Raw genomic sequence first — 72,089 nt, 5'->3', positions numbered from 1 at the left:
TTCTACCGCCGGGCCGCCTCCGCTGCGGCGGGAACGCGAACGCGTACGGCTCCTGGATCTGGTTCATGCCGGCCCGGGTGTGCGGCTCCGTGATCTAGACTTTCTGGTTCTCGAGCGGGCCCTCGAGCGTGAACGGGGCCTGGTCTCTCGGAAAGGGCGTCCAACTGATTCCCGTTTTTTTTTAATGGACACGAATAAACAAGGAGATATTGACACCAACAATGGAGCCGGTTACTCCATTTCACAGTAAAACTTGCTTCAATAATTGATTCAGCAATTTAGTAATGTGATTTTCACAGTGAAAGCTCTGATCAGTGAAACCTGATTAGCTCAAGCAGGGTAGGTGATTTGTCGCCGCCGCGATTCAAAAGGCAGGGATGTTAACCAGTCAAGGATCTGGTTGGCTACCCTACGCTGGGGGAAGGGAGAAGGGGAAGACAGAGAAGGGAGAGAGAAGGTGTAACATTACACTTAATGTAGCATGCCATGACTATAGTATACATCTACAGGCCAACCTCTCGAGTTATCATTAAGCTTTCCCTCCCCAAATCCCTCCCCACACTCTTGATTTTGATGGTTAAATGCCGTAAATTTTCTCAGAGCTTAAAACATGATTTGGTAAAATAAATTTCTAGAAAAACGAAGTATCATGCGAAGCATATTTGGAGGCATAAACTTAAATGGCGATCTATTTTTTAAGCGCCACACGTGCAGATGTTACTAGTCTTTCAGTTGCGCCGAAAATTACCTCCACATGTACTATGGAGCCAGACTACAGCGTTCCAGAGAGAGCAGCGAATTGCCCGAAAGAGCGAAATAGTTGCGCTCCCGAACTCGCCATATAACATCTGAGCTCGAAATTGCTCCGCGGCGGTGCGGTGGAATTGCGTTTCGCTGCCGAAAACCAAAAAGTCCGACTGAACAGAGAAAACAATGAAAAAAAAAACATATCAGGAGAGGTGGTAGGCCGCTATTGCTTACCTTGATGCGAAGGCTCCCGCATCGATCAGCAACACCCCCCCCCCCCCCCCCCCCGTCCGCCTTACCCCTTTCCTTTACGGCGGCCTCGAGAATCGACCAATTTCTGCGCTTCTGTATTGTTGAGAGGTGACGAAGACATGCTCCCGACTTTGGTGGGAGAGGAGGGGAGGAGTGGTTAACTATATTTATCTTGGACATCTATCTACGCCGACACTGGCATTAAGAGAATCTCCTACTATTTTCTGAGAGGCGTACCAGACAGAACAGCAAGGAAATTAAGAACCATGCTTGAGTGGTGTCTTGAGAGAAGACATGGTGTACCATTTGCAAGCACTGCCGAGTCCAGGTTTCGCTACAGCACAAACACGTATACGCTCCGTCCTTGGACAACGAAAAAAGCAATCGAAGTTTGTGAATAGTCATAGTGCCCGAACCCACAGGAACTGTGAACAACACCGCAAATGTTCGACTATTCGCACCAGCTCTGCTTCCTTGCAGGCATCACTCTCGCATAGTCTGTGGCTATAGGAGTTGCGTTTACGAAAGCTACTTACCCCGCTTTCTTAGGAAGGGCTTGCCGCGTGCGCTGTCAGCAGTTGCATCGACGCCATCGATCACTTATTATTGAACTTTGCTTGGTTTCATGCAAAGGGACAATCGTTCTATGCTGCCTTACTCCGTTTGGGCAGCCAACCTTTGTGCACGGAGAACATTCTGGGACACAGACTTGGGCGGTCATCGGCGCATACTGCTCTGAATATATTGCTGTGGGTTTTAAAGTCGACGAACATGCGTGTTCGCCAGTGACCACGTAACGTTTTTCTTGTGACCAAAGTGATCAAAATTTGTCATCGATATTTTAAAAGGCTGATTAACCATCCAAAATATTTCGATCTTCTTGTTTATTCTGCCCTAAAATAAAACCTTAGCGTTTTGGTCCATGTACGGTAGCAACGCTATCTGCAAAATATTCTGCAACATACCTTGTAAAATATAGCACTGAATCTCATTTACTAAGAGAGCCGCCGTAGTAGGAGTACAATCGTCGACAAGTGAACCTCGAAAAAGTTAGGGCTAATTATAGCACGTCCTTTCGTTTCCGCTTTCGCAAGTGTAGGTAAATAAGCAGGATTTCTGCTTGCGCGCGTATTGTGAGACCTATGCCGTCTTTGGCAACCGGATAAGCAGGGGTACGGGAGCATGCTCTCGAGTTATTACTTGCGAAAAGTGTTTTATCTTGTAAATTTTGTTCGGCCGTTTCACTTGTCTACGATGGTACCTCACATACATATTTGCTGGTTTTCAGGACTGCCCAGGCAGAGCATCCATCTTTCGGCATTCCACCCCGTGGCTACTACATAGGTGAACGAACTGCTTGCGTCGGGGGATGGAGGGGGGAGGGGGGGGGGGGGGGGGCTTTCTACGCGGGAAATGTACCGCCCACGCGTGCCTCATGAAAGTCAATTGCAGTCGTGTGGTTAGATGCCTCTCTGATGATGAAGGGAGAAGAGCGGACGCTGCCTTCCTGAAGTGGGAACGAAGCGGCCTGGGACACGAAGAAAAAAAAAAGGTTGATGGGTAACGGAGGGGAGAATGTGGCCGGTCTTGAGGCGTTACAGTGAGAAACGCAGGCACGAAGATTGCCCGGATTGTAGCCTGGGAAGCGACGGGAAATGAAGGAGCCATTCAGACGGTCATTTCGCTACGAAGAGACGCTTTTGGCCGGTCTCATCAGCGACGACCGGTTCTGTAGAGTCGTCGACAAAATGAGGGCGATTGCATGCGCGACGAGGTGACAGTCGACAAACTTCTGCGCTAACCATCATTGTTGAAGCTTCGGGTTCAGCTATTTATGCATTTTTTCTCATCTTTCTTGAGTTAGCGTAGTTTGTCTTCCGCTCAGTATCATCACTTAACGGCGAATGAATAAGACGCTGAATGGCAGCCAGGCATGTGTTACTGTGTTGCGTGAAAGAGCTGAACTTGCCTTCTAAGACCAGAATGATTACAACATCCATAGGGAAGACCTGAGTAGCCTGAGTAAAACTGGGTGACTATGTTTTAATATTTTCCCTATATTCGTTCAAAAATTTCCCGTGATTCAAAGTAAAAATCTGTCGTCCTCTCGGATTCTCCCCAGCACCTCCAGAATATGTCACGTTGTAGTGACGGTGAAGGACGAGACTGTGGCCAAAACTGTGAGCTACGAATACAACTCTTTATTACGCGAACTTTACCCAGAAAAACAAGCAACACCGATGAGCAACGATAACGGCGAGGAGAGTCCTCGGTCGTCGAAATCCTATCGGCCGGTAAAGTGTGCCGGTCATACAGAACATGCATGACTCGTCGTTAATTCTAGCGTGATTGGTGGAGTTCGCATATGTTTGAGAATTTACGCCCTGTTGGCATCGCATGCGCAATCTGACTGTTATTGTTTAGAATCGGCGACAACGTTTTAGAAATTTCAGATACCTGTAGGTGCGTCTGGTGCCCAATGCAACTTTGTAACAGTGTTTAGACGACGGAAAACGGTAACCGGAAAAAGATAAACAATTTTTGCGTGTCAATACGAAGTCACCAACCAAGGAAATAAAAAGGAACGTCTTTATTTTTACGAGCAAACCTACGGTCTAATTATGAGGCACGGCGTAGAGGGGGTCTCAGGATTAATTTTCTCCATCTAGAGAAATTTGTGAAAACTCATTGATGGAAATGAGACTACACTTATGTTTTTTTTTTTGTTGCCATCAACTGAACTGTGCCAATGGGTTGCGGCAAAATGGAGCTACTACGATGAAGGTTCTGACATAGTAATGCTCAAGCACTTTGGTATCAATGAAACGTCTACCGGTCGCGAAATTATGTAACGTTAGTTAGAAATTATGTCATTTCGTACGAGTGGTAAATGAGATATCGATTTCTTGTAAGGCGATTCTCTCACAAGTACGAGTTCTCTGCGCGAACATTGGACCCAGGGGCTTCCTTCATTTCATACACAATTTACATGGCTCGGTACGACTTGTCGCGCATTTTCATACTGACTTACGGTAACAAATTGTCAGATTCAATCATCGTCAAGAGAGCCAAAGCACACTGAGTTCGTGACATAATAGCGGGGATCCTATAGCAGCAACTTCAAGTGTAGCAATTTCGACTGTAGCAACTTCGATTGTAACAACTTCGATTGTAGCAACTTCGATTGTAGCAACTTCGTGACCGTAAAGCTGCTGGTAAAGGTAAGAGAGTAAGCAAGCACGAAGCAGGAAGCAGCGGGAACAAGCACGGTAGACGAGGAGAGACAAAAAGAAAGACACCAGAGCACTCGCTGTGCAAGGTGGAGCAAATAGAATGCCACGCTGTCAGAGCTTTTGCCCTTGTACGAAACGCAAAGGCGAGTAACACGAAGACATGTCAGCTAGCACTATTTGCTGACGTCGCAGGCAGGAAAGAAATCCCCGGACTTAGTAGAAAGGGAGGCTAATTCTGAACGCACGTGCGCGGAGCCTTGCGCGCTGGCAGAGAAAGGCAGCTAATCGTACACGAAAGCCCACGATAGAGAAACGCGATTGTGACGCAACGGCAAAGCGCAACCGCCGAAGAAGCAAAACACGACGGGAGAAGCGAAACGATGTCGTAGCTCAAACGAAGCACGGGACGCCAGAACGTTAAACAAGTTGTGAGAAAAGGTGTAACAAGAGCGAGCGGCTAAGAGCGAGAAGGCGGTAGGTGGACTTTGTTTGCGCTGCCAAGTTGGTAAATCGCTTAGAGAGCTGCTTTCCGTCGTTTCTCGCGCTGACTCACGCGTCCGGCTTCGTCACTGTCTGCTCAGAAGAACTGTTGCGTCGGTCTTCGCTTGGGCCTGAGATTTCGTTATACCGTCGTAACGTGTTTTTGTCTCTGAATCCTTTTTCTACACTCTCATCATTCATTTCCTCAACGAAACTGTGTCAGCCTCGACTTGTTTTTCTAGCATCGGACATTTACCTCCTATTCATTTGTCCTAAATGCTTCTGCGCCTAATTTATGAACTTAGCTGCGTGTTTACGTTCGCGTTTCTTCTGTCCACCACTTTCACTTCCCGACAGCCCTCTCCCAAAAAGGAAAAAAAAAACTAAATCGATACTTTAACATTTATGTTCTTGTTTCAGTCGTCTGTGGCGTTGAGTCCTTGAGACGTCCTCTAGAAGCTGCTTCCCTTGCAGATAACGTGTTATAGAGAAATACAAACTAAAAGGACACACAACTTAACCTCGAAAACACACACACACAAAAAAAAAAAAGAACGAGAGATTGTGCTAGTAATGGCAGGACGTCCTCCTAGTGTGACTGCTATTTTATTGTCTCTTGAAAAAGGAATAAGAGTGGAGTAAATGCGAACGGAGAGACGATAAGACGTACATGAGAGGAGCAGGAGGAATTGCTTTTGGTATTGCACTGCCCTAGTAGGCGTTGACAGTTTAAAGAAGGCGTGACATATACACGGGAGTCGGATTTTACGGGTGCTAGCTTTTCTTCCTTTTGTTAGAGTTTTCTTTCGATTTATTTTAACCTGTAATGTCTTTTGGCATTGCGTCGTCAAAAATACTGAGCAAGAAAAAGGCTTTGAGCTTTTCAGCGTTTTAGTGTAAAGTGACGCCGAGAAAGAACGAAGAATTCCAAGTGAGGTTACCGGAGAGGCAGAAACAAAACGTTATTTGGTTCGTTCCGTGAAGCGCATAAGTGAGACGACGCTACCTTGCGCGCTCTTGCGATTTGTGCTCTTATTTTTATTGTTCGTAGCTTAGAGAAGAAAGAAAAAAGATAGCAAACGAAATACTTTTGAGCCACTACTTGCATCTCCAGAATCCTCACGTCTCGCCTTTCATTGGCAGCACGTTACTTTCTTGCGTACCTTCCTCCTCCCATGATTTGTCCCCAAGTCGAAAACGGCAAGCGTTTTCCCCGTCGTCTCTTTGTTTCACGTCTTTCCTGCCTTACCGCCGTGTAACAAAACTTTGTCCCTGGTGTGCTTTTGTACGGTCCTATCTCGGCAACAATCCAGGACGCTTTTTCCACTTCGGCGACCATCACTTAGCGAATTGAAAGAGGCCTCGCCTTGTGGGGATGATGCCACGACGACGCGCTTGCTTCCTTAATTATTGCTATATTTTTTTTTAGAAAAGAGCTGAAGTGACTTTGTTTTGTTCTCGTGACGGGTTCCTTTTGTCCGTAGCCTAAAAAAAAGAAAGGATAGCACTGCAGTGGCGATTCTGAAGCATCTAACGATGGGAGAGCCTTGATTTTTGGAAACTGTTGCAACGACTATCGCGCCACACTTATGTAGCGGATATGTTCAGTGCGCAGAAAACATAACAGCGAAATTGAGGATATCGAAGCGTATCGGTCCCACGTGGGTTTTCGTCTCCCTGAAACAAAATGAAGTGAAAGCGATGACTGTGCCGAGCCCCACGGCGAGCTGTTAAAAAACATAATAAAAGAAATAAGTTCGTGAGAACGAATGGCGCAGCCGTTAGTTCGTTCTACACATTTGAAGCCAGAATACCTCGGTTTCGTTTATGAGCGTTCACTGTTCTGTAGATGGCAGCGATTGCATTATTGGTAGGATTTTCGTACCCGGTATGAAGTGTTTGTGGCTGTGTAAACGGTACCGGGCAGCTTTTGTTGATTATAACGTGTTTGCGAGAGGGAAAAATAGCTTAAGCTACCCCAACATTTTCTAGGAGGATAAGTTTTCCGACTTCCTTGGGCGTACAGAAAGCATTCTTACGCCACGATTACTTATTTCGACAATGCTCTTATGCGGCTAAGGACGTAAGTTTTATCTACGTCCGTTTAATACGAGCCTTAATGTAAAAGAAAGCGTTCTGCGAGTTTACAGCCTTGAGCAAGTTTTCTGTGAGTTTACAAGATTTAGCAAATTTTCTGCGGAGTGTTATAAAGTGCGACTGGGTGAAGCATAACATTGATCTTTGATTTGACTATTCTCTGTCGACACACATACACACACATACAAAAAGAACTCATGTTTAATGAGCAATGATCGCAGAGGAAAGGTAGCCATGTTTAAAACAAAAAGCATGTAGATAACAAATGATATATTTAATGGAAGACTTGCAGCTGGTGAGTTAGAGAGGACAAATGTATATGTACACTGGCATGGCATTTATTTTCCTAGTAGGTTCCTTGTAACATCAAACTTGAAATCTCTAAGCTCCCCCCCCCCCCCTCCCCCTCCAAAAAAAAAAAAAAAATATCCGGACCACGAAAAGCAACAGTAAGGTTATAGCGTTGCGCTCGATCTTCTCACACGCGGTTCTAATAATACGCGATGGTAACATGGTGCGACGCAACACTAGAGACAACAGCTGCTACGCAGCATAGAACAGCGGCCAGGTAGATACCAGGTGTACCGCAACGCTGGTGCGATGAGGAACGGCGGCAGAACGCCGACAGGAACTTCACAGCCATCACGTCTCGCAGGTGCACGAGATGAGACTGACGCAAGACCGTCGGCGGCATTGAGCGCCCGCTGAAAGGTTTAGATAGACTTAGCTTGACATTAACCATGCGTTCTGCCCAGAACAATGTGTGCCAAACGGTGTGGTATGCACTCATCTCCGCAGCAGGAACGGCAATTTGCGTTCGCACAACACACATGTCCGCAGGGGAAGCCAGAACGTTTACCTGGCACCGCCCGAGCTGATTGAGCAGAAGAACGTGACGGTGCATCCTCTTGGTTTCGTCGTTTTTGCAGCCAAACGCACCGCGCGTCTCGGGAGGCCTTATATAACCTTCGCTTAACATCGATTCCCACAGTGCGTGGGATCTGCGCAATTTCTCTTTATTCGCTTGGGCTGCTGCTCTGCCTAACCTCAGAATCAAATTAAATATAAGCGTCTGGTCCCGCTTTATACAGATAAGGCTAAAGCGACTTGCAAGATGGGTTGTTCATAAGCCATGGTTCATGGGTTTCAGGTTGGCCACGTCTCAAGGTCGCAAGGAGAAAGAACCAGGGGCGCTATAACGTAAAACTATTCCAAACTTTTCTATTCCAATTCTGCTATCAGCCCTCCACGATTGGCCAAAAACTTTTTTGATCACCCCCAATCCACCTGTCTGTCACGCGACGTCACGAAAACCGCGATACCTCCCCATCTGATATGATGTGTACACACTGATTATGCATGATTTGAGAGAAAAAAGAAAAATTTCTGATTCTGAAAAATTATTTCTGATTCAACCCCTTTTCGCCATTAGCCCTCGGCTATTGGTAAAAAGTTTTCAGGCTGCACCCACTTCACCGGCCTGTCACGCGACGTCACAAAACCGCAAAACTCACTGCGTCAAAGTGACGTGTACGCGATAAAGATGCATTAATATGCCGAACAAAATTTAATTTTTTTCGGAATAGCCGCAGGCTGCCCCGTTCCGAAAGGAATAAAAGATGGCTGCCGCACATCGCTCAGACGCTGGCTACTCGAACCTGCCGGAGAGCATGGGTGTATTTGCGTATAATAAAGCTTCTTGCGTGGCCGTGTAACGTTTTCGAGCACTTTCGGCACGTTTACCACCTCATTCTGCCAACTCTTCTTTGCTGAGGGTCAGTTTTAGCGTCATTCTTAAGCTTCCGTTGCATGCCGCCGCGATTTTCGACCAGCCACCACAAGCTAAGTAAGGGAAAGCCGACCAATCGCAGACGCTGGCACCACCCTCTTCATCCGGTTATCGATTTTCAGTGCACTGGCTCTGCCCCAGCGAATCCCTCGCCACTTGAGCGTTCTCCTCGCCTCTTGTCAGCCAATTAGATACGACAAGCCGCTCAGTGTAGGCAATGTTATTCGTTTTTCAAGCAAACAAAAGTGACCTCCTATGAACGAGAAGAGCGTTTGATTGGTCTGTTCAAGCAACCCTGCGGGTGACCGCCCGGTGCTTGCGTCAGTGGTTACGCAAATTTGACATCAGGAGATTGGAATAGAAACATATTGGAATAGTTTTACGTTATAGGGCCCCAGGGAACAAATTTGCTAATGTTAAGAGGAAACTGCGCTGCTGTTCTTTGAGGTTTGTTTAATCTTCTGGCACATTGGAGACGTCATTTACAGCTATGAAGCTACAAATTTTAGTAGACTGAGTCACCAATAGTTTCGTTCAAACACTTTGAAGGGAGCCTGAACCACCCCTCGAGCTTAGTGGTATAACATAGTCCGCGGGTAGCATACGCTGCTGCGAACACCTCAGCCAAGTTTTGCAGTGTATCGAGCTCGCAGACGGATCGCGAAGTCACCTTTCTCCCAAGCGCTCTCTTTTCAACAGAAGGCCCTGTCCTCGCTCTTTTCTAAGCGCACTTTCTCGTCATCGGACGCACTATTTTATCATTTCCTTAGACGGCTGCTATTGGCCGATAGCTGACATCAAGCTGCGGTTGGCTACATGGCGTAGATACTGCGGCTGCCGCGGTGTGCCGCCACGAGTCCACTGGCTAAGCGCACTTCGGCTAGCTGAGCACAACCGCGTTTGGCTTATGTTTAGCGCGTCTTATTAGGCGCACTAAAGGCGGAAGTCGTAGGGCCTACGGTAACACCCAAAATTAAATTTGAACTGCGCGCCACGGTGACATTTAGAAGGCGGAGCGTTGTGGACGCGCCCCCGCACCCCCTCAATGCGCCGTCACCCCCGCAATGCAAGGCATTGAAGAAGGAACGGGTGCAAAGTGGAGGCCGTGTTTGATTGCCAATAACTCCGCTTCTGCTGAACGCATTGAAGTACTTTCTGCGGCAAAGTATTTCTGAAATACACTGCTTTCACTTCAAATGCCTTTCTCCACTTCGATAAAGAGTGATTCAGGGTCCTTTCAATAGCGTGTTTTGTAAAGCGTGCTTTTTTGCAATATGATGATTAGTGCAGAGAAGCTTGCTTTAACAGCCACGAGAAAGACATCTATTTCACAGTATGATTATCGACGGTTACTTCACCCAGATTTATGCTATTTGTTGTAGGTATCATAATTTGTATGATCATCAGGCCTCCATGTCAGAAAAGGTCACCGAGAAAGGAGTATACATTTTCATCACCCTCGGAGTTGATCCAGTTGATCCCGCATCCACGACATGTCAGACAACTTCCGGGCGTCAAACCGTCGTTGTGCCATCGTTTTGTCGTGATTGTCGTTGTTGTAAATGCACCTATCACTGCTTGCATTACTCATAAAGCATTTTAAACGTGATCTGTGGGTGACTGCTGCTGAGACAGCACCGCTGCGCTAGTGGGTAATAGATGAAAAATGCTTAGACGCGACTGTGGCCAGTTCGGCGTGGATTAAGGCTCTGATTTCCCCACAGACCGCCCTAAAATTAATATTTTTTTAGGAACTAGTGGTATGTAAACAGTCGGTTGTCAGCCCAGGTTTATAATCACTGCAGGAATAATAAAAAACTAACGTTTTCATCTTCCCATGATCAATGAGATATTTAATACACTAGGAGGGGTTGAAAAAGGTCTACGATGAATGTCGTAGTCGATGCCTCTTCTAGGTCCAGTTCGATCACCTGGGGTTATATAATTGTCCGTACATCTAAAACTCAGTAGAGGAGAGTATTTTCAAATATGCCTCTGCAGTAACGTGGCCGCCGTGGCCTGGAAGAAAGTTGTGGCATTTGGTTGAGCAGCAGAGCGTTTTAGCAACTGAATCACCGGGGTGATTGGTAGGTAAAAGCACATAACCACATAATACAGGGCCGTGTCGATAAAAAATAATAATTTAACATAACTAACATTGATGTTATTTTTGGGATACGACGTCGGCTAATAGTTCGCATGCCTCAAACGACAATGAATTTCCTGTTTTCGAAATACCGCAACAGCCATAACACACGCGCGTTCTTTCCCAGCAGACAAGCACGAATAGCCATTCCTACCACCTTTGAATAGATCCCCAAACGCCAGCTGGCGAAGCTAATCTCATATCCGAACGAGATGCAGTGCTATTTCGCAAGAAAAAAAAAAAAGAAAGAAACACCGGACGCATTGCTCCAAGTGAATGCAACTGTACGAACGCAATACTTTTGTGACAGCGCCTGCGCAGTGGCGCCTAGTAACATGCGTGAGCCGTTTATATAGGGGACACTGTATTCTCTTTCTTTTTCTTCGTGACGCATCATTTTTCATTAGTAATGGCTCTCAATTTAGCGCAGGTATAGCTTCGCAAGACAGAAGCCGCGCTTAAAATGTAGGCGTACAACATATACATAAGAAATGGCAAAAAAACGTCTATATATAGGTGCCGCGGAAGTAAGACGTGTGGGCGAGAAAACAGCCGCTCATAACTCGCTTTCTTCGCGCCACCGGACAGTCAGTATTGCACGGCAGCAGGGGGCCAACCCATAATCTCTCTCGCCGCGACCGTTTGTCTGCTTCTACCGTGTACATTGAAGTCCCACGGAAGCTGCTGCTGGTTGCGCAGATGCCTGGAGGCAACGTGAAATGTAGCCGCCTAGACTTTACCTCCCCCCTTAGTCGCAGTCACGCCGACTTCCGTGGAGTTCTCGCTCGCTGCAGTTGCTCTGCACATTTCATACACTCTCTGCGGCGGGCCCTTAGTGCCTCGCGCACGGAAGAAGAACGTGTGCACTTTGCGGCAATTTTGTCTCTCTAGACTGAAGGCGCTGTCGGGGCGAGTCATAAATCAGGAACACGCGTTGCCGCACGCGCGACAAGCATTTTTTTTTTCTGTACAACATTGCTCGTCTTTCGGCGCTTCGAGTCGCCTATAGAGCTTCCTCGAAACTCGCACAGCCTTACTCCGCAGTTTTACGCCCTTCTCCTCAGGTACACACCTATCCAGCTCCATTGGCGGGATTCGCCTAACTATACTCGCACGTTCCGTTCCTTCAATCCGGTGTATCTTTCGATCACCTCCCACCGCGGATACCTGCCCCGGGAGGTATCCGCGGCAAGTATCCAAGGCAAAAAAAAAAAAAAAAAGAAGAAATCTCGTGTACTTAAACTTGGGGCTCGCTTAAGAACTCCCGGTGGTCACTGTTAATCTGGAGTTCCCCGCTACGGCGTGCCTCATGATCAGATCAAAGTTTTGGCACGTAAAACCAAAGAATGTAATTTATAATTATTTTCGTAAATAAACCCTTTCTTAGCATAGCTTTCAACCGGAAATTGCAAATCTGCCCCAACAAAGTGCACCGAAATTCGCGGGTCACCGCTATACGTCCCAGGGGCTCTATTTCTGGAACGTTATGCTGAATTTGTGCAAACAAAGGAGGTACTGTTTAAGATAGCGCGTGCACGAAAACAAAGGAACAAGCAACCGCTTCACTCACGCGCGTTGTAAAAACAAGCCCTAGAAACACGGGCAGACAGCTGTCGCATAATAGCGGCTCACAGCAAGAGCGACGACTCATCCGATTTTAGCGACGCGTCAACGAGGCTAGGCTGGAGACCGGGCGGTTTGTGTTTCACCTACATAGCAACGCTCCACCACTTCTATACCTGGATGGCGGGAAGTTGCCCACGGCAGACAAGCCACAACCTCACACAACAGGAACCGACAAAGAGCGAAAAGTGCGCCCGGCTTGCGTGGTAGGTAATTACGTTTATGAAGGCGCACAGAGGGTGGCCACGGTGCGCCGTCACGCTAATGTTAGCGCTCATTTGTGTTTACGCTCGACTGGAGGACAGCCACTGTTTTCTTTGTGGCCTTGTGTCGAGCCGTTCAGAAGTTGTGAGCGGGTATAGAGGGACTGGGGGCGCGGGCGTGTGGGCTCTGTGTGATTATTAAGGACGAACTATATACCGTACTAACCCGCGTATATTACGAGCTGGGTATTTTTTCCTTTCTTTTATTTTCAGATTTTAAAATGTCAAATTTACGCGTCGTATCATACGGGGAACCAAGCAATTTCAACCCAACAATGCAGTTCTGTTTCCTCACTGGTGCTACCATCATTACGTTTTTCTAACGAGAAGAGACGCTATCGCTATCGCGCCATTTTCTCTGACGAAGAACGGCCTTCCGACAGCGCAACCTATGACAACCACTGAGGTGCGAATGAGCATCCAATAAAATCTTTTTGCCAAGTGCTTTCAGTGCTAGTGTAATTACCTTTCTTGTCCTACGTCTTTCGCTCACGTTTAAGTTCGCTTCCTTTTTAAAATTTCTTCATTCGGTCTATACGCTAATTAAAGCGTTTCCCCTTTTTACGGCCCCAAATGATCACTATTGTGGTCGTCATCGTCATCATCACCACCATCATCATCAGCATAATCTTTTTATGCCCACTGTCTCAGGACAAAGGCCTCCGAAGGCCTTCAAAATCACCTCGTATGATATTCAGGTGCATATTATAGGCGGATTCTTACGGTACTTTGTGCGTGATGCTCGTTCACGTACGTGGTCTATAGGCACACGTTCTGGCAACAAGGTGGTTGTAGCGAGCGAGAAACGAGGACGCCCCGTACACTGTCTGACACACCGTAGCCACGCGGACGACAGGACATGCATATGGTAAGAAGGTAGACAACGCGGTACCTCCGTGGTCCACTTTGCAATTTGTCCTGTCGGCTGCTTTGTTTATGTGCACACTCAAAACACGACACGTTTGAAAAGGGTGTTCATCTTCACATGCTTGAAACCAATCAGCACTGTTGGGTGTAAATAACAAAATTTTCGCCTAAATGATACAAATATAAGGGCTAATATATTTGTGAGGCCCAAAGTGAACGCTAATTGGAGACAAATTACAAGGTTACGCAGCCGTGACGCCAGATGTCGTGCTTCAGCGTGAATAACATGCCGTCTTTTGGGTCGGGCTTGTGTGCGTATTGCTTCTATGAAAGTTAATAACATGGATAGTGCCACTGAACCTAACTGGGTAGGATATATCTGTATGGTTATTGCGAGGGGGATGGCTTATTAGCATGTTTTGGAGAGAAGTTTCAGGGGAAGGTGAACAAAATGACGCTTGCGTCCTTATGAAGGCTAAAGAAGGCTGCTTACCAATAGAAACCTGACAAATGTGCACCTGAACGGGGAGTACATGGTCGACTGGGCGCAACAGCCTACTATCGCGGTGAGCTTTACATTGGGTTTGCCGAAATTGGGCACTTCGCCTGGCACATTGAGAGCGCTACGCTTTACCTGAGAGCATGTGAAGGCGCGGTCACCTTCGACCTGGAAGCGTGGCGGACATCGCACAGAATCCCCGATCGCGTGACTCCTTCAGCGTTCGACTGAAGCAGGAATTTTTCCGGCGCCAATCTCGCGCGGGGTCCGCATCGCAGCAGACAGAGTTGTTACGTGGTAGGAACCTGTCGAATGTACCATTAAAAAACTTACGTTGCTTATAGGGTGCAGAATGTCGACCTCAAATGTACCTAGTATCCGAGCTGTGTACGGGCTAACAAGAGCATTCCAGAAAAATAATTTTCTAAGCCACCTTTGAAAAAAAAAAAAGCTGCTATGGTTTTTTTTTTTTGTTCACTTGACCTCAAGTGCTCGTACGTGCTCGTGTTTAGTACTTGCGTGCTAGCGTGAATTTGTAAAGCCCGTATGCTGTGCATGGACGTGTGCGTACATTTGCTTGCGCGTCCGTGCATGTGCGCATGTGGATCCGTGGGCGTGCTCACGTGTGCATGTGGACATTCCGCGGCTGCGTGCCTGCGTCTGCAATGTGCGGATGTTCACGTGGCTTGTTCGTCTGCATGTGGTGAAAAAAAAAAGAAGCTCGGTCGACAAGAAAACTTGACGTCTGGTATATGTAAAAGGAGTCGAAATCACAACAAGCACAATCGAGAGGAGCTGTTGAACCGCACCTATTCTTAGAAGGGAAATCGGAGAAATAAAGTTCCAAAAACACGAGAGGCAATATGCGCTCTTGGTAAGGTTTTGGAAAACGTGACAAATGGAGTCTTCCGTGTCGTCTGCAAGTGACGCCCACGCAGTGATGAATGCTCTAGCTGGGTATGCTGCGAGGGATTCGCTACAATTTGTTCAGACATCCACGACTCCGCTGAGACTTCAATCAGAGACCCTTCTATGTGAATGCCATTCGAATTTGACTGGCACCGCAGTAGCTGAGATGACGGTGAATTGCTCTGCGGAGCTACTTCATTTTCTGTCAATAAAAAACGTAAAAAAGAAACGAAAACAAGAAACAGCGGCTAATATACGAAGTTTCATTGTGCTCCTTCCTTTCTGCTCAGCCTACGCGTTTCCCAATGATTTCCTTCGACATTTTCTGGCGACGGTGGCAATTTCTTGGCGTCAATTCGCCGTGACTGCAGACCAAGTTAGAAGGGTTGTAACGTTGTCCCTATTCTTTTGGTCCCTTTTCATTTTGGAGTTGCACGTTCCTTTTCTCTATAACTTTATTTATTTTTCTCCAACTCAGCACCACAGCCATCCTGTGGGGGACACGAACCAGGATGACATTTGCTTTTGTTATACATTTGGCTTAACTGCGTTGTAGAGAGATGCTTTTGTGTGTCTTTTCACGATGGGCAACATGCTATTTGAGAAGCGTTCAGGGGGGCTGTTAGCCCCTTTTCTGAGGCACTTTCGGGTACAACTGTAGCAGTGAACTAAAGAAATAAACTTTGTGAATTGGGCCTCTGGGCGTGTATTCACAAAACTGTCTAACTATAGAATTTTTCGCAAGAGAAGGTTCAAGCCAATCCTGATGCTGTGAATAAAATTAGCGAAGGTGAACAGCCAACCACGAAGAGCACCTACGAACTAAAAGCGCTGTGAATTCGGCCTCTGTTCTTTTCGTATCTCTGCTCCCGCCGTCTGCGCTATTTTGCTATTCCGTAATATTTCTACAATTTAGTGGCAGCTAGAAAAGAAAGGCGCAATTACAAAACTTTCATCAGGTCCAAATTTGAATACTCGTCCATAATTTGGGACCCGCACACTGAGAAAGACATCTATAAATTAGGGCTCGTTCAGAGAAAGGCGGTATGTTTCATTTTTCATAAATACAGAAGGTCGGACTCCCCAACAGAGCTTATGAAGGACAATTATATCCCGTTGTTTACTACACGTAGAAAACTGAACCGCATTTCTTCCCTTCTTAAGATTTTGGCAGGAAAGCTTAACATTACTCCCACTTAATTCCTCATGCTCTCTGCTCGAAGGACCCGTCATAGTAAGGAACATTCATTATGACCTATTTTTGCTAAAACATACTCATTTAAGCACAGTTTCTTCCCTCAAACAAGAGCTGATTGGAACGCGCTTCCTGAATCGGCTTCTCGCTCTCCAGACGTGGAACAGGCCCTTCAAACTTTGTTTCTTCAGTAGAAAGGAAACAATTTTTTTATGATAAATTTCTATGTTCATTGCCCACTGTTTCTGTTCTAAAATCTTTTAATTTTTTACTCTGTTGTATGTCACATGCAATGTAATTTTTTTTTTCACGTACGTGCTGTTATAATTTGCGTTATCATGCCCGTCCTGCTTGGGCCAATCTGGCCTGCAGTATTGTGACATAAATAAATAAAAAAATAATAAGAGAAATAAATAAATAAATAAATAAATAAATAAATAAATAAATAAATAAATAAATAAATAAATAAAATTTTAAAACACGTTTATCTCTACAACCTGAGCAAGTATGAGTGTTCTACTAAGCGTTGGCTGGAGTTAAGAGAGTTCTCGTACCATTCCAGGCCATTTATTTTCCTTCGTTAAAAACAATAACCACAACTTTTTCTGTGAGACTAGTCATGAGATGACGCCAAGGTGCTGAAATTCAGCTAGCACTAATTTTCTTTTATGAAACCGGTCCCCTAGTAGCCAAACCTAGGTAACCGCGTTTCCACCATAACTTACAACCGAACATCTGGAAGTTTCACGCACAGAACTCTCTCTCCCACCTCCCCCATCTTCCCTGCGGAGAAAGAAACGAAAAAATAAAGTGAATAAACTAGATATTTCAAACTAAAACGATATGTACTACAAACAACACAACTCCTAACTTACACAATCAGTGTTGTACTTTTTTTTCTCACTCTCTCCCGCGTAAAATGACATCTTACGGCCGTTTTTTTCGCCCTGGAACACAAGATAAGCAGCCCTTCGCCACGCGAGTCTTTCTGCTTGGCTGTATTAGCGATTTTCTTCACTTCTTTACAGGCATCACGGATCGGGTGGCCCCGTGTAAGAGACGGTAACGACTTCTGCCCGCGTCGTCAGGAGATGCGCAGCCCCGCATTTTCCTACCGTTGACATCCCGCGAGCAAAATGCCCCGGCGCCCGTTACGGCAGGTCGTATATCCTCGGAGAACACTCTCACTTCTCTCTGCACAGCGACTAAGGAGTAAATCAAGACGCTGTCTTTCACTTATGTTTGCTGCAAGACCGATGAAAGGATAAAATGAAAAACAAGATATATGGTTATAATGGGGAAAGAAAACGTATGTGCCATTTCGCAAGCCTCTGCACGCTGTGCTGTGTAATGTATGCTTTCGATATGGCATGCGATGTGCTCAACTGGTTTCGTCACTACACGTTCGCCGACTTTTGTTTCTCTGGGGACAGTCTCATAGACAAGTTTTGTTCTGATACCGCTAAATTGCGGGTGGAGGACTAGTTGAACTTCGCAAACATGCAGGACAACGATACAACCAGGACGAATGTAAACGGCAAGAAAACTAGAGCAAAACTTGGGATTAATTGCCTTACAATAAATGTGGATTCACTTTCTTCTTTTTTGAGAAGGTGGCATAACGAATTTCGGTTCGAAGAACTTGAACGATTTTAGCATGAAATCAAGCAACATCTGGAGGGAAGCATTTGCAGACACGCAGGTATAACGACACTATTAATCTCTACGTATCTTTTGTTCTGACACTAACTTTCTAAAATTTGTTTCGTTCCAGCAAGAATACAACAAAACACACATATTCCCAGATGCCACATCTGATGTGTCACAACAACAACAACAACAACAACAACAACAACAAAAACAACAACAACAACAAGAACAACAACAGCAACAACGAAGACGACGACGAAGACGACGACGACATATTTCCTGATGCTACATTTAGTGTGTCACGTCTGGGGTGCGCGCACCAGACACCCTGGAGTGCGGTGTCGGTAGTATCAGTCCGACGGAGACACCGGATAGTGTTCTGCACAATCCAATCAATGCCACACGCGAACTACAAATCTGGCACGTTTTGTTAATCGAATAACACTCAATAGGCTTAATTTTAATAAGAAAATAATATCTTCAAAATTTTCTAGTGGTACCTCTATTAGGACCCGTTTACGTCAACCTGTGAAGCGAAAGAGGAAGGTTATAAAGCAGTACGGAGTGGAGGTCTTAGTTATTATTACTGCATGTTAATTCGATATCTTAAGACGCGACACATTCGCATCTGAGCATGCTCAGTTTTCTCGTTTGCTCGAAAGTTTGCCGCATCCAGCCAAATGTGTGCCCAGCAATTGCTGCCCCATCGATTCATTTAAATCATGGTGATCCATGACGTTCCACTTTATAGCAACTATATTGGCCTGCACAATTGACAGGTTCTTTCGGAATAGTGAGCGTATCGACTCCACTCGTAAAAAGGTTTGTACCCTTCAGCACATACCTCGTTCCACAATCGTCATCTGTCTTGCCCGCACTTCCTTTCTTTAATGCTGCGATCCCGGTACTTCCAAGTCACGAAAGGCACGCACGTTATCAGCGTGACATAGCATTCTCGACGGGAAAACAGCGAGCGCAGTGTTTTCAACAATGGAAGCGCAAGCAACGCAGATGACGATTATCATTGTGGGAAAAACATGCACCCCAAAGGGCGCAACTGTGTTAAACGGCCCCTGAAACGATTTTGACTATTTTCTACAAACGTACTGAGTCGTTAGGCTAGGTCCTTCTGATCATTAATTGGCACATCTAAGTGCTCCGCGTAAAGCGTGTAAATTATTACAAGGTTTTAAAAAAGCACATCGCTGCCGATCGCAGCACACTGCTCGGCGGAACATTAAACCGCCCCTACCCATGTGGCGGAAATCACCCATATGACGTCAGTGGGGCGCGCTACCCGATTGGCTGACCAGGGCGCGTGATCGATAATTTTTTCAACTTTATGGTAAACAAATGATGTTCGCAATAGTTAGAATGTTAGTTAATTTGTTTTTATAAAAGGAAACCAACATAAAGAGAATGCACAAGAACAATTTTTCAGTACACTTAAGCACCTCCGGCACACAGCAAGTGTCGTCTGCTTGTGTTACAACGTGCTCCGTCTTTTACGAGAGCTCCGCCGTCAGTGTCGGTCTGCCTTTTCGCGAGCGCTATGATTCGACTTTGTTGCGTTGTGGACTGCAAACGTAGCGACTGGCAATATGTTAAGCTGCGACATCGTGTCCCTCTGCAAGCCAGTAGACGAGCAGACTGGCTGCAGCGCATCGGACTGCCGCTATCCGATCGGCGCCAGGATATGTGCGATTGCGGACGTTACACCGGAAGATTACTAACGCAGTAGCGTTTCGCGAGTCCGGTATTAGGGTAAACGCAAGCGCAAGGGGACAGGGCCTGGCCATAACCACCTAGACATTTCAGGGGAGGTCGTTTCAGGGGATGATGAGTAGCGCAAATATGAATGGTCTGCACAGTGCAGCCACCTGATGGCATAGAGCTCAACCACACACAGCAGCAGTAACAAAATGTATTCTTCTTTGCTGCTGGTGTAAATTTTTCGCAGGAGTGCAATCGTTAACATGTGGTTTTCGTAATTGTTTAAAATGTTTTACACTTGGTTAGAGCAATATTAGCTCTCCCTTTGGCTGGTTAAGCTCTGCGCCAACGGGTGGCTGGACCGTGATCAGGCAGCTCACGTACGTCTACGCTAATGTTCCTTCATCAGTTTGAGTTTATGCCTCCCCCGTCCCGTCGAAACGTTCAGCTAGTCTGTGATTACCGGAATACCAGACACGTTCGGCGCTACGACAGATTGCTCGAAACGCACGCTGCTTCGGTAGCTCTCGCTTGGGGTCGACGCCAAGCGGCTAGCGGAGAGGTGTCGCGCGGGCGGGGACGGGCTTCAAAACAACCGGAAGTGGACGATGTGACGTCGCATTGTGACGCAGAACCAGGGAAGGCGGAGTTTAGCCCCGATCGCTCGGTGAACGAGTTGAGGAAGAAAATCATGGCTAGGGAGGAGGGTAACTTCTAATCGCTTGTAGCTTCATTAATACGTAACACTTCACTTAAATTGTGGTACGAATGTTCTACTTAAGCTGCACCCTACGCGTCTACATAATTTGTCCGAACCGTTTCAGGGGCCCTTTAAGAGCGTACTGAAAAAATGAAGGCTGATATTACAAAAAGCGTTGGGTTCGCTAATGAGCACGCCTCAATATACTACTTGGTTCAGGGCGAAAGAAAGCGCGCGCCCACGCAAAAGCGCCGTTGATACTGGAACAATTATTTCGAGAGCAAATCACACAGACTTCGCCCAGATAATAGCGAGTTTTTGCTGTCGGTAAACGTATTGCAGATTGTGGAATACCGGGTTTGTGTGAGCGGTCGCATTGGTAGCGCCATCTTGAGCCGCAGAGTTTAACAATAGATGGCAGAAAGCTATTGTTGAAGCCACCGACGATATTTGAGTTAGCTGGCGGTGCAAAGAGTCGGCAGTGACGCAGTCGTTAACCTGAATCACGTTTCTTTTATTTTTCAACAAGTTACCCACGTAATGACACCATGTCTAACGTGTTGTAGTTTGAGCTACCGCCACGAGATGTCACTACAAGCGTTGCCACTGCCGTCAGCGGCTCCGGTTACCCGGTTGTTTTCCGTAAGGCGCAATACGTTTACAGACAGGCTGAAAACTCTCGTTTCACGAGAAGTCCGCCGCGTAATCGAGATATAAGCGAGAGGAAGGAAAAGCAAAAGAAAACTAGGCCCAACTCTAAGCGACAGCCGATCCATCACGCCTCGCGCGGTGCCTGCCACGAGAGGGGGACGCTCCTCGGGACAGAGAACTCCGCTCCGTGTATTGTGTTATCCGAAGCGTTTGAGCTGAGGCCACAGGCCGCCGTCGCGGCCGAGCGGCCCCTTAAGTGGTTGTAACGCCAGAACCAGTGCCTCGCCGAGACCAGACTCGCGTCCTGCCCGAAGCCTTTTGCTTTCCTTGTCAGTGCGTACGCTCGCGGCACACTAGCGACACGTTTAGCTCTCTTTTGTTCGGAGGACGTGAGCGTGCACGGGTCGGTTCCGAGGTGTAAAAACTGTCTCGGGGCCGACGCTCCGAGTCGCGTCGACAGTTTCCGGTTTCGGTTGCAGGAGAGCTTCCCATTTTGGTGCTTTTCGGGGCGCAGCTTTTAGGCGCTGCGTTGCTGCGTTGAGTGTTGGCGTCCCTCGGCGTAACCGAGCGAACGAGTTCAGCGAAGGATGAAAAAGCGAACGCAGAGAGCAGCGGGGGATTAAAGATGGCGAGAGCAAAGAGAGCGCGAGGAGCAAAGTGGAGGAGGAGAGTATGGCTAAAGGGTGAGGAGGAATTAGACGTTGGATTGCGCAACATTTTGATGAGACACACAGAATAGAAACACACAGCACAGAGCACTACTTGCAACAATAGTTTTGTTTCTTTTTCAATGGAATAAATAGAGGAAGATACTCAAAGGGGGAGAGCGACAAGAAAACTTTACAAACAGGGCCATCCACCGTTCGAAAGTCGTAAAACGAGCCATCGTTAAGTCTTGTTGAAAAAACGCGTTAGAAAAATCGTGCCATCATAGCACTGCTGACAGCTTTCGGGAGCAAACACGCAGGTTCACAACGGCAGGCTATCCTTTGCATTTATTCGTATCTGTGGCACAATCGTTGCTCAAGGAAATCGGAACCAGGGCATCATTTTCTGGGAGGGAGCCTTGCGGTACAAGCACACGTGAAAAAATAGTGGTGATGCCGTACATTCATTCGATCGCGCACTGTGTAAAGAAAATTGTTAAAAGGTGGAATGTAAAAGTGGTGTTTTCCGCACCAGAAAAATTACTGAACGTGTGTGCGAAAGTAAACCCAGGTGCCACGCAGAAACGAGGTTGTGAAACACAACATAGAAAGAAGTTCGTCGACTGTACTGAAGGGGCGGTATATTCTATTCCACTTCAGTGCGGCAGAAAGTACATTGGACAGACTGGACGATGTTTGAACGAAAGGTTAAAGGAGCATAATTATAATGTTTCAAAAGCAGTCGCCGGACATCTTGGCATACATTGTAGAGATTGCGGATGTCGGCCATTCTTTAAGAAATGCAAGATTGTGAGCAAAGATGGCAGCCAAATGACGCGAGATATAATCGAAGCCACTGAGATTGCGCGTGTGGAAAGAATCTGCGTAAGCATGCCATCCGTCTCCCTTAGTGCGAAGGAAATAGATTTCCTCACGCGCTAATCTGAAGTTTTGTATCCTCGTTTCTTTAGTTTTTTTTACTTTGTCGATATCAGCAAAAATAATCACGTGACAAAGCCGGCTTGGCATTGGTGAATGACCCTGTTCTTAAATTTTTTTTGTAGCTCTCGCCCTCTGAGTATCTTCCTGTACTTATTCCACTGAAAATGGAATGAAACTGTTGTTACAACTAGCGCTCTACGGTGTGTGTTTCTCTTCTGTGTGCCTTTTAAAATGCATTTGTAATTTCTGAAATTTAGGACTAATCTCTCAGTGGCTACACTGTTCTCATAGTTTCTTGCTTGTAGCATTTCCAGCGTTTTGCGCACAGTTATCATGTCTGATAAGAAAAACTTACTGGCGGTGCCCACGAGATGTAATCTCTTCTTACCTATAGCTAATAAAAGAAGTATTCTCGAATGTCCCGAAAAAGTATACTCCGGCTCTCCATTTCGCTATTTGTAACGTTCGCGCCCTTGAGACTTCACATATGGTTTAAACATATGGTTAAACCATATGGACATACGGTTTAACCCTTCTTGAAGGACACTGCCGCGGTTGTTTACAGTAAAGTAGGGTTATACATCTGCCAATGACTAAAGGTAAGCGACAGCTGAAGAAAAAGCGAACTGACCGCGCCGACCGTAAATGTACAATTATTTCAGACAACATACAGATGCGCATAACAAAACAGCAGAATTGCAAGATCCCTGCTGTTTGAGTTAAAAAAAAAATCGAGATTTATCCCCTTTACACGCCATCTTCATCGTCAAAAAGACATGGTCGACAAGCAGGAAGCTTGTCGACCATATATATATATATATATATATATATACATACATAATAAACCGCTAAAGTCATTCTGCGGAAAACGCGCGGGCGCGAAGCAATTATCGCCGCGCCATTCATCACGCCACGAAGCGCACAACACCTTCACGATATTCGTCACCCGCCAACCGGAAACGCACTGCGCTTACGGAACGAGCGCAGATTCCTCGTCCCATCCAGAGGGAAGCATGAATGAAATGACGCGCGAAAAAAAAACAAAAAAAAAACGAGGACACGACTCGCACACGCTTTTGTTCTCGTCCCACCGCGGAGCACCCTAACCATATGAAACATCCTGCGAAGGGGTCCGGGAGATATGAATTATGAAGTACATACGTTTTATTCTCTGGCATTTGTCTTTCGTAATATTTCTGTCGAAGCATACACACTATAGACGCAGCGTATGGAGTGCCAGATCACGTTTTAATGAGCCCGCTATTAAGCGCGCTATATCGCGTGGCAATTAAGCCGGCAGTCATCAGTGGGCAGCCGTTTTGCTCGAGCTTCAGACACCGGAGTGGCTGTGTACCGTCATGCCTCCCCTACCGCTCTTTGATTTCGTCGTATATTTTTTTTTCTCTCTTGTAAATCGTAATGAACGCGTCGTTAAAAAAGCTTCCATTATCTGAGATTCTCCATTATAGCGCCAGACTTTCTCGGCACGTGCAAAGCGGGGAAAGGGAACGCGGAGAAAACGCAACTAGGCATCGCTATTTAGGAAGCTAGCTGACGGCGCTCCAGGAAGCTGGCCTTGTTGCCGTGCTGCTATGCAGGCGAAAAACTGGATGGAAGTAAGACTTCGTCAAAACGGCGGCCTCGTTTCGTCGGGGGCGAAATGCGAAAACACCCGTGTGCTTAGATCTAGGTGCACGTTAAACAATCTCTGGTGGTCCGAATTATCTCGGAGACCCTCACTACGGCCTGCCTCATAATCAGATCGTGGTTTCGGCAAGTAAAACCCCCATAATTTAATAAATACTTCGTTAACCGAAAGTGAAACATGACCTACCCTTATTTCATTCATCTGCCTTGCTGCGACAAAGGAACACTAGAATGCAGAAAACGAATTACTTGAAAATAAAAATTTTGCGCGCTTTTTCTTGATTCTTATTGGCGTAGTCGCGACGACGAAGCACAATGCATGACGGCTGAGCAAATATTATTTCATTGAGGGAAAACCACCGCCTCTTTATTTTCTTGCGGACCTTTCCGATACAGTGTTTTTTTTTTTATGTCGTTCTTATGACCGTTCCATCGCGTTCATGCTCATCATGCAAACACACATATTCTCATCTTGTTAATCTGTCTGGTTCTCTGAAGCCCGTGAACACGTTTTTATGGACTTGACATCGCCAGCTATACTCTTATTGCCTTACACAACGCGGGCGCACGCAGAGAGAGAGAGAGAGAGAGAGAGAGAAATTGTCAAATGTTCTTTCGACCAAGCTTTGAACTCAAGCATTTCATGGTCTACATCTGCATGCACAAAAACTGAATTTTTGTTTTGCGCTTTGATGGCGTCGCCAGATTGTACTACACGTGTGAGTCAAGGTAGTGCGTTATTCTCAAAAGGCATTCCAATGAGTGCGAGTCCCCATTCCTCTCCCTCCCTCCCTCCCTCTCTCTCTCTCTCTCTCTCTCTCTATATATATATATATATATATATATATATATATATAAACGAAATTTTTTTGTGTGATGTGAGCCGCTTTACGGCTTTGCGTGATGGCTTGAAGCTATATAAAGCACCAGCGCGGTGTCGAAACTGGCCGTGCGGGCATTTTTCTAGGTGCACGCAGGACGCTCCCTTATGAAACAACTCTACGTGGCGATGCTGGCCGACGTACTTAAGGTGAACACCGCCCACACTTGTGTCGGATGCTCACCTACAAAATCGATTCCCTTTCTCCTCACAGTTTCCCGCATTACGCAATAAAGGTTTTTGAGAGGCCTCTTGGTTCGTTACGAAACGGCAAGTGAAGTGCGCGCTAGGTTCCGGCAGTTCAGTGGCGCCAACTATACGTGGTTCTCGCGACGTGTCTCAAGGGTGATGCCAGGAAAGAGTGCGTCTGCAAGGGAACCGAAACGGCCACGTTATATCTTTCATCGTGTCGTTGGGGAAGAGAGCGAGACGCCTCTGCAATCCGGCTGTATGCCATTAACAAGATTGGCAAAGCGGCTAAGCGTGACGCAAACACGTCGTATACAGCGCAGTAGTAAATGTCTAGCAAGTCTGCCCCCACACTCATGCTCGTCGACCACTTCTCCTATCACTGCTGCAGACTATACAAGGTAGTTGCTTATAGAGTCGTGTATAGAAGACGTGGTCGCAAGATAAGTTTCACACCACGGTTTTTGTTTATTGAGTTACAGGCAGTTACCCTGCCACGGTTGTGGTAGCTCGCTCGCTGTAGAATCCCCAGCGCTTTCGTTGCAAAATCAAGCCACCAGCCTGAAAAATATCCTCTTGTATTCGCCGTCGCGGCGACCCTCCTGAGAGACCGCGGCGGCAGTGGGAAACTGCGCTCAGCACTGCAGGTTCGTGCATTAAAGCGACGCTTTTTAGCCGAACCGTTATAGACTTTTTGTTGGGCGTGGTTGCCGGGTGCTGCTACTAGCTCACACAGAGGACGGCGCTCATACGACGAATCCGCTTATATGTGCCCCCACCAGTACTACCACAACAGATGTGCGGATGACCGGCTTTGTTCTCTGCGGAACTGTGCAGGGAAACAACAAGCGGTTTTTAAATATCTTATCGGTACAAGTTTACGCCTTCAAGCGCATAGTTCCTTCACTAATGTGAACCATTCGATGCCTTCTTTCCCAGTGTTTGGCAAGTCTGCTCAATCAGCTTGTTGTCGTGTAAAGATGGGCGAGATCTGGAGTTAGTGCAATACTAAATTGCGCTGATTCCGGAGATAAAGTGACCAACAGTGGGCCGATCATCTCAAAATCTGTGCATTCCGGCGTCACATGGATCACGTGGGTCGCGTGGTGGAGGTTATGGCGCCTTGTTGACTGGCTGGGCAGGAACTACATCGCTATGAAGCGTTTATTAGCGTTTCGTCAACTTTTTTCCGAAAACTTTGCTTCAAGTTGATGAGAAAGTGTGCGTTGAATCTGCATAAATTTTTTTCCTGACTGGATCGCTTATGGGAGAAGAGTCTTCCGCATAATTTTACTTGTCCTTACACTTGGTGCTCTAACATTTTTTTTTATTTCTGTCAGTTTTCAGATTGTCTCCAATAGTCAACATAGCTCCGTTGCCAAGCTACTTCCCCGTTTAAATTTTGAGGTACTTGATCTCTTTCGAATCGATTTCCTGCTTGTTCACTAGAGCGAGAACACCCAGTCCCGCAACTCTCGCACCGTATCCCGACATAGAACAGCGGATTGGCCACCATTTAATTAATTCTAGGGTTTTTACGTGCGAAAGCCACAATCTGGATATGGAACATGCCGTGGTGGGGACCTCCGGTATAATTTTGACCACCTGGGTTTCTTTAACGTGTACTCAATGCACGGTACACAGGTGTTTTTGCATTTCGTGCACACACACACACGAAGTAAACGAAGACCATTCGCAGCGTCTGTCCTTGACAAGGGTATAGGAACTGTCAGGGTGTTTTTTATGGGCTGACCGGACGGCATCATCAGCAAGTTCATTACCGATGACGCCGCAGCGTCGCGGAAGCCATTGGGACATGACGGCATTGTCAGTTTATGAAGGGCTGAGGGAGAATTTATTTAGTCTCCAACACCAGTCCTTCATGAGTCTTGCGTCGTAAGGCTGACTGCACACTATGAACGGCTGCCTTGGAGTCACAAAAAAAAAAAAAAAAAAAAAAACAACGGCCCGCTTTGGAAGTTTTGCTTGTGCGATATAATTCACATTTCTGTTAATTAGCAATTAGCAAGTTCTGTTACCATAGAGGTCGTTATCTGGCACCCTTTGAACTTCATTGGGGCTTGTAAGGCCGGGATGACAACGCCTGTGCAGCTGGCGGCTGAGACAGATGCATCGGTGCAAATGGGCGTTCTTTGCTCATATGCCTCGTTGAGTAATGACAATGTCAGCTGTCGTAGAGCCACTGTGAAATAATAGGTCTCCTTCGCGGGGTGTTCAGCGCGGCCGAATGCGCGACACCAATGGCCAGGACGTTCTTACGTGTATTCACTCTGATGCCGGTAATTTCTTTCGGCACCAATCCGTCCAGCAGCACCGAAACAGTTTGCCTGTTGAGCGCGTCTCACGTTCCCGTTGGGCACAGCAGGAACGAAAAGGGTGGTGCTGGTCACATGCCCCCGTCGTGGCCTTTCGTTCACTGTGCTCGAGGATGAATATGCCCTGGTGTTACGCGTCTGCGCCTTCTGGCTCACAACAAGTTCGAAGTCGTCGTTGGAGAGCCTCTCGCTGCTCACTGAGTAGATACGGTGTACTCGCTGTCATTGTCGCTATCAGGGCCCGTCCACATTTTTGACCTGGCCGTCGCTGACGTCGTCGCACCTGGCAGAACGTCCGAGGTGGTCCAAGTCCATCGCCGACGGACAAAGAAGCGATGCCTCAGAGGTACACGAATAATGATGATGATGATAGTGATTACGACCTTAGTGTTTTTGGCGTATACGCACTCACGGGGATTGGCTAAGTGCCGGGCAGACTTTACAGATGTGTTCAGGTAATAAATTTATAAATCTATAATTTTGATGCATAAATTAGAGCGAGGAAAGTTCAAAAGGATTCAGTCGACAGCCAATCAAACGAAAGGAAAGAAAGTATATATAATATAAATGAGGCAATAAAGTAGTAATGGAAGGAATATTATGGTCAGCAATGAAATCGGTTTGATTAAATAATGAATTTTTCTAAGACGACGCATACATTCCTGTGTGAGTTCCCAAGCACAGACGCTCCGAAAGACACCAGTACCGGAGTGTTCAATAGCAGGCCGAGCTGTCGCACTGTAATTTCCAATGTCATTTTGCTCAGGGAGGAGAAACGCCGGCATTCCAGTAAGTAGTGTTCAATCGTCTAATGAGTTGCAAAAATGGCACAAAGGGGAAATTCCCAGACCAGATCGGTGCAATTATAAATTGAAGGGTGGGACTCGATAGCGCACTCTCGTTAATGTCACTTCCGTATGTCTGATATTGCAAAAGTTCCTGCTCCAAGAAAATTGTATGTTGTAGTTCTGAGGATAATCTTAGATTTGATTTTGATGTTAAAAGGATGTATCTTATCACGACTAAGTGATGTTATCAACATTGTATTTATCATTGTTTTAATTACAAAATATTTTTGGAAATCTGTGATGTGAAATTATGCATGATGCTATCAATTGCATATCTCATATGCTTATCCTTCTTTTCTTTCCTTTTTGTCTTTTGCAAAACATCATATGTAATTGAAATGAGTTGTTTGCGCGTTATGTTGTTGTCATACTTATTGCTGTTAACATAGGTCCATTATCCTTTGCACTTACAAAGTACCCCTTTGTATTCTTATGTAAATGCCTGTACTAAAATGTCTACAGACCCTTTTAACCCACTCCTGTAAAAATCCCTGATGGAATTGACAGCATCCCAAAATAAAATAAATAAAGTAAATAAAAACCTGACAGACGTGATAAAACCCGTCGTTAGAAGAAGGGTAAGCACAGGGCCCCTGATAGAAGCCTAGGCCAAGCTGTCTGCATCTTTATTCATAAATATGCCTTTGTGCTCAGGTACCCACATTAATCGTAAACTCTGCAAATGACTTGGAGCCAGTGAGTGCAAAGTTTTTAATATATGCGACTCGCCGGGAGGCAAGATATGGTTGTTGTTTCCTGTCATATATGTGGCTCCTACCTACTATGGCGAATATGTTGTTGTTGCCTCAAACAACAATGACAGCAACAAACAACGTTCTGCCAAGCAGACACTTCCTCATCCTGTTGTGCGATGGCTGCTTTGGCACTTTTCCGGAAGGCTTAGTGTACTAGTCTACAAGATTGCTGGAGAAACATTATACGGGTATTATACCGAAACGAACGTTACGTTGGCAAGCTACTTCGGGAGCGAGGTGAAACAAAAAGCCAAGCACGAATTACTGGCCGAAATCGCCACTTCTACCCCCTCTCACATTTGATTTCTACTTGCACTCACCTGCGAATCTCCCTCAAAAAATGCACGGTGTTCCGTTCGCCCCCCCCCCCCCCTACCCCCTCCCCTGATCAGGCTCTGTATATTCCTATTCGTTCTACGTGTGGCTTATTCACAGTGAAACATTTGAGGCGTTTTTTTAACTTCTTTACTCTTTTTCTAACATAAGAATTGCCGGTTCTGCCTCCTGGAGATTTATTTATTTATTTATTTATTCATTTATTTATTCCTACATCGTCGTCTTCTTTTTGTTGTTGTTCCTTTGTTTCATTGCATGAAATTTTCGCTCTCTTTTCTCAGCTGCAATAACGGGAAAGAAGGCTGTGAACCCAGCATGTCACAAGGTTGGCAGCCGTCACTTAGCGAATTGAAAGGGGTTCTGTGCTCCCCGTACGATGGTGTAGTTGGATCGCATTACTTTCTGTTTTGCCAGAAAATCGCCGAGGCGATGTGCTTTCTTTGCCTTAGTCATCTGGATTCTTTCGCACGGATCTCGGAAAGCTTTCTCGTTCAGCCAATCTGGAGCTGTCCGGAAAACTCCTCGATTTCTTATATTGACACAACAGGTGTCCTGTCACAGTTCTTGCCGGTTCAGGCAAAGTGCAGGAAATGGCGGTGACACTTCGAGGAAGGCAAAGCGTATTGGGTCCCGCGAGGTCTTTCGTGTCATTCGAAACGAAGTGGTCGTTGGTCTAGGGCAAACAGGGAAAAAAAGAAACCATCGAACCACACCATCGGTTGGTGTTGGCAAAAACAAAAACGCTGCGGCTTTCTTTGCGTTTGACGTGTTCTCCGCAGACGACTGAGACGATTGGAAGGTGGGCTTGTATATTATACCGAACAAGAAGCGTTTTGCGGACAGGTGCAATACATAGCAACCAGCTTAGTTGTTCGCATTTCGCTTTGAGATGTGTTGAAGTATCAAAAACAAGAATGGTTTGCTCTCCACTGTGCCAACGATAAACACATCAGGAGTGTGAGAGATCAGGCTGATTGGCATTTTATGACCAATATTTTTGTATGTGAAACATTATTATTATTATTATTATTAATATTATTATTATTATTATTATTATTATTATTCATGCCATCAATTAAGAACCTAACAAAAAGAAAGAGAAGGAGATGAAAGAGGGACAGAATAGAGGAAGGAACAACGAATATCCCACAGTCACACTCAGAGTACCAGCGTTACAGGCGACAGTCTGGTAACGTAGTTGACAAGAATTTCAGCGCAGCTTTGTGAACCTCATGTCTAGTTGAAGCACGACATTCTATCGGAAACAAGGTTTCATTAGGCGCAGTTCGAGCAAAAATAAACTGTTGAAACTTGCTCGGCAGCATACAGCGCCAATTGTGCAAAATTTGACATCCTAACCGCACGTGCTGAAGGGTATCGCTGCAGAGTACGCCAGTCAAGCCCGAAGGGCTCGGCGCACATCCTCGCCGCTGAAGGTGATGTGCGAAATTAACACACCGAATGTGTAACTTCGGTGGGTTAAGTTTAAGTGTGTTTAAGTGTGCTAAGTTTAAGCATGTCCAGAGATTGTTGCAGGGTGTAAACCCTCGACGACGCGTTCATCCGGGTGTGAGCGCCGCAGTCTGGCGTCGTCGAACTTCCAAAAATTATCATCATTGAAGTCTAGGTTGTGCGCTGACGCCGCCAGAGCATCAGCTGCCTCGTTTCCTGGGATACCAGTGTGTGTTCGCATGCACCGAAACATGTGGTTTGATTGGCCACTTTAAAGGGGCCGCGAAACTCTTTTCTAACCAAATATAGATTAACATCACTACCAGAGCACGTCGCCCTGCGAAGTTCCCGCCGTGAAAGTTATTCGAATCCTTCAAATACAAGCGACGTTAGGAGTAGTTATCGCACCAATGAGCGGCTTTCTCTCTCTCCTTTCGTCTCCGCCACCAGATTGGAAGCTACACAAAGGAGAAGCGAAGTGGAAAGGGCCCGCCTAAAGTTTTGTGTGTCTCGGAGTGAGATATAGCCGCTGGCATTGAGTACCTCCTGCGGTGAGAGGGCTAGTCCCGGCGCCCCCATGGTGGCCGCGGTCGACTACGCTACGCAACCAGCCGCTGCTATTTCTGAGGCCACGTCCAGCAGACGCAGCTACGCGCAACTGTCGTGTGTAGGCCGGCAGTGCGAATGTGAAATCATTCTTTCTTTCTGTCTTATTGAAATCGCGGAAATATATAGGTTTTTATTTTATTAAACTCAACATTAGCAATGATAGTATTGATGAGGATGTTCTTGAGATCCCAAAATCAGCCCCTTCAAGCTCTTCTTCAACGCTGCTTGCGATGATGCTGCGTGACGACATTGGGGAGGCGAGAGCAAGCAATTTTTCGCTTGTTTCTTTCGCCCGAGACACTTAATTCCCTGCTGCATGCAGTGGTATAATACTTTACTCGCATATTCATAGGAGTCTCTTCTACAGATCGGAAGCGTCTTTGTATTCAACAAGTGCTTCAGGGCCCCTTCTGCACTTCTCGTAAATGATTTCTCGCAGAAGTGGGACAGCTGGCTGTGAGCTCCGCGTGGGTTGCGTAAACTAGGAGCCTTTGAGAATTTTACATTTTTGATAATATATTTAACGCCATAATAATGCTACGCTCAATAGTTCCGCAGATGTTGAAGACGCCGCATAATCAATTCGAAAAGAAAGGACACTAAGTGATAAGACAACCACACGCTCTAACTTTTAAACTAAACTTTATTAATAAGAGAATGTTATTTATACATATAGAAGCCATGCGGAAAATAGATATCACAACCGCAGCGAAGGTGTTTGTCTGCTGGACATACCGTAGCGAACTACTACGGAATTTATCAATAAATATAAACGAAATCTTATCAGACATTCAATAAATGACAGAACGAGAAGGGAACAACACCCTGTCCAGTATAAGCGTTGCACGCAGGGAGTAAAGCCTACAGGAAATAAGGCATGCGTCACGTAAAGAAACTTTTCAAAACCAACTTTGTCAAGTGCAAAGCTAATAGGCGCTAAACGTTTAAAAGACATTTGATAACCATCCTTTGATTGCGTTCAATTCCAAGATATGCGATATAGGCAAGTATAGTCACAATCATCGCATGTTAGCTATATATATATATATATATATATATATATATATATATATATATATATATATATATATATATATATATATATATATATAGCGGGTTACTGCGGAGGGTGAAAGCAGAAGTCGTGTGGCGTCTATAGCACCATTTATAGTGCCAACTAAGTGATTAGAGGTGCCAAACAAACGGCCTCCTTATCGAAGGTTAGGGACATTCAGATTTGGACCGCACTTTCGCAGCAAGCGAAACAAGTTCGACGCCAGATGCGTTCCTCAAGGCAACACTGGAGAAAGCCAGATAGGGGAGCGGCCATTAGTCGTCGCGAAAGCGCCTACTGCTTTGTAAGGAAAGAAAGCACCTGAAAAGGCGAGCGCCCCCGTAACTGCCTCGGCCGCTGGGAGGAAAACGCTCGAAGACGAATGCTTGCAGGAGCAACAGTCCACTAAGAAGGCGCGATGCTAGGCTCATTTTGTTGCCTTCGTGCAACAAAGAGCTCGCCAGCGGGAATGATTTGTTGATCCCTCGCAACAGAAGGAGAGCGCATAGAGTTGTAACGGGCACAAGGGAGACAAGAACATCCGGAGGTTGATGATCCGGCTTCGCGTGAACGAGATGTTACCGACCCTAGTCGAGTCTATTAGGGACAGATGGAGAACAAATCAACAAAGATGCAGCTGCGTGGAAACACGATTAGTAATTCTGTATACGCTGCTCGCGCTGACTCGACTTAAGACTAGAATCTGGGGCGACTGTACCAAACAACAAGATCGTTCTACCAGTGCAGGTGCCCGTTGTCACAGCATAGTTGCACGCTTGTATAACTTTTGTCAGTGTCAGTAGCGTTTGTTGGTAGTTAGTTCCGGTTCTCTCTTAATTTTTATTCTCTCTCTTCTGAGTAAATTACTTGAGACTTGGTGTAGCATTGTCAAGAATAATACAGTGACAATGACAAAGAGCGCTCATGTTGCTTTGTCTTGGTGCCTGTCCTGTGTATTGTGCTATCTTGTCCTTGACCCTGTTTGGCCACACGCTTGTCATTCTCTCGGCTGCTAGGAGCTGTGCTACTTGCGCTCACCTGGCGAGGGCCTATTTCTCACGAGGCTTTCCTTAACGTTTTTATGGTTATGTTTCAAAACTGCCACGTTACGCTCCTTCCTGGTCTTCCTTTTCTTAAAATTTATTTCCGGACGCGAATTGTTCTGATTCGAAATAAAGTTTCCTCACTCATTCTCTCCTCCATAGCCTGCACCTGTAGCTGTGAGATGAAACAGCAGAGTCAGTTCAATACCGGGCCAACCTGCGACGACTCTCGTTGCTTAATTACGATGCCTAAGTCGGTTTTGTGCCGTTGCTGATGCGAATTGGCCGCTTTGTAATGATTTATAATGCCCTCGGGCTGCTTACGGTTTCTGTCTATGTGTATCATTTCCTGATACAAGAGTAATCTATTTTGTAAGGAGCGGGGACAATCCAACGTTGCATTTCATCTCATGCGACGGTCCTCCCGTGAACATTGCATACATAGACCGCTGCAATAAAAGGAAGGAGAAAAAGTAAAGGAGAAAGGGAAAGAAAAGGAAGGAGGCTGGGACGGCTGGCAATGTGCAAGACACAATGGATATTTGTATTTGTAGGAATTGGAAACGAAGTGGACGCACAGTACATTCAAGTACTCTGTGAAGGAGTGGTCAATAGATTAGAAACGAAGTATGTTTTTTTCAAAAGGAAAGGTTATTGCATCCCGTAACATACTTACAGCGTATCAACGTTTAATCGCCTACGACGTCTTATCAAGGTTAATTAATTATACTATCTACAATCGTGCAGACTCTTCCTATGTTTACACGCAAAGATTCCAAACGGCTTCCGGTTCAGTACTTTGGAAGAACACGTTAGAATACTATACCTACCCTAGGGAAATTTCCAATACAGAAATTTCACTGGTTTCGTCTTATTGGATTACGAAACAACAGACCATTTACACTGATAGCCTGTATGGATCTATTAGATTACGAGTGTAAACATGGGGGCGTATGTATCAAGGTGGTTTGTTTTACAAAGGTGCATTAACGGTTCATATTAAAGTGTATAACTTACTAGACTAGTGTATTCCAGACTAGACTAATGTATTCCACGGTTGCTGCAACTGTCTCGCCAAACAGCTAACACACATGAGGGCACTGATAAATGAATCTTGGCGTATATATAGCCCCGCCGATGTGCTGGTGGCCAGTTGCGTGTTCTGCAAAATTACGCAGTGAAATAACAAACGGCGCCTAATATCCCCAGTACAACAAATACACAGCTTAGAGCGCATAACTCCTTTATTAAAGCGAAGCCTTCTGTGTCTTCATTCTCGATGTTTAGCGGGTCTGTTCGGTCGGCTTCGTGCCAAGAAATTCTACCAATGCAAGTTTATATCATGATCGCTACTTCTATTGCTTCAATTGAGGCACATAAAGCATTTATATTTTTTTAGAACGCGGTAACGCGATGACTCAAATGAATTCCTTCAAGTGTATTTGGGGCCAGTAGTTTTCTATTGAAATTTTCTATTTCTATTGAAAGAAAGGACTCGTGCTGGCACCGGTTCTTTCTGCGCAGTTAGACAGTTTGTTCAATGAATTTCACTGCTTAGTGCAACAAGGAATGCGAATACATGAGCTCTACGCATGGGGTACATTTCTTATATCTTAGCACATCAAGAACGTGCACCTGGAGCAAACTGTGGGACAAAATGCCTATTTTTTTCCTGACTTACCTGACTGTCAAGGAATGCTTGAACTGGATTTCCCCAGGATCATGAACACACTGTTGCCTCGGCACGGATAAAAGGGTGCATAAACTTGTAGCATACAAGCTTGCTCCTTGAAAGACACTCGATGCAACTGGCTGCATCAGCGCTACCTAATTGCTATCATATTTAATCTCCGTAGTTGTTCTAATCCCATGCTGCGTTCTTGCCTGAGTATTATTATATTTTTCAGCCACAGAATCGCTTTCATCGGAGGCACAGTGATAGCTTAATTGCTCATAGCGCATATGTTTCGGCTAACCATATCTCAATTGCATAAGAACGAGATGCACAAGAGATTGCGCTCAGACATATTAAACGATTCCTTTTGCAAACGGTATTGGCGCATTACGACAAACAGAGAGATGAACTTTTTTTGTTGCGAATAAGAGAATGAAGTGAGTAGGACGGACCTGTGGCCCGGGGTACCATTTCAGCGACTCCGCGGGCCCGTTAGGTTAAGGCTTGGAGGACCTTGGGAGGCGCATCGTGGAGGACAACGACCCATAGCCATTTCGAGCGGAGGGCATGCAGGGTGCCGAGGGAATAATATTGCTGCACATTCCACTGCGACATGGAAAGCCATTGGTGGGCTGCCGCAGCCAGGGCAGGAAAGAGTCTGTGTAGGGGTTGGGGTCGCATTTGCGTAGGGAAAGGAGGCTGCGGAAGGTGTTAATGTCGAGTTGGCGGAGGGTGACGGAAATACGCCGAGGGTAAATATATCCTCGAAATTCTAACGCATGTAAATATCGTGGGACTTTCGCCCGAAGGGCAAAGCTCTGACGGCGATAGCAAGGCTTAACGTTTCGCTTGAACTCCTTGGATAGTGCTTTAACTATACGCGGGTGCGACACGTTTGCACGACGCAGCGCTCGAGAAAACTTTTGCTGATAAGCAGGAACAGCGCCCTGGACAGGCGTCTCACAACGCTAGCGTGGTGAGGAGCACCACCGCCGGCGTTCCAGGAGACACACTTCGATGATGCGCGAGATGAGGGTGACGGGAAGCCGTGAGTGTTTGTGAGCGCTGTGTGAAGTTTTATCAGCAAATGTCAAGCTAACTCCGTCTAAGACCGCCACCTGGTGCACATAGTGAATTTTGCTACTCTTTATCCTCCCTCCCTTCTTCTATCCACTTTCACTTCCCACTCCCTCTCTCCTGAAGACGCGTTGTCGTGCTTCCTCAAGGGTCTTTACCCCAACCTTTCCTCCCCATCATCAAGAATCTCCTTCTCTCTCTCTCAAGGGTTGCAGAATTAAGCATTTCCTTCTATAGATCACTGTCATAATAATAATAATAATAATAATAATAATAGTAATAATAATAATAATAATAATAATAATAATAATTCTCATCATCGCCATCACACCACACCTGAGCATACACACAGCAGCTCAGCAGGAACGCTAGTGTGCTTATTGCGTGCGTACGCACAACGCTGCTGCCAGCACAGCGGAAGGCAAAGCACAGCTCTGGCTCCGCCACCTGCGCGATTGAGCGTTCTTCATCCATGATACAGGGAAAAAAAAAAAAAGAATAAACGGATTAGTGTGCACAACAGTGGCCTTTAGGTTGAAAGAAATATAAAGGTCATTGTAGGTGTCAGTTTACCAAGCTGCTGTTCAACTTAATACAGCAAGCTGGGCCAGTTGGTAACTGAACACAACCTTTGGGTAGGGTAGCGTAACCCGGACGAAGGACAAAAGGAAGACGATACGAGCGCAGACGATACGATACTACGCTTGTATCGTCTTCTTCCTTTTGTCCGTCGTCCGGGTTGTGCTGCCCGCCCTTAAGGTTATGCTGTACGAGGTCTGTAACAATGGCGCCTTCTTGTTTTTAAAGCCAACCTCGGGAGTATGACGTCACTTAGAGCGTCGCGGCTACGAAGCCGACGCGTCGGGAAACGGGTAGCTGGCATACTTTACCGGGGCGTCGCACGGAGGCTACGCGGTACCATGCTATCATCAGAACTTTCACAAGAGAACTTCAGTTTGGTCTAGTTGATGTTTACTGTATATCATATTGACTGCTAATAAAGACGAAGACGACATCTTGTGCTCTCTTCCCCAGTCCTCGTCTTTATTAGCTGTCAATTTGATATGCAGCTTCACAGGAGAGTTGCTTCCTTGCTGATGAGTACGGGGTCGGCAGGTTGGAGGAATGGGACAAGGGGCCTGTCTGTTCACATAGGGGAATTAGGCAAACTTATTTAGGGAGGAAGTCATACTCGTACTGGCCGAAGTACAGAGCGCAGTACATGTTAAGTCATAGCCCGCAGCTACGGCGTTCCTGTACCATAAGCTACTTGATTCTGGAGCAACACTTCTACATGATGACTGAGCACCCTATATATTTCTGGGAGAGAACACATAGCATGAAAGAAGGCTCCTTAAGTAACCTCCGTCTTTCATGGAACACTTGCTAGGGAAACCAGCACTGCAACTCATCAGCAATTATATGAGTGACAGAACCGCATATTGTCCTCTGGTTTATGACATCATGGGTGCGATCGGAGATGGTTGTTCGGCGCGGTCGTTCGGTTACCGGCGCGCGCGATTGGCCTACTCCGCGCCGACGTCGCCAGCCGCGGGGCGCCGCCCCGTTTTTGGTGACGTCAAAATGACGACACGCTCCTGTCAATCATCCGCCCACCGAGCATTTCGTCCGAACGCGACGGGAGTTGAGAAGTTTGGAGCGATCATACGGCTTCGCATGGCGCGTCTGGTGGATTGGATTGGATCCAACAGGCGGCCTTTTCGGCTGCGGAATAGCACGTTTGAATCCAATCCATAGTTTAATTCGAGAAAATGGCGCTTCCGTTGAGAACTTAGGTTGTTGCGCTGGCGTTTCTAGAGGAAGGAGGAGAGCGGGTGGCGGTGCGAAAGGCGTTTGAAGAAATGGCAGAAAGTGAATTCCGGCGTCGTTTTTGTTTCTCGAAACAAATAATTCGTTGGTTGTACAGATAAATCGACAACATCATTGGTGCCAGCGAGCCACTGGAATGTTGTCGCTGCCCCTTGAAAAGTGCGCCACTCCTCCCGTCGTTTTCTTTTTCTTTTTTCTTCTCGCTGTGCGCGACACCACCTAGGGACGACGCAAAGAACCTAATAGTTATAAATTGCAGTAGTGACACGTACTACCATTTGAAAACGTGTTTGGGCTTGAGAAGAAAAAATACATTTTTTTAGATAAAGATTTAATTCATTTGGAAGACGAGAAACATTTGGTTTTGTAGTATACCGTTTGCAAGCAGACGACAAACGACGGAAGTAAACTTCCGGGGAGGTCACCGCTTCCTGAGTGGCTGCGCTCTCCGCCCCGCTGTCACAAATTTTGCATACTGCAACTTTGTGACGTTGCACCAACTGAACAGAACGCGTATCGAACAGAATATCTCCGATCGCGCCCCATGTCTCTCCTTGCTGAGGCGTCTCATTCCAGGCATACCATCGTGCTGCAGTGGATTCCTGGCCATTGTGGAATAGCTGGAAATGAACAGGCTGACGCGGAAGAAAAAAAGGCGCACACTGACGAAACCATTATAAAAATTCCACTTCGGTTGCGGTGAGGCCAGGAAACACTCATTCATCCATTACTGCTGGGTGTGGCATACACCCACCGACACCGTCACAAGATTGGACAAGCACGGGACCCTGACTGTAGCGTTTGTCACACTCCCGAGACAATAGCTCACATACTTTGTGTGTGCCCTCAATATGCGGCCGAACGAAGAAAACTCAAATCTACTGTTGACTGATTGTACTCCCACCCTTTTTCGGAAGAAAAGCTTTTGGGCGCGTGGAGGATGGTTGTTGACTGTGCCCAACGTGCCATAAAATCACTTTTGAACTTTCTAAGTGAGACTGGTTTAGACGATCGCCTCTAGAACCTGTGAGACGTGCAGTCAGCGCGAAATGTGTTTGCTCAATAACGTTTTGTGACAAGATTACTTTTCGCCTGGACAAGATTACTCTCGCGTGTATTGCGTCTACAGTGCGCATCCGCATATTGGACAACGTGCATATAGTATCTCATTGTACCATAACATAATAACCCGTCACCTACCTTTCCCTGTATTTCCCACTTCCACTTTTCCCAGTGAAGAGTAGCAGGCTAAAGACACGCTCTCCAGGCCGACCTCGCATCCTTTCTCTTCATTTAAATCTACTCCTCCTCCTCCTAATGGCCCAAACTGGCGGCCATGTAGGCGTCCCAAAACTCCACCTCCTAGGAGGAGAAGTTCAACACAAAGCACACGCACCCCCTTTGCGATGATCGTCGAAAGGACGAAGCGAATACACCACGCTCATTGTCTTAGCGATGACCGGGAGAGGTGAACAAACTAAGCCGCCAGTAAGAAACCCGCTCTCTAAAACTCCCAAGCACATCTTTACTGGCTTTATGGGTTGTCACTACGCACAACACTTGGCTTTGGTAATTAGCAGCTACGTTGATGCGGTCGGCTGTTTTAGTCTACACGTCCCGTTGTTTGCGCTGTGGGTCATTCTTATTTTTCAGACACTTACCAACAGGCCCAAGTTAACACTTTATTGCGGAATACGCACGCATCCCTTCTTCGGCAATTAGCCCACACCTTGAATAGCACGCGGCTCCAAAGACACCTTCAGATTGATGGCACGGGCAAGTCACTTGGGTGGAATAGAAAGGCGACCTCTTGTAGGAATGCCAAATTTGCCAGCATCTTAGTGTCCACGTTGACTCAGTGGAATGCCGTTTGACGTCGACACCACAATGACCCTGGCCTCCGCTCTTCGGCGAACACGCCAGACGTAACAGTACGAGCCCATTCTTTGCCAATCGCCCTGCATGAATGTTCACTGTGACGCAAACGGCACGAAGACTTAAATTCCGTGTTCCGTGTTCCGTGTTCGTAGTCGTTTTCTCGCCTACAGGGTCATGTGATCCATGGGAACAGCTCTGTATACGCGTGGATTCTGAATGAGGGTTGAGCAGTGGGCGTTTAGTCATGAGAGCGAAGCGCACTTTAACTTTGGTGGAAGTATAGACGCCAGGAAGAGGCGTCTCGCTGGACAGGCACGCAAACGTTATGCCATGGCAAACGTATACTTGCGTGCAAAGTAGGGCGACAAGCGATAGCTTTGGAAGCGAACAACACGAAGAGCCAGCCGCCGAGACAAGTGCTTTCGTTCAGCGTAAAGATGTAAAACAAACGTCTACACAAGACCTCATCAACGATAAACAAATGCATTACTCAAACAACTCGTGCCCTGTTTTGATAAGTGTGTGAACCGAAGTAAGCGCGAACATCCATAGGTTCATGCACAAATATTGCAAGCTTCGCTGCACATAGGCTCCAACATGTGCGTTTCATCTGTATAACTTGCTAATCCGTAATAATTCAGTCATTACTCACCCAGAATTAAAAGCAAATAATATAATGAGGAGAAGGAGAGAAGCAGAAGGAGGAGGTTGTTGTGGGCTGCCTGCGGATCTAGCCTTGCGGAAATTACCGGTTATTTCTCCGCCCCAGCGTTACCCTTTCAGCATCATGAAAAAGCCGAAACGCTTACCATAGTAGAAGTGTTTGCTTGTGTTCATGGGTCATAACGTATAGCGGGAAGACTTAGCGCACGAAGTCTTAGACACTGGTGCTCGACAGCAATAAAATACAAAGAAGGCAAGGTAAGGCGAAATACTCTACGATTATATATATGTCTGAACATTACGCAACAGACGTTTTTGCGCAGAAACCGCACTATCCCAAACACAGTGGCTGTACCGAGGCGCCATTTTCGCCACAATGCCTGTGTCGCGACTTTCCGTAGCATGAGCGGCTCCGCTACGAATGGGGGGCACTCTTGTTTTTTTCGACTGCATTCTTCTTCATTACTCGTCGCAGTCGACTTAGCCAATATTGCCTTCGCGAGACTCCAGCCTTCAAATGTGCACTGTGACTCGGAGTTACAACCGTATAATAAAGAATAATAAAGGCAGTGTCCGATGTGTACGCCGAAGAGAGGATGGATGGGCGGAAAACAACCGCTCATAACTCTGATTCACAGTGCCACGCGACAGCTGTTATTGCCGAGACGGCGCAGGGGCTGCCCATAAGACTGGCACTATATCTGTTTGGACTGGTGCGCGTTGCGACTCCATGTCGTCTCATGGAACGTGCTGCAGCGGACGCCGAAGACAACGCAAAGTGCCGCCGCTTTAGTTGACTCACTCTCGCTTTATCATGGCGTACGCTGCCCTTGCCTTGGTCAAAAGGGGCCCGAGTCATTTTAAACGCCAGCTGCCACAAAGATTTTATTTACTTACGTTTGTTATAAAGGAGAATTACGCACTATTAAAGCAATGTTGGACTTTTCCTCTCCCCTCTCCACTTGCACTGTATAGCTAACCGGGCTCCAACCTGATTACCCAATTTGCCTTTCATTTATACCTCTCCCCTCCCTTTGGTAAAGCAGCAGGGCTGGTAATTGTATAATTTGTTGTATTAACAACATTTAAATAACGCGTAAGGAGACGATTCGTGCACCTGGTTGTTATTTGTGGACATGAACGTACGTGCACTAAACACTTTTACTTGGTTCGGAGGATCGACCCCCTCCCACATTCTAAACTCAATAGGCCTCAGGCTCAAACACTAAGGCTTCTACAAAGCCAGCCATACCCAAACCCCATTACCTCTTCACAGGATTTAACCGAAAATCAGAGAACAAATGCATGTGCACTATGCAATGACTTAGCGAATTTAGATCACATGTTCTGGTGGTGTCCCGCGTTATGCGGCGATGAAAGCAACACCTCTTCACATTGGGATGCAGTTCTGCGCAACCCCAACCTCGAAGAACAGTTATGGGCTATCCAATGGGCCCGCGACGCGGCGGAGAGGCTCGGCCTCTCTGTTCCGACGTGGGAGCGACCCGCTGCGCGCTAACTGCGCCCTAAAGGACCACAACAACCTTCATCCATCCATCCATGACGTACGCGCACTCCGAGATTTAGCAGCACGCCACTGACAGCCACAGACGGCGCCCATATTGATGACTTTGCCGAGAAGCTGCGCGTTCTGGGTTATGCGTCACTTCCACCAAGTGTAACAAGCGAGCTTTCTTTTTTCAGTTTATGTATCAAAAACGTCGGCTTTTGCGAGGTTCTCTAGACGCTTCTGCTCACATTTTAAACATAACCTTCTTTTTTTTCACTGAGGCCGCTATTTCTGAAACTAGGCTTTCTAGGTCGTCCAGAACTCTATTGCAGTTGGCCTTTATTCGAGGAAAGAGTGGAGTACCTCATGACAGGCGACGTCACTATCTTAACGTCGCGTCGATGACAACGCAATGAATCCAGCCGCCCACAGTCAGCTCCTCAAGTGGAATGCTAAGCATGAGCAGGGGAGGTACTTCGTTGTCTCGTGCGTGGATGCGAAAGACTTAAGACATTCCGGGAACAAGTACCGGCCTAAGAAGGTGACGTCGTTCGAGGACTGGATTCGACCGCTGACTAATGTCAGAGCCACCTCGAGTGTGAAGCTTCCTTAGTGAGCCAAAACTTAGCTCCTTTCCTCTTGCCACTTCCCCAAATAGGCCTAGAGACATAATTTAGATATATTATTTTCTTTATGTGCGTCTACAAGTCTTCATGACTGTAATGGAGGCCCGAATGAAACCGTTCATTTATCACTGCAGCGAAAGCAGCTGGAAGCTCGAAACATTGGGCGCGCTGTATTCATTCTTAATTTTTACACCGTTGTTGTCACCTTTATAGTGTTGTCGTCGTCAAGGCAGCCCCTGAGTTTTGATCCACAGTTTGGCACTCGCCATATGTCCCAGGAAAACAAAACTTAGTGCATTACCGCCACTGGCGACCGCAGTCAAGCCCCCGCGATGACATGCAGTTAGAAGTTGGGCCCGGGGAGCACTGCGCTATCGCACCGCTTCGAAGCTTGACGATTTGTGCAACGTATACTCTACCACTGTAATATGCAGAAGGACAAGATAATGTTATAGAAGCATACAAATAGATGGTAATGAACAAAGCTGACGTTTAAAAAGCCTTCACTATAACTAACTGCTGTATTTGAAAGGAAAATTATTCAAGCATTGCATTTTACCTGTATTAAGACATGAGGCAGAAAACTGCTGGTTAACAAAGAAGCGTGAGAAGTTATAAGGACAGTGAAACGAGCGATAGCAGAAAAATACTAGCGTAACGTTAAGAGAGAGGCAGACAGCGGTGTGGATTAGCGAGCAAACTGGGGTAGCCGATATTCTAGCTGCGATTACGAGTAAGAAACGTGGTTGGGCAGGAAATGATAACTTCTGTCTATCTGAGGGCAAATAGCTTCTGGTCTATCAAAGCTAAAGAATGGGTGCCATGGAAAGAGAGGCAAACTTAAGGACTGCAGAGAGCTGGGTGGTGGGATGAAATGGGGAAATTTGGAGGTAGCCGATGGTACCAACGGACGCAAGACAGACGTAATTGGAGTTAAGTGGGAGGAACCTTCACACTGCAGGGGCATTCGATTAATTGAATAAATGTTTTGTTTATGGGTGGCTCTTTCGCCTGATATAATGAATAGGAAAAGGGAAAGAAGTGCATCGGAAGTGGAAGGCGCGATGCGAGGAGGAAAGTCTACACCTGACGTGAAAGACCGTGGCAAAAAAAAAAAGATTAAAAAAAAACAGGATAGGCTTCACGATTGCGCAACGGTCCTCTAGGCCTCCCAATTGTTGGATGCGTCCCTCGTAGGTCGGTATGCATTCCCGCTGGAGGTACTTTCTCCCCACCTTACGAGGAAATGTCGGGCAGTGGACATAAAAAATATTGATGATGATGCTGCCAATGAAGATGATGACGATAAACCTTTGCCCGGTTCTGTGCATCACGTAGAGTGTGAGAGCGGTGACATAACTACACGAATTTCGGTGGTGGCAGCGGGCAGCGGTGTAGCAGACAGACTACACCATGTTGCATTGCAAAAAAAAAGCTCTCTTTTTTTTCAAAAGACGGCGGCATGCAATTTCACTTTCACTGATATCGATTAACAAACCAAAAACAAAACTTGTTTGTTTTGCAAACCCACATGAAAAAGTTGACAAAACCACATCTTGTATTCTGCACAATTCGCAATGCAGTAATTGCCAGACCAAAATACCTTACTCAAGAACTATTAAGCACTTAGGCCTTAGTTTCGACCAAAATATGACCTGGAATAGCCACCTTTCACTTGTATCCAATAAGCTCCGTGGTACGTCATGCATTTTATTCAACCTGCGTTCTTTAATCCCTTACGCTGTCCGTAAAATTATTGCGCATGCGCTCGTTTATAGCACGCTCAGATATGGCATCACTTTGTTCTCTATCCTGGCTCAAAAAAAGAAAGAAAGTTCGCTCCCCCTTGAAGGCTATACTTCGACGTGCCGCGTACAATGTTCACCTTTCCCAGAGTTGGAATCTATTTTCTAGCACACACCTGCCGGCATTTGACGCTCTATTTTTACAGGCCATTGTACGTGATCATTACAGAGAAAGTGCCTCTTTAATTCAGCATGTGCCTGTTAGACGGTCAAATTCCCGCTTTTCTGTTCCGAGATGTCGTACGAAGTATGGCCATTTTACAAGGAGTTACTATATACCAAAGATTTTTAACTCACTGCCGGATTCCCTATTTTCTCTGTCTTCAAAGCGTGAATCGGTTCAATACCTTCTTGTGAACTTTTCCATGGTGCCCATACAACCTGTTTAAGGTTTACCTATGCAGTATATCCTATCATTTAATCACATTTTTTTTTCGCGTCGTTGCCTAGGCGTTTTTGTTTTAGAAACTGCACTAGCGCCTTTTTACCGCTGGCTGCCGGGTACGGCCCGACGATTCTCCTCCTGAATTGTGCCGACCAGCCAAAATGATCTGTACATCTTAGGGCGAAATAAACATTATATTATTATTATTATTAATATTAATATTATTATTATTATTATTATTATTATTTTTTAAATTATTATTATTATTATTATTATTTTTTTCAATTTGCTATACGCCATCGCGCTTATCCTGATTTTGAATTTCAGCCATCGTTATGCCTCTACAGATGCCTATAAAACACCCCTATAACTGCAACCACGAGAGGCGCTGTACGCCTATGGTCACAATTTGTCGCCCAGCACACAGTTCGTTCTTTGTCAATCTTATTCCGTTTACTTCAGATCTTTGCTTAACTTGGCATAGTTTTAATGTCTCTATTCTTTTTTCCTCACATTTTCTTTTCGCTTCACTCGGCGATGCAATCTAACAACCAATCAGACAGTGATACATTATGGTGTAGTGTAGTTGTGAGGTCTGTGTCTGATTTATATGATTTATGTATTTTAAGTGTCGCTACGGTGGAGCAATTGCCGGCAGCTACTGCAAGGCTAATCCCACCAGTAGCCTACAACCACTCAACTCAACTCAACAACTCAACTTATGGTTTCATAGGATTCAAATGTCGTCCGAACAATCCCTGTGAAATTTTTAACCGTTGCAGATTGTTGAATTGATTATAGGACGCTTGAGCTAGGATTGTCGACGATCGTCATAATCTTTTTTCAGATTCCCTAGACCCTATATATACCACGTATATGGGATATCTTCCGGTCGGTCAAATAAATCTTTATGGCAAGATGATTTTTCTGCGTTGTCGCAATACTCACAGCACAGATAACCAGACTCCTAGCAAATAGATGATTGTAAGTGAAGATCGCATTTTGCTCCATTGAGCCAAAAACAAAGCATATAGGCGCACAGCAAGCACAGTTGGACTATATACGCGGTGGCAGGAGAGGTCGAGAAGAGGTCTAGGAGAGGTCAAGGAGAGGTCGAGAAGAGGTCTAGGAGAGGTCTAGGAGAGGTCTGGGAGAGGTCTAGGAGAAGTCTGGGAGAGGTCTAGGAGAAGTCTGCTTGTGTTCATGGTGTGTTCGGACCAAGAGAAAAGCACGTGCCACTCCGCCGAATGGGAGAGAGTCGCGCGGCGAGTATCACTCTGTCCGTGTACTCCTCCTTCCACATCTATGTGCAAAAAGCTAACATTTTCTTAGCAATAAACCTTTTGATTACGTTCTTTTTATCTCCAGACCAGTTTGTTATGCTTTGGTGTGTGAATTTTTCTGAATATGTCATGCATGGCCGGGCTCGCAGCGAAATGCACTGGCTAGAATTCCGAGGAACAAAAGCCGTCCACGAGTGTTTTAAGGATACGTACCCCGGAAATCGAAGTTTTTGGAATAAATCTGAATTCGAAAAAATTTTACCTTCGAGGGTATTTCGGAGTTTTTCTCATTTATCCGCAACCGCGGAACTCTAATTATAGCTCGACACGATACGTACCGTATATTTAGACGGTCGAACGTCTAGTGCGACACCACACGCAGAGACAGAGGAGAAGAGCGTACACAACACGCTGCAGGTTCGAGCATCTAACGAAACGGATCGAGCCCTACGGCGTGAAGGCTTCCCGTTCGGGGACGCCTCACTGCTATGGCGCGGTCGCTCATTGAGTTCTCGCGAAGCGTAAATGAGGCTCGAGAGAAAGAGAGACGAGGCTTTCCGCTGCACGTGCTACACGAGCCTTCGCACCTGCAGCGTCGGCGAGGCGGCGCTGACAGCAGACTCGGCTTATACCGTTCACTCTCACAAACCGAGGAAGAGCGTGCGGAACCCGTCAGACGAGCGCAGCGGTTAATTACATTTGTGAAGGAGTCCGAAACGGTGCACTCGGGGTCGCCGTCATTCTAGTGCCAGCGCTCGTTTTCGTTAAGGCTCGTCCTGAGCCCCGCACAGCTGTTTTCCTTGCAGCTTCGCACCGTGCCGTTTGGGATGTGGGCGTGGCAAGCAGGTGGTAGAGAGAACGTTTGCGCAGGATGTGTTTGACGAGAAAAGTACGCGCTAATCACTGCCCAGAAGCGCGCTCGGCCATGCCGTCTAACACGCTATATACGGTGAGAGGGTGCTTGCGATGCGTTAACAGTGCGATCACGCGGAGCCCGTTCTCGCGTCAGGCAGGTTAGCGAGAGATGTTATACAAATGCCTCATGGAAGAGTTGTGGTGAAGTACTTTATTTTTTTCTCGTCGGCTGGCTTACTGCCACGTGTGCTCCTAGTTTTGACCGCCAACTTTGTCGCTGCCTTGTTATCGCGTTTTCGTTGTAGCGTGACGATGCGCTAGCGATGTCAGATCGTTCATGCCTTCTGAAAGATGTGGTTTTTTGGACAGACGGGCCACTCTGATAAGTCTTACACGCACGCGCGGAGATGCTGGTGGCAGTTATAAATAACGAAGAAACGAGCCAGGAAGCATTACGCCTGACGCCTGACTTCTGACCCGCGCTTGCTGACTTCCACCACCGCCGAGTTGTTTGATTTAATTGAAGACGCAAATTTGCCCAATAAGCTTTTTCAGTTTATTGCTCGCCTACTTTTTGGTGCTACTTGCCGACGTGTCGCCACTACTACATGACGAAACGCCCAATCAGCCAATGTATTGTACCGGCTGATCAGATCGCTTGTCTGCAAAAGTTAAATTCCACAGAAGTCAAGTCGCTTTACTTGGGCAACATTGTCAGGTTTGTTCAAGGCTAAAGTGCAATAAAATTTAAAGCAGGAGTTTCATAGGTTTAAGCAGAACAGTGCCATGATTAGTCGTTCCTGCTGGAAACTTACTTCAAAACAACTTTATAGACATAATGGCAAGGAAGACAAGGGGAGAGAGATTGATTATATTCACAGACGCTGATTTACTTCACATAAATATACGGCGGCTGCTGGCCGTCCAGGTTGCATGATAATGCTGACGTTATGTGCACCCCAAAGTCCGTATCGCTTTGTTATGACTATGCGTAAGACGTGCATTCGTTGAGGTGAGTCCGTAATAGAGAGGCATCCGTGGTGAAATTGGTGCGCGTGACCGCATTTGCGTTTGCTTCGTCCCGACAGCTAATGCTTAACTTGGTTCGTAAAATTTGAGAGGGTTCCATAGCCCACCGGATTTCCTAATTGTCACTGTCTGCTACGTTTGCAGAGACACAGTGTTCTGTTTTGGTCACTGCCGCCAAAGTAGAGCTGACACACCAAAATCAACGCGTCGATGTATAGCCTTCGTCAAGAATATACGTATGATGGAGGCGCCATATATGTATATGACGAGCGATATATGTGATGAAGGCGCGCAGTAAACGGTATTTTTTTCTCAAAGGATGCCCGCCTTCTTGCGAAACGGAGACGTTAAGTTCATCGGTTGCGTTAGCAAATTATATCTTGGTTAACCAAGTGCGAGTGCGGAGAGCAGCTCGGGTGGGTTTCCTGGCAATTTCCTCACAGGCTGAAAAGAAAAACGAACTAAGAGAAGCGTGGCGTTTGCCGAAAAGCCCGCCAACGTTTCGCTCTTATGGCTCACTCCCGCACTAGCACGTTAAAGGAAGTAAAAAAAAAGTAAATAAGAAAAAAGTCATTAGTGATGAATATCTGCGAATTAGAACGGGGTAATGCACGCTTCCAAGCTACGCAGTAATGTCTATGTATTCGGTAATTTGCGTTATGTTCTGTCTTCCGTGCCGCATGTAATGAAATTCGTTAGGCAGATTAGAGCATCAGTGCCTCAGCAGCGCAAGTCAACGACATGCGCTTCTATTTAATGGGCACGCCTCTACATTACACGACTCACTTAATGTGGCTAGCATGGTTATAGTGGCTCATTCTATATATAGCCATTCCTTCGAAATAGATTTCAGTGGACATCAGTAAAGCTGAGATTAATAAAAGACTCCAGTACGATCACGAGGAGAATGCTGAACGCTATTATTTTTCTTTTGCTTAGTTTGCTCTATGTCGACATAAATTATACTTTAGGTACTTGAAGCGTATGTCCTCGTGCACATTTTCCCGTAATTTTATTTGTAGTTATCGCAGCTTAACATGACTCACTTGAGATTCTTAGTGTCGGCTTGTCGCGTTAATCTTTACCGACATAATTTTTGCATTTAGATGGTGTAATATGATTTAAACATTGTTCGCAGAGGCCGAACATGAGAAATAAAAGTGTTTCACAGAGAGCACCTCCCACACACACAGAGAGAGACGTAGGCACTTGTTACATCCCATCTTCTGATAGCTAAATGGCAATGTATATCATAAGGGTACGTCAGCAGTCTACAAATAAATAGCAAACTTTAGTTTTGTTTGTAAATACCATACCATTTAGAGGAACGAAATTTCGGCCTTTTTGTTTAATCTGTAATGTAATCTCCTAGTTTCAACTTCTTAATTTGCTGAGTTTACTAAATATATCTGCTTGTGAAGACATGTTGAGCGGAACGGTAAAGCAGGTAATTCCAACTCAGAATTTGAAACCATTTCCTATGTTCGGAATAAGTTGCCGAATAGGTCCATCAATGAACTGTCCCTGCGGATGATCAGCCAATTCTCCTGGTAAATGGTATTAAAGCAGTCATTACGTTAAGGGAATAAAAAAAAGGAAAGAAACAGGCGGTGACGCCTCACTGTAATACAAAATGCACTGCACCTTCCTAGCACCCTGAAACACAGTGTAGAACAATCAATCAAAGCAAGTGGTTCACGGAACGTACTATGGCGAAAATAGTAATTTTCCTGATGGCGATTCCAAGACTTACCATAACCCGCTGCGACAGCTTAGTAGTTTCGGTGATGCGCTGCTGAGCACGAGGTCGCGTGATTGAATCCCGGCCGCGGCGACCGCACTTGTATGGCGGTGAAAGGCAAGAACTCCAGTGTCCCGTGCATTGGGGGCAAGTTAAAGATCTCCAGGTGGTCAAAACTATTCCGCAGTCGCCCATTACGGCGCGTCTCAAAATCAAATCGTGGTTTCGGCAAGCAAAAGACCCAGGATTGACAGAGAAAAGACTTATGATAGAGATTAACAGCTTTCGAACATATTAATAAGTTCTAGAAAAAAGAGAGGAAACTAACAAAAAACTTACACACGGAAAAATAAACAGCTGCTAAATAGTCGTTAAATGTTGACGTAAATTTAACCCACACTGTGTGGAAATAAAGTTGCATTATTTTGATTGGTACATATACCACGCGTGAAAGCATCTTTTCCTGCCCCCGTCAAATTAACTACTTCAAGATGTTTTACTGTTCTTTCTTTTTTGTGTGTGTTTACCGAAACCATAAGCATGCGCCGTCGATGTAATCTCCCATGGCCACACAGCAGCGCGCAATTGTCATGCACGGGCCACTAGCACTAACACGTGTCAGCAACTTGCGAAGCAATAATACCGAAGAAGATTAAAATCATCCGTACCACGTATTTGCCACGAAAGCTCGCTTCGCCAGTCTCTCAAACCAGATTATTCAGATAGCATGCCACCCGCCCTCGGGGCAACGCCAGAAGGTAAGATAAACACAGGCGCGGGCATATCTCTTTCTTTCCCGGGCAAGAAAAAAAGAAAATGCGTGGAAATCGATGCAAGCTAACCGAATCACATTCGACGACGAAAAAAAAAAAAAAAAATACACCAGGACTCGACATCTGCAGCACAGGGTCCCGTGACACGTAAGACGTGTAACGGGACGCTGCTCGCGTCTCGTCAGCTCTCCCACGACTTGGTAAACGAAAGGATGGAGACAGCGCATAATTATGGAGCGCAGGTGATACGGGAGTTGCGGGGGAACGGGTGCTGTTTGCTTAGCGGCGACGATCGTTTACTGCAGACAAAGCATATCCGGGAGGACACGCAATATGCACGCGTGCGCGCGTGATCTCCGATTGATAAAAGTGCAGAGTGTATACGCTTATGCGGAAACACCCGCAAGGTGTGGCAATATGGCACCGCATTACCATAGCCCTGCGAGCCGGTGCTCGCTTTAATGATACGGCAGCAAGTTGCCGTATATGCTGCTACTTTCTCGGTACTTAGTACTCAGATACGAGTCTTTCTCCCCGCATTTGCGAAGCTTGCGGTCGTCGCTGCGTGTTTATTTCTTTTGGGTCACGTGTGAACTAGGAGCACGGATGGGAGGGAGGCAAGTTTGCGTGCCCGTGCATCTTTGCTTCTTCAAGGGAGATGCAAGGCGGCAAAGCCGCAGAGCCAGGGGCTCGCAGTGCTGACTCGTAGGATATCCTTCACCGCCCGCCATCCTCGCCGCTATTGCATATTCATACGAGCATTGACAACGGGCAAGGAAGCAAGGAATAAAACCTCGTCTCGCCGCAAGCGCATTCTGCGTGTCACAAATGTGTTAGGAGACGACTAACTCTCGCGCTTTCGTGCGACGAGCGCGTATGAGACAGGCATGCGTGAATATTTAAGTGGAAACTGACGCTTTCACCTTTTCCGGCCGTGCCGTGGACTGCTGCTACGCACTCGTTCTTGTTTGCTTACCCTGTGTTGATGGCTCGTACCCACTACGGGTTATTGGACAAGATTCGAGTGGAATTATGAAAAGGCATTCAGTACTAACTAGAAAAAGCAACTGAAGCTTTGAGGAAGAATCTGAGAAATGGAAAACTAACATGAGGTACTAAAGTACTAGAGCCAGAAGAAAGAGGGTTAACCTAGGGGCCCGATTTTTATTAGTCATATCACAGGAAGTCAACAAACACTGACACCGAGGACAACATAGGGGAAATTACTTGTGCTTATAAATGAAATAAAGAAACGATAAATTAATGAAAATGAAAGTGGACGAAGAAACATTGCACGAAGAAACAAGCATCGCACGCGATATGCGAAGGTTGTAGGATCGTTCCCCAACTGCGGCAAGTTGTTTTTTCATCCACTCTAATTTCCATTAATTTATCGTTTCTTTATTTCATTTATTAAGCACAAGTAATTTCCCCTATGTTGTCCTTGGTGTCATTGTTTCTTGGCTTCTTATGATATATGCATACATATACATACATGCATACGTTTGTATGCATGTATACATGCATGTATGTATGTATGCATACATGCATAGCCATCTATGTATAAAGTGAAAAAAAAAAAACACAAGTAAAATACGACAGAAAATATGAAAAATAAAATAGAAATAAATAGGGAAACAAAATAAATAGTTAAAAAAAGACGAAGCAGTCAACAAATTTATACGTTTGTCTTTATTCAACCAATATAGCCTAAGAACCATATAGAACTTAATATAGCTGTTGAACAACACAGCTACGCTGGTCTTTTATGTTCACATAGTGAAGGGGCTCTGATTTTTTTTTATGTTTTCCTTATTATTTCCTGCTAAGCTCGAGGTCGCGGGACTGAATTCCGGCCAGTGCGGCCCCATTTCGATGGAGGCGAAATCCAAAAACACTCGCGTACTTAGATTTAGGTGCCCGTTAAAGAACCGCAGGTGGTTCAAATTTCCGGGCTTCCCCCACTACGGCGTGCCTCATAATCAGATCGGGGTTTTGGCATGTAGAACCCCATCATTTATTTAAATTTTTTTCTTATTATCTAATATTCTTTGTGGCAGTCTATCTTTTTTTTTTTCGACGCCATACTATGCGCTCGCCGCGTTCGTCGAAGGCATGTGCACATTACTCGTCACTGTTCATTGTTATCTACAAATTCCACACTGGATGTACGCGAGTCTGCAACAGACAGCCAGAACAGAATCTGCCGTATCGTGCAGTTGTACGCAGTTGCAATAAGACAGCATTGGAGCGCGTACACTGCCCATAGGTACGTTGCGTTTAAATAAATGTTTCTTGCCTGCTTGGGCAAGTTCACTTAGCTGATTAGCACGTTCTTTCTATCTGCGCTCTCGTGCCGTGATTACAGAACCATAGTCAAGCGTTTCTACAAATGAGTTGACATGCAGCTAGCAACTCTTAGATTCGTCATTAAATTCGAGTTATAGACTTCTTGAACATGTTTTGCAGCACTAGCCTAACATTCAAATGATCAGTATAACAGCATTGAATATTTTTTGAATCGTAATTCTAGGGTTTGACGTGCCGAAAACACGATTTGATTAAGAGGCACGCCGTAGTGAGGGAACTCCGGATTAATTTCGACCACCAGGGAATTTTGACGCATCGTCAATGCACGGCACCACGGGCGTTCTTGCATTTCGGCCCAGTCGAAATGCGGCAACCACGGCCGCATTTCGATACCGCGACATCGTGCTTCGCGGCGCAACACCATATGCGCTAAGCCACCGCGGGGGGTTGGATATTCTTTGTGCTACACTTCTTTCTAAGAATCAAGACATCCGCACTACACAATTTAGAACTAATTCACAGTCACTTTCACATCTATCACAATATGTTACAGAAACGTAACGAAACCGTATTCTTGTCTTGCTTTAGCGCAGGTCAGTTTGCGTATCAAGGAAAAAGGACAGGTGACAGGATGAGCGCTAACTTCCAAACAAGGGTTGGAAGATAGCGTTCGTCCTGTCACCGGTCCTTCTTCCTTCATACTCGAACCATACAGTGAAGACCGCAAGACACGGAGAGCCCATACCTTCTCCCGCCCACCTTCACGTGAGCCACGATTTTTTTGCAAGCAATATCGCAAAGAGAACCACTGCCACACACTGCAGGTTCTTTGGAGAACAAGAAGCGGTTGTTTCATCGCAAAGATAAGAAATTTAAATAAATCCTAGGACATCTAAACACTTCTTTGAGGTGAGAATACGAAAGCATTAATTTCCAATAAAACGTCGCTGAGCCGTCCTTAAATTTATCAGCTTTTTGCGGGCAAGTGGGCGCTTGGTGGGCTCTCGACACACTTGGCGCGTTTTGATTTGGCCTCACCGGGGCGCAATTAGAACGCAGGCGAGAGCTTGCACAGACGAGGAACGCGCGGATAACACAGGCTTCCGTGAGCGAGAGTGAGGGTGACGTAATGTAGCGGCGACGAAACACTTTCTTCCAGATGGCGTTGGGTGATGCCCTGTCCCCTCACGCAATATCGCGGCAGCAGTGTGTGTGCCCTTTCGCCCGCTGTGCTCTGTCGAGGCCCAAGCCAGCAAGCAAGAGCGCGCGAGGCGTGATCGTGACGTGGTGTCGCAGCCAATGGGAAGTCGGATGACGTTTCATTGCTACAGACGCCACCGGCTTTTTCGCTCAATGGGACAGCGGATGCTTTTGCATCAATAAATAAAATAAGCTAAGTGGCTGACCTATGGCATTTGAGTTCCTCTTCTTACTTTGTATACCCTTCTGCGAGGACAATTTCGGGCCATCTGAAGGTCACCTTGGCATAAACTATGTGTACTGGTGCAAGAACGCGCACCCGTCAGGTCATGAATCCACGCTCCCGAGCATGTCATTAAATATAAGAAAACCTTTCTTCTTTCCTTTTTCTTTTTTTCTCGTGTCTTCTTGGGAAAAGTCGCAACAACACTAGCTTCGCGGCACCAGGAGCGCATCGTAATACAGCGAGTGAGAGCTCGGGTCGACTTTCTCCAGTTCCGGAGTGTGAAGAAACCCAGGATCGGTGTGCCGTTTCAGGCGCAGTTCATATAGGCATGCGTAGGATCGGTCGGCCATCAATCATAACTTCCCTCAAAATGGTTCGGGAGTACCTAGGCACACAGGGAGAGGAAACCGGAATCACTTTGTGTATCAAGACTATTGCGCGTGTGTGTGCTTGTGACTTTTAGCTGCGCGCCTAGTGCATGCTGGGATTTCAGGATAGGCAGTCCTACAGAGGCATACTTTCGGATTTTTCTACTTTTAAGGACACATATAAACCGGCAACACTTGTGTAGGAGGAGCAGCAGGAGTACTACTAGTAGTACTCTGCTAGTACTTCATTTGTCATTGTTCTCCCTCTCCCTAATCATTGAAATGTAGAGAACAGAAGTTGAGCCAATGTTTTCAAAGTGCGATGCCCACGATCTCCAATGAGAGTGGTTTGTACGTGACAAAGCGACAAACAAATACGGTTGTTACGTGAACAAATTTAGATGAAGACCATAGTTACGAGCGTCCCGCCTTTTCGGTTACGTCAGCTTATCAGCCAATGTGTATGCGAGGGAACATTTTCTGTGTGAGCAAAACAAAACTCCATATAAAGTAGTCAAGAAAAAGACAGAGAAGATCTACCGTCAAGCGAGAAAGCTTAGAATCACAAGGGCAGATGCACAGAAGTGTTTAGCACGCGCCGATTCGTTTCAACGTTCGGAGCATACGCCGCTGCGAAGCTAAATGCTGAACCATGCCGAAATAACTCAACGCGTTTGGGCACTGCGAATATGCAACAGCTGATGGCTTGGCTGCTGCGATTTCTCGTATAGAGATTGCACATGTGCGCGAGTGACACAATGAAGTAGAGACGAGGACGACATTTTTGTTAGCTAAGGTATAGAGGTAGACTGAAACCGAAGGTGGGGTTCCATCGTAGTTGAAGAAATGAAAGCCGCAGAAAATACATTCCATGTACACACACAGACTTGAGTCTTGTTTCAAGGTTCTTCGACAGCGTGCTCTGCATGTACGCACAAGCAATCTATCTCCCAAACTCCAATACGCCTACCCTTTACGCGCCGCCCTCTCTTCTTTTCATCCACATGAGCAAAGCCGAAGAATGATCAACCTATGATGATGCGCCCGTGTCGTGTGGTTCTTTCTTCGTCTTGTCCCTTTTTTTCGCGCAGTTTTTTCTTGGATTTCGTAATGCTATACCAACTAGCCCCTCACCGTACGCTTCTAAAGTAAGGCATGAGAACAAGCAGACAGGCAAGGAAAACATACGGGATAAACTCGTTTCTGAACGCAATGCCTTCCCTACTATTTTCCACAATTCTTGCTTCAAGAACTAATGTAAAGAAAAGCAAAACACTCAATCACGTTCACATCTTGTTTTCTTGAAAAAGACGCAGCTGTGAAAGAGAATAAAGTACGGCAACTGGAACTTAAATTGCACACGTTGTTAGAATGGCTTATTGGTAAATTTTCACGCAGAAAATCTCACTCCTTAATCAGCCCTAATTTGAAGTCATGCTGATCACAGAGTCTAAACGCGCCCGCTTGGATTGAAACCCCGATCGGGGCACTTGAAAGCTGCGGAAAAAATTGCGTTGTGTCGCAGAACTGCATTCAGTGGTTTCGCAATGCTCACATCTCCCCCGTCGCACAGAGAGTCGCCGAGCCTGAGAAAAAATAATTGGCTCTCGGAGACTTCCTGCCAGTCAGCCGATAATTTCCACGGCTTGTTCCACTCATCAGTTCTTGCCGCACTCAGAACGGTCCTAAGAGCCAGCACGACCTCTAGAGTGTTCTTTCGCTCTGTCAACGTGGCTGTCTTATCGACAAGGCGAGCAAGAAGTCCGCTTTCGTTTTTTAGCAGGAAGACAATCAATTTGTTTTCCTTCTCGAGTAAGTAGTGCCACATGGCCTTGGCTATTGGGACGCCGAGTACCGGAACGTTCATCAGATTCTTTCGAGGATTCAGAACATCGAGGACTGCGTACGAGCGCGGCGTAACGGTCACCCAGGGCTTCGAGACGTACACGGGGTCACCCGTAAGGAGCCACTTGGGAAAGTGTTGCCGCCTTCTTTTACTCTCCACCCGAAATTCGTAGTCCTTAGTTAGGAGGAAGAGAGCGCTGAAGTTGCCTGCCGGCATCGGAGGAGTCAGTTCACGCGGTAAAGCACTGTAGGGTAGAAACAGACTCAGTTCTTGCAAGTAAGTCAACAGCGTTTTTTCTTCTCCCGGGGGCAGAAGGCTGGCCACGGCAGCCTTGACAGCGTCAGTGACCTTGGCAAAGATGTGTCTCGCTAGCTGGTTCTTGGGTGCGCTAACTGTCACCTCAGCGTAAAAGTGGACCCATAAATTCGGAAAGCCGTCCTGGAACAAACAACGAAACTCGGAGTCCTGGGTGGCGTCCGCAGTGCCGTTGGCGGCGAGGTCCTCGTAGATCGACGCGACAGCGTGCACCAAAACCGACGCCAGCGGAAGTGGTGTGGAGACACGCGTCGCGAGCTTCCTGAAAACTGTGAAGATGCGTCCCGGCATATCGGCGCAGACCATTCGAACGTTGTGGTGCGAAGCTTCGAAGACGTCTGCCGACAACGTGTCCCACGCCGTCGCGGCGTTCGACTCGCGGAACAGGTTGGGGCTGCAGCTCGACACAACGTCATCGGGCCGATCGTCAAAACTTGCCTCAAAAGCCAAGTAGTCGCCGAGCCGCAGGGTCTGATCCGTCTGATCTCGCACCACGCCAAGCACGCCATCGACGCATTCGGGGCAAGCGCGGTTAAAGAACGAGAAAGAGGAGGCAAGTGTTCCCAGGGGTATCTCGACTTGTAGCGTCGGGTAGTGCAGGTCGGCGACGGAGATGTACACGTGCGTCGCGGTGCGCAGCCTGAGCGAAAGGAACGCCATAAAGAGCAAGAGCTGGTCGGCGTTCACGGTGCGCGACAGCTGGGCACCGCGCAAGATCGCCGGCGCCATCTCCTGCACGAATGCCAATGGTCCGCGGTTCAGCAAGGCTTCGCACTCCGAGCGTAAAGCGCTGAGCAGCCTGCCGGAGAGCGCTTCGGGGTGGTCTCGAGAACGGACCAGCGCCTGGCGGGCATTCCACGCGTTCCAGCGAAACTCGGGCGTCTCGCCTCCCGCCTTCCGCGGGCACACGTACCGCTGGAAGTCATCGCAGGGGTCGCGGTCGCGGTCGACGCGCAGGCTTTTCAAAAAGTCGAGGCAGCAGAACGACTCGGGGGTCGGCGTCACCGAGGCGCTGTTGCCGCTCGACTGAAGCTGCCTGATCTTGTGCGAGAGACCCCAGAGGAAGATCAGGCAGGCTATTCCGACGGCCAGGCCCGAAATCATTATGGCGGCGAGCCTGCGAGGGCTCTCCGCGCTGCGCTGGTGAAACGGCCCAGGCCGAGTGTCCGGGAAGGGCGAGTTGCAGCTGCTCAGCATCGTCGACGAGTCCTTGCCGAGGCGCGTACTGGTTGACGGGGCGCGTTCGTAGACACGCATGGCTACGCTTCTTCTACGTCTTCTCCTTCACTTTCGGCTATTCTCTCGTGCGTACGGGTCTGATGGCACACGTGAGTGATAAAAAAAAATGGACGAGAACTGGGCGCGCATACATCATACGCATTGTCCCTCGCTGAAATATTTGGCGTGAGAGGCAATGTGAGTAGCCAGCTCACATTAGTAATACGCTATATATACATATATATATAGTCGAGTATTTTAGTCGATTATAACGCGAGTTTGTTCATGATTTAATTTTGTTTGAAAGCGACCCTCACATTACATTTGAATAGCGGCAAAATTGACGATTTTAAAACGAATATGCTGAATTACTCGGTTTGTAGCTTTACATTGGCAACCTGTACCTTTACTTCTTGATTCAATCCATAGACAAGTCGACCGAAGTCAATACACTTCTTTTTTTTTTAATCGACGCCATTTTTGCTGTGCTTGAGACTAGTGTTAGGTTTACGGTGCCTCGTTACCCTGCGGCTTTTTGCGCTTCGACAATCGCAACGTTATCGCGACACGGAGCGTTTGGCATGCGACCGCGTCAAGAAACGAGTAATTTTGATGGCCGGGGAGCTGGGAAGCACCACCACCACTCAGCGGCTCGACGTCAACGAGTTGACGAATCTCAGATGGTGTGTTCGATGTGTCATCGCCAAAGAGTCGAGCCAGGGATTGTGCTCGTGCCTTTCTTCTGCCTTTATGACGGTCAGGGTGTACATTCCGGGAAAAGTGGGGCGAGGTGAATTTTGTTGCATACACCGACGTGGCCCATTACCCACAGAAACGTGCGCTATGTCTAGTCGTACTAATAGTACAGACATCCTAAGGGCTTCGGCCACGCTCAACACTGTGGACAGTGGCACCGCGGAAGAGGCTGCTATCGCCCTAGCCATCGTACCCGCTTCAACCATGCCGGCACCGGATGGACCCATCACAGTGGTCACTGATTCACAGACCGCCTGCAGGACTTTGGCACAAGGGAGGGTGACACCCTACACTCACCGCATCCTTACATCGTTACATCCCACAGCGTTACACAGGGTGCATATCGTCTGGACACCTGGACACGCTCATGGTAATGAACGCGCTAATGCGGTAGCCCGGGAGCTCGCTAACCGGCCGCCATTGGAAGAGCTGTCCAACCCAGACGATGCACCGACAGAACCACTGGAATACACTGAAACTTTAAAATATTACAGAGATACCAGGAGATACTGCCCCCTGCCACATAGTTCCCTTAACCGAGAAGATGTCGTCGCGTGGCGACCGCTTCAAACTAATTCATTTCCCTGCCTCTTTTTTCTTCACCTCTTCCACCCCACACATTATCCCTCATACTGTCCCTTCTGTGGAGCAAAGCCCACAGTATATCATTGCACCTGGGAGTGCCCACACCCTCCGGGTTACTTCCCTATTCCTTCACCTTCCTATTCACCTTCCCTATTCCTTCACCGCTGACCAGCTCAGACCCGCAAGAACAGCGACGGCTGATCCGGCGGGCACGCGGAGTGGCGCGAGCCAATGGGGCCCTGCACTCCTACGAGGAAGTCACCTAATCTCATGACAAATGTTTTCTCTCTCTCCTTCTCTCACATGGTGGCGCCAATGGGAGGCCCTTTGTAAATGCAGGCCGGTCGGAAGGGTCTCGTAGTGGCCTGGTACTGTCCCCGAATGAAATGGTTGTGTGGTCTTTTAACAAGTATTTAATCTCAAACGAGCTCAACTGCATGGAAGGCTTATTTCGGCACCTAATCCCTCGAAGTGCGCGACCGACGACGATCTTGGCATTGCTAACGAGCATAGGACAGTGCGAGAAACAGTTGTTGGGGACGCTTTCGGTGCCGAGTCACGGGAAGTTTCGTAAAAGTGAAACTATCTCCCAAAGTGATCGCCCGAGAATATCGCCCAAGTAAATCTCCGTCTACACAGACAACGATGATAAGTGTTCTAGGACTCAATTCGGAAACGAATTCTCTTCGAAGGTACCATTTCTCTTTCCGTGGATCTCGTGTTACATTCGGCTGATATATATATATATATATATATATATATATATATATATATATATATATATATATATTACGTGTACTTACTAGTTGGATTAAAGAAACAATAAATTAACGGCAATGAAAGTGCATGAAGAAACAACTTGCCGCAGGTGGGATCTAACGTCTTCGCATTACGCCTGCGATGCTCTTGCCATCTTGTCAGTAGAGCTACCACGGCGCCGTGTTCCCCATCTGGAGTAATTCCCCAATCTGGAGTAAATCAGGTATCCGGACAGAGATTTGGCGTTATGCAAGCGTATTTATCTCGCATTTTGCCCTTTTACCGCTAAATCTCCACAAATTTTTTTACGCCTAGAACTTACGAAACTCCACATGCATTACAGCTTGTTCCGGTTTTATATTTATGTAAGTTAGACAGGCTTCGTGTTAGTGACGTGCGACTTGGGAAGCGTTTCGCAAAACGCATACGGGTCTCTTTTATTGCCCGCACATATTCAAAACCTATGTTCCCAGTGAGCTGTACAAGAGCTGTACAAGAGCGGAAATTGAGTACGAGCATAACAGATAGCCTGCTGCTGTCCGTTATGAAACAGACTCGCAATTGAATTTCGTACGCAATCAGCGGTTGATATGCAAGGTGGGCACGGGAGTAAAACAGCTTTACCTGAAGGGAATGTTCGTTGAAAACAAGCTTTCGTAATATCGGGGACATAGCCTATCCATTTAGAGATCAAGGCCAACGTCTGGCGAGAGCTACTGTTATTTACTTATTCGACGCCAGTACTTGAGATATTCATTCGATCTTGACCACGACAAAATGAATGTTACGTAAAGCATTCGCTCCACTGGCTCTTTGGTTATGGCTCTCGGTGATCAAGGATGCGGTGGAGGGTTCAATTCGCGTTCGCAGTGACGCTTTGCCGCATAACTTCTAAACATAGAATAATCGAGACCAACGTGTAGCGAGGGTTCACATTAAAAAGAGTTTTTTTTTTTCAACATACGCTAGGATTTCTCCAACATACCAGGGTGTATTTGTTAAGTACTTTAACAAAACGGTCAAGTACCATACATGATGACCAGCTTATGGCTGCTAAACGAGGTTACTAAGATTTTTTTTTGTTATTATAAGGGTCAACGCAAATGCGCCATTGGAATCAAGCACAGTTGGAGTTAGATAACGAAGCTTAGTTGGCATACTTCAAAGACTAATAACCAAATCATAACATTCAACCGTACATGGTTTGAAGAAATACAATCATCTGCAACATAACTTGCATCTCAGGCTGCATGGTGTCTTTGGAATGTCGAATAACTCTACTTTAGGTTGCACTAGCAGAGCACAAGTGAGTTATTCAGCAAAATTTTTTAAACTAGATTGTGGAGTTTTACGCACCAAAACCGTGATTTGATCATGAGGCACGCCGTAGTGAGTGACTCTAGATTAATTTTCACCACCTGCGGTTCTTTAGCCTGCACTCAATGCACAGTACACTGGCGCTTTCACCAGACTTCATAGTCTCACTATTGATTTGAGACGTTGATTTCCATGAATAAATTAATGAGTCACATCGGCAAGCTATGCCTACCTGATTTTCTATGTATACATATATAGTACTGAAAATGAAAGCTTTTTTTTTTTATTGCTCCCCAATTTGCCCTTCTACTTCCGAGAAGAAAAAGAAAGAAAAAGAGATAGAAAACGTTAAAGCTCTTGGTGATATGCGCATATTTAGTGAACAAATAAGGAAAGAAGCGTTCGTTCTTATTCACATGCTCATGTCGAAGTGCTTATGATGGTCGCTGAGATTATGAAAACAACGCGGTCGAACACTTAACTTTGTTCGTGCGCGACGGGAAAATAAAGATAGATAAAGGTGGGTTAGCTGCTTCAGAATATTCCTCGAAGAACAATGGTTTGGCCAAGAGAAGGAAGTACGACAAATTTCTCGCAGCAGAATAAAAGGCCACCCTTGACGGTCACATGAAGAAATTACTATCACCCCATTCATCACGACAAATGCGATCGAAGTCGCATTTTCTGCCGTAGTTTAAGAGGAACAGATCGAACGAGAAAGAATAAAGAGCGCGTGCGGGAGAGGGGCTGGAGAAACCTGAGGTACGTGTGAGCGTGCTTACTACATTGTGCGAAAGCGCAAAGAAGTAAAGAAAGCAGACAGTGGACGAGAAAAATCAAGAACGTTTTTGCCGATTCTTTCTTTCCTGCACGAAAGGATATCCACATAATAGTGCGCCATGGCAAAAAGCTAGAAAATATACATATTCAGACCGGCCTGTGTAATTTATTTAGCGCGAGTTGCTTAAGAAGCGAACGGACTGCTAGATCACGTTTTAATGAGCCGGCTATTAAGCGCGGTATCACTGGCGATTAGGCGGCGAGTTCGACCGGATGGCGTTTCCTCTGTGCATTGCAGCGGAACTACCGCACCCTTCATCTGTGTCTCCCATTATGTTTCAAATTTGGACTTGCCTAAATTTTTGTCGCCGAAAGAGTGCGACGACTCCTTTCTCGGATTCAGACGCATCCCCTCCCTGGACGCGCGAAAGTGGACTCTCATGATAGGGCCGTTGGCCTCCCCTAGGTTATATTGCTGGCGATAGTGTGACGTAACGCAACTAATAAAAACGATGACGTATAAAAGCATGCTTGCAGGTTATTTGAATTGCGATGTAGGCTCAAGCGAGGTATAGAGTTGACCGCTATTATAATATCGCACTGGATCGACCTTTGCCTTTTGTTTTTTTATTGACTGATTGCCACCCTTCTTTTTCGACGGCCAGATAAAAGAACAATGGACAGCAACGAAATTGCTTATAGACAACAAACATTTACGCTACCTTAAGTCATCTGGAGGAAGGTGGTTGCTCTAAATATTACCGTTCAACGAACTGGTGCAGGTATCCTGTCAAAGGACAGCGTGAACTGTCACTCGAAACCGCGATAGCTGGCTTATAAATTGACGGCAGTAACGATGACAATGAGGACAGTAACGACAGTGACGACGACGGAATGACGACAGCAATAAGTTTCACGCAGCGTGAACTCGGTGGTAGAATTTTGGCGGAAACAAGTAGCATGCTTTGGCAGTGTTCAAGAATATGATCATAAACATAATAATGGTGTCCGATACACATGTAACAAACTTATTGATGTACCGTTTAACTGTCGCCGCGACATGAGGTATGTCTAAGTAGTTTCGATACGTAACCGTTATCAGGACACATTAATGCGAAACCGTTTTCTCGTTCTTTTGTGATAGACTGTTGCCCCGCTCGAAGACTTTAGCGATATTTGGATGTGGGAAGTTTGTACACAAAGACGTCCAAATTAGAATGCTATCGGAGCCTTGACGGCAGTCTTTTCGCTTTGAAACAACGTCGTTGCAAGAACGTCGGAGCTCAGGCTCTTTCCTCGTCAGCTTTAGAAATACTTGGGCTTCAGCTCTGCAGTAAGGTTGAAAGCGGCATGCTATGTTCGCCCCTAGTTTTCAACACACTTCCTCCTCGTCTTGATGTGTTAACGAGCGTTGACATGAATGATTAGTTTAGTGAGACTGGGGAGAGAGATGATATATGTAATATATGTAGGAATTACGTTATAGTTGGCAGAAAAACGAGACCAGAAAGCCACACATAAATTTTGTTTTTCCGGAGGAGCCCCATTCCTGTTAGTCCCTTGGCATAGAATATCAGCCATTCACACTTTGGGCATCAAGATTATCAAGCAAAGAACACCTTGAAGCGAGAGCGAGAGACAGTGGAGGATGGAAATCCTCTTTAATGAAACGTACAGAATTCGGTCGGCATGTGTATATCTGCCTGAATAGCGGATATATGCACGGATGAGGGATTAAAAGCCTTAAGAGAGACGAGAGAGAAAATAAAACTGGCTCTGCCGTAATCGAGAGTAGATGCCAGCAAGAAATGGCTACTGGCAAAGCAGATTGGTTGGAGGTGATACTAGCCATAATCTTAAAATAGGTGTAATGCATGTTCGCAACAGCAAACCCCACCACACCACACCGCACCACACCATACTGTGCATTGGTCCATATGGATGCTGCCTTCCTTGAAAAAGCAAACCGACTCAAGGCGGCACGGCAGACAACGAAACATGCCAGGGACACCGATTGCACTGCCAAACTAGAAGAAGAAAAGCGCCTGAAGGAGGCGCGACCAAAAGTCTCAGCAAATCCCGATTCTTGCTCCGTGATCTCCACGCAAGAGGTCACGTGTTGGGCCGCCACTGAGCAAAGGCCTTGCTTCACGAAGCGTTCACTTGCCAAGGCTGGCTGCGTGACGTAATGCTCTTTCCCAACTTTTAAAGCGCTTTCGTCCGTGAGCGCCGAAAGCACACTACAGGAAAGCCAACTTACACATCCGCGTAGACCACTACAGCTCACATTCGCAATAACGCGCCAGCGTCGACTGGCTGGCCGGTCAGTGCCTGATAACGGCGCGAAGCGACGAGCTTAGCAAGAGTAGCGCATGCGTACAAAATTCACTGGAAGCGAAAGTTGCGTCTACTAGGCATGACACCATCCCTGTCACGATTAACTGAGCTTCCCTGCATATCGGAGACAGCAAGTGCGCGTGAACACGGGCTCATCTTAGGATCTGGAAAAAGAAATCAGAGCCCCCTTTCTCAAATGAAGATGGTAGAACGCCACGCTACCCAGAAGAACTGTATATATCTGCATTGCATTACGCGCGTGACACAGTGCATTGGCGGCTGACACCATGGGTAGGTCTCGGGGCAGCGCACGCCAGAAGAAGAGGCTGCCGTGTGTGAATGTAAGCGCGAGCGCAATCGTGCCCGTAAGGCCGATCCCATGTATCGGCAACGGCTTGCAGAAGCCATGTGGTAGACGCTTGTGCCGTCAAGATGCCTACTGGTCATGTGATCGTCAGAGTGTACATCAGACCAAACACGTCTCGATGTGACGCGGAAGCGTTGCAGACAGAAACGATGAAGGCTTTAAAGCCACATAGTACGCTGATCCTCGTGTGCGGTGACTTAACGATGTGGTGAAAGACCACGGCGAATGGATCTGTGTTTCATTTTAGATCGCTACTTGTTGAAACTGAAGAGGCTACAGAGACCCACGACGCAACACCGTTCCTACATTGATTTCACGTTTGCAAGCACGCTGTGTCACGTTACGATGGCAGAACCTCTCACCAGGGTTGCCAGATTTGGCTACTTTGCGCCAAATTGGCTACTTTTTGAGGCTGTTGGCGTGGAAAAAAATGCCTTGGCTACTTGGCTACTTGGCTACTTTCTTGGCTACTTTTGAAATAGCTTGACTATTGTAAAAATTGGATAGAAATTTGTGTAACTCATATTATGCAGCAACATTAGCAAATATTTAGGCCAACCCGCAACAACGACACTTCAAATCTTTTCAAGCTGGTCCATCATCATTGTCAATCTGACTCTGGCGCTTTCATTTCATGCGAAGGATTTCGCACTGGTGACGTCACAGCCTGTTCTATCTTCGCATTGACGTTCCGTGTCAGGCCTTCCACCTTCCACACATAGGGCTTCTTCGATTTTCGGAGTTCTGGCAGCCCGCTGGCAGCCAGACGGCAGCCAGCTAGTGCCGGTCCTGATGGGAAGGCAACGTGAGGTGGGATCCTAAGACAACCCGAAGCTTCCCGAAGTTTGCAAAATCGAACACTTGGACAGCTGGTCACGGGATAAACGTCCATGTATGTGTTCCCAGCTTCAAAATATACAGCTCTATTCTGGAATACAATAACTTTTGCGAGATTTCGCGCGACTGGGCATCTCACTATGCAGAGCGTAACAAACGGCCTGCGACACGTCCGATGCCAAGACGCAAAATCGCACGTAAATAATAGCGAAAGCGATCGCTCGAGGATGCCTTGAGCTTTGACCTTCTTCGTGAAATGTGCGCCGAGATTAACTCAAACATTTACACCTGAACTGGAGCTGTGATTCTGATTTGTGATAATATTCTAGTCATATTACATGCTGATCAAAGCGCTCTTAGCTGTAGTCATTTATACACGTTTCATAATATTTTTGTATGTTCTTACATTTACTAAAAGCAGCTTTAAGTGTTGGCTGTGATAATGTCTTCAGAGTTGCATAATAAATGAAAATGCAATGTTTTTTCCATAGCGTGGCTACTTTTTTGGCTACATTTCTGTATGTGGCCAAAGTTGGCTACTTTTCTGGCTACTTTCCGAGATTTTTTGGCTACTTTTCACATTTTGGACCTGGCAACCCTGCCTCTCACCGTCTACCAAAGCGATCACAAGTCAATATTGTGCAAGTGTAGAGTCGTCCGTGAATGTGTGAGTGTGTGCGTGGAATCAACGACTACATGATCTAAAATAAAGGCTATGCAACTTAACGAAATGTGTCTTCATTCAACTTCAACGTTCGAAAGCTACAATCCTAAACGAACAATCAAATCACTTATGCATACCATCGGGTCACTCAACATTTCTTGGGATCATGGCGTGGTCATTGGCTTTGGTCTTTGATTCAATTTGCATTGGGGGGAAAGCGTCGCGTTCCACCATCTTTCTTTGAGAAAGTGGCTTTGATATTTAAAGCTAAAGCTTTTCTAACCTAGTCGAGCCGAGTTTCGCCGTCGCCAGCAATTTTACCCTCATTTGACAACAGGTGCGCCGGAGCCTTGGCAGCGCATCTCGTGACTCGCCGCGCCGAGCTCCGCTGCTGCCGCGTGCGCTGCCGCCGCATGCCGCCGGCTTGGCGCATGCGCTCTCCGCAGCTGGGTCGCCGCCAGACCACGTGACTCGCCGTACGCCTGGCTAAGAGGAGCGCCGTGTGCGACCTTGGCCATGGATGAGAGCGAGGCCAGGCCGTCTTCTCTGAGCGTTGCGCGGGAGCGGGAGGCTTTGAGCCGTCGTCGCCAAGCGGCGTCTGACCGCCCGGAGAATATCGCTGGCGAGCTGCTTCACTTAAGAGGGTCTGTAATGCAACAGGCGTCTCACCGTCGAGATCAATGTAGCGACCGCGTTCGTGCCCTGTCCGTTTGTGCTTCGGTGCTGCGTATGTTTGCGGCGTCTCTCTGCATGTCTAGCACTTGCGCTTTCCCGGAGGCACAACAGGCGTCCCACCATCGAACCATGCGTGTCTACCCAAGCCTAATCACAGTATGTCTACCCACCGACCTAGGCATGCACAGCCGTCATACCTGGCTTAACGATGATTGCACGCAGCCAATTTTTTCCCTTCCTCCGTGAAGGCATAGCAGCACATCAGACGCTGCCGGCGCAACGTCACGCCACAACTCGGCGAGCATCGCACACCGAAGGCAATGCAGCGCTTCCAAGCGCGTTTGGAGCCACACCAACACCAGCTCGGCAAGCCCCGTAGATCCGCAGCAAAATCCATTTCGCAGAATTGAAGAGTATGGTGCCATGTATCTGCCTTTTCAACGCCGCTATTGGAAACTTCAAATAAAACTTCAGCGTACTAGACAGTTACAGCTTGAGTTATATTGCGAAAAAAACATTAGGAAGAACTCGGCAGTAATATTTTTGTAACTTGTTTGAGAGTAACTAGCATATCTAATGCGATCCAGTACAAAAGGTTGGGGGGGGGGAGGCGGGGTAGGCGAGGATTTCGTTTGGTTCTCGCAACTTGCCCGGATGGTTTCGTTTGAGTGGCCGGATAACATCTGTGGCTTTTGGCTCAAGGTCACCTGAAAGTCGCCGCCAATCGGAGCGACAAGTATTCCATGCTTTAAAAAACATGGGACCAGTAGATTGACTAGTTTGTTTACTTTAACGTGTATGAACGATTTGCTAGAGCTTTTTTCGAGAAAACCAACGTGTTTAAGATATTCAAACAACAAGTTTGGTGCCCGCCACTGCCTTCTCGATGTCAGGAGTGCCTGATAAATTTTGTCCATTTGGCTCTTTTAAAACTTTCTTTCACTTCTGTAGGCTGGGCATTCTAACAGGATATGCTGAACCATTTATATAGCGGCATAGTTGTCGCAATAAGGACTAGTAGATTGTCCATGTCCACGTTGGTTCAAATAACTGATTCTTAATGCATCGTTTAGGCGAACACAATACTATAGGGTTTCTAGACGAGGGACTGTAACGACGCCCTCTGCAAAATTAGCAAGCAAAAAGGTACGCTAGACTATAAATATGGGAGTGTACTGGCTCCCCAGGGGCCAACGAAAACATTGACAGTATAGAAGCCTGGGAGGCCTTGCTCCAGAGCGAGGCTGAAGACGACCAGCGTCGAGCAATCCGCCTGGCCGTTAAGGCCGTGAAGACTCACCGTCCTCAACGCGCAGGGACTGCTTCGTCCCCCTCCCCCCCTACATACGTGTAGGTTAAGAGGCGGGCACCCCAGCTCGGTGGAATAATAAATTTTTCAATCAATCAATTCTAGATGCCATGGAAGGTGGCGCGGAAGTTTCAATCTGGAGGGACGGGTCTTCAGAATTAAAGAAGGCATGTTGGTGAAGCGGCTGTGTCCGTTCTGCTGGGGTGTAACTTTTGGTTATCACTGATGCACCGGCTTTTGTAAAGTACATATCCACGCAATTCTTGTAGCGAAGAGCTCTGCGGGCAGTTTCATCTGCTGTAAGCACCTAAGAGAGAGAGAGAGAAAAAGAATATATGCTTAAAGCAATATTGCTCACCGTTTCCGTCGGGACCAGCGTGATATTGCGAAGACACCGGTGGTACATCATCGATGTAGGATATAGTTCACTCACATTTACGTGCGTAGTAGGTACCACACCTTTGAGTAACTGAGGATTCCAATAGTAAAACTCTATATTCTAACGCTGACGCTGCGGTAGACATAAAATTACCAGGATGGTAAACAAGATGTTGCTTGATAATAATCTTTTCCTTTGAAGGGAAAGAAAGAAAGAAATAAAAAAAGAAGGAAAGAAAGAAAGAAAGAAAGAAAGAAAGAAAGAAATATGAAGTGCACGGATAATGGTCAGTATTGGTAAAACTTATGGACGCTTTTGATGCTTTTGGACGCTTTTGGTGCTTTTGACGTCGCACAGACAAATATTACATACCGTGCTGTTACGTGCGCAAAATTGCGTAAGCACGTTGTAGATCGTGTAAGGGCTTCTTGTCGCGCAGAAAATTAAGGTAGCGCATCCACACGTTTCTACGTTATTTCAGAGCGCATGTTCTGCCGCTTCGATGGCACAAAATTGCGTTCCGAGATAGAAAAGAAACAAATGAACAAGAAAAAACAAGCAGACAAGAGAATCGTGCAGCAAAGGCGCTGAAAGTAAAGGAAGAGGTGGAACACCAGGGCTAGCTCGCTCGGTACAGCGCCTACTTCGATCGGTCTCACATCTCGGCCCGTTTCGAAAATCGACCAATTTCTGCGGTTCTCCTATAAATACCGCCGGGAGGGGTACAAGTACGCCTTTTCGAATCAGCGGGGAGCTGTTAATATATTTACTATTTCTATTTTCTTTCATAAGGGGCCCAAAGCTACCGCTGGCATTAGAAGAACATCGTAGACTCCTCCAGACAGGAAAAAGGTAAATATCAAGTTACGCGCTGCGAGAAGTGCTCGTCGATAACTGAGAACTTTCTTTCTTTTATAGAAACCCCCCCAAAATTATTGAGCTGCAGAACTTTAGTGGATAAGCGCTTGTGGTAACGAATATATATTAATATTCTCTTCTCATCCTGATTTGCTGCTATTGAATATTTTTGACACGGAAATATAAATGTTCTCCATATAGTGTCAGAGGCGAAATGTTTTGCGTTTGCGTAATGAGTCAGGTGCCTCGTTAAAAAGGAAGCCCAATTACAAAATAACAGTATCTCGCTTCAGACTTCTTGCTTATTTATAATTAAATCAAATTGATAATAACGCAGACACTACATATATATATATATATATATATATATATATATATATATATGGCGCTAGCAGAAGGTTGCGGGCGGGGTTAAACATCGTCGCCTGAAACCTAGCTCGATTCCTCCTCTTCCTCTGCTTTCATGCACAGTCCACCTGTCCATCGTTCAAGACAGCGCGCGCCACAAGCAAGATGAGAGGGAGCAAGGAGAGGATAAATAAAGATATGAGAGTGTGCAGTCACTACAATGTTCAGGCTGTAAGCCAATTACAGCTTCCGTGAAATGTGCGGCAGTCCGCTGACGTCCAACAGAGGCTGGCTGTTGCGCTCCAGACAACGTACGCATGCCCCGATGAAGGAAAGTTTGCACACATGGCAGTCGTGAGCACTCAGGTGTCGTGGCGACTTGTAGATACGCGGTGTCTCCTGCTCGAACGTTCGGTCGACTGAATCGATGAGGCGACGTCTCTGTTGGTCCGGTCTGCCGGGAGAGTGCCCGTGTCCTTTTCGTCGTTGTGCACAGCGTTGTCGCAGGAATTCTTGCGGTGGGAGCAGTCCTGATAGGTGGTGCTGAAGGTGCGTCCGGCGACGTTTATTTATTGCAACACGTCGTATACGTTGAGTTCCCTTTGGGTTTAATTGCCTTGCGCACTGACGTTTTCCTTGTTGCAAGTGCATTTCGGCGACGCTCTGTGCCGTCGTCTTGTCGAACTTGTCGTCGAGGTAGTCGACGTCGATCTTGGGAGTGACTGATTTGGATATCTCTGACGTGACTGCGATAGCTGATGATGTAGCACTGCTTCTGGAATAAGCCTGGCGCATGTTAGGCAAGTGTGTGTCGTCAGCGGCGGGCAATTGACACTCTGCTTGCTTTCGAGTGGCTTGTCTGATGGCTAGATCCATGCGTGAAGTTCTTCACAAGTCGCTTCTAAGGTTGCCATCCATCTGCCATCTTGCTGAGCGGACAATTTAGTTGGCAATGTGTGATATTTGGTGCCCGCAATGTTGCTGCAATGTCAGCGGTTTGTTGGAGTCTAACGTGCGCAAAAGAGTTTCAAATGGGCAAAGCAGCTTGAACTCCATGTGCAAGCTGTTCATCCGCTGCTGATGAAGGTAAATGCTCTACCTCGCCAAGTGAACGTACGGAGTTGGTGTTTGATTGTGAAGTCCTAGTGGAAGCTAAGGTGGCTTAATTTGACTCGTTCTGTTGATTGCGTCCATGCAGACAGAAACCTCAGGTGGTCGATTATTGTAGGACGCCGCAGTGGATGTGGCTGCACCACGTGCTTCCAGTGATAGGTCTGTCTCTATAAAAGTCGATGTCGCATTTGTGAATGAAGCAATTCTGTGAAGCACGGGCTGCAAAATAAGGTGGTGAGTCCTACGTACAGCACGCAGCGAACGCATCCGATGCATAAGCAATGGAAGGAGTAGGATAGTGTGATGAAAACGCACATATTGGCAATTCCTGCACGGAATCGCCAAACCTGATGGAACGTTTCGTCTTGAAGGGGAACGACTTGGATAGTGCTCGGCGAACGGATGCTTTACTTTTTCCATTGTGCGTTGTGAAATCATAGTAGGCGGGCAATTCTCTTTCGCCTTTTCGGGAGGATCACCACATGAGAAAGTTGTCGACGATCTAGTCATACGTGGCTTTAGTTGGCACTGATGATGATCGCTACGTCGAGACTGTGGGTGACTGCGACGACCCAGTTGCCATATCTCCAGCTGTTGGATAATGAGGGGATCTGCAACGTATACTTTAAATCGACTGATCATCTCTTCCTTGATTTCCTCCCAAGATTCGTTGTTCTCAATGATGTGCGTGAGGTGGAGGCGAAATGCCGCACCGGTGACGTAATCATTCAAGTTGGCGACCATATCCCGTTACGACCATGATGCAGACGATGCGTGGAGCTCGAAGAGGCGAAACCACTGTTTCATGGGCCTATCCTCCACATGTCCGGTGTACTTTGG

This window comes from Dermacentor andersoni, chromosome 6, assembly GCF_023375885.2.
Source record: "Dermacentor andersoni chromosome 6, qqDerAnde1_hic_scaffold, whole genome shotgun sequence".
NCBI lineage: Eukaryota > Metazoa > Arthropoda > Arachnida > Ixodida > Ixodidae > Dermacentor > Dermacentor andersoni.
Note: the sequence above shows the minus strand (reverse complement) of the source record.